Source organism: Zea mays, chromosome 4, assembly GCF_902167145.1.
Source record: "Zea mays cultivar B73 chromosome 4, Zm-B73-REFERENCE-NAM-5.0, whole genome shotgun sequence".
NCBI classification, from domain to species: Eukaryota; Viridiplantae; Streptophyta; class Magnoliopsida; order Poales; family Poaceae; genus Zea; species Zea mays.
Genome location: NC_050099.1, coordinates 188,766,618 through 188,838,174, shown reverse-complemented (window position 1 = coordinate 188,838,174; position 71,557 = coordinate 188,766,618). Strand labels below are relative to the sequence as shown.

At 47.9% G+C, this 71,557-nt stretch overlaps 1 protein-coding gene and 1 non-coding gene across 2 annotated transcripts; one reads left to right on the top strand and one right to left on the bottom strand.

The window, feature by feature from the left end:
• The first annotated feature begins 32,794 nt into the window (after positions 1-32,794).
• Positions 32,795-39,153, top strand: LOC100279472 (uncharacterized). The gene is made up of 7 exons (NM_001317821.1): positions 32,795-32,884; positions 32,966-33,354; positions 34,307-34,524; positions 35,509-36,303; positions 36,653-37,521; positions 37,769-38,201; positions 38,332-39,153. Exons 2-7 carry the CDS (start codon positions 33,096-33,098, stop codon positions 38,926-38,928), a joined length of 3,171 nt encoding a protein of 1,056 aa, NP_001304750.1. The 5' UTR covers positions 32,795-32,884; positions 32,966-33,095; the 3' UTR covers positions 38,929-39,153.
• A 570-nt stretch (positions 39,154-39,723) lies between these two features.
• On the bottom strand, positions 39,724-39,795 carry TRNAP-CGG (transfer RNA proline (anticodon CGG)). The gene has a single exon. It is a non-coding gene; the product is annotated as a tRNA-Pro (tRNA).
• Positions 39,796-71,557: the final 31,762 nt, after the last annotated feature.

Here is a 71,557-nt window from a genome sequence, read left to right as displayed (position 1 = left end):
ATCGCGCGGCCGACCGTTGGCCCGGCCGACCGTTGGCTCACCGGACAGTCCGGTGCACACCGGACAGTCCGGTGAATTATAGTCGTACGTCGCCGGTGAATTCCCGAGAGCGGCCACTTCGCTCGAACCAGCCTGGTGCACCGGACACTGTCCGGTGCACCACCGGACAGTCCGGTGCTCCCAGACTCAGCAGAGTCTTGGCTGCTCGAGCCAAGACATTTATAATTGGATTTTTCCTGTTTCCAGCACTTAGACACAATACATTAGTCTCTAAAACAATGTACTAAGTCTGAGAAACATACCTTTATCCTTGATTTGTACTTTGTCCACCTTTTTACACTAAGGCACTTGTGTTGGTCACTAAATCACCAAAATACTTAGAAAAGGCCCAAGGGCACATTTCCCTTTCAATAGAGAACGATCCGGTCGAAGAGCTCGAGGAACTAGCAGGAGAAGCCCCTGAGCAGCAGTAGGTTGGTGGAGGCAAGTGTCCCTTGACCTATCTCTGTCCTATTCATTCTTGAATTCACCTCTCGCATTACACATTTATACTTAAGGATTGACTAGCTTTTGTTATCCATTACCTTGCTTACCTATTTGGGTTGGATTATTATTGTTTAGCTTTATGCTATTGCTCAACTATAATCAATGAACATGATGAGATTATCTGTGATACGCTGTTTCCCCCCCCCCCCCCCCTTCTTATTACGATGTTCTACTTGTGGCCTTTAAGGGGGCTTGAGCGGTTTCTCGAGTGCCTCTCCGTAAGGACCTGTTCTTTGGATGACCGCCCGGGAAAACAGTGCAACCATGAGGGTGGAATGGAGTGCCCTTAGCTGAATAATTAGAGGATCCGGGGTGTAGTTCGCTTAGCCGTCATGCCGTCAATGGGGCTCGGTGTATGCGGCTCGCTCTGCCAAGCTTGGGTTCGCCCCCTTGGGGAGGAGTGCGGTGCATTTAGGAAACCTAACGGGTGGCTACAGCCCCGGGGAATCTTTGTAAAGGCTACGTAGTGATGCCCTGCTGGACCACCTAGGCAGTGGTCAATGGGGAGTAGCTCTCTCCGGGCAGAAAGGGAATAACGACTTGTGGGTAAAGTGCACAACCTCTGCAGAGTGTTTGAAAAACTGATATATCAGCCGTGCTCGCGGTTATGAGCGGCCAAGGGAGCTCCAGTGATTAGTGGTACTTGATCAGAGGTGTTCGGATTGCAGGTAGCAATGAGACTGATGGTTCTTGGTTTTGACTCTGGTAATGGTAAGTGGTACTCTCTCCGTTTGGAAAGGAGTACGTTTGGGGTTAATAACGTGGGTTAACTCTAAAACTTGGCTTTCTCTACTAGTAATAATAATCTGACCAACTAAAAGCAACTGCTTGACTTACCCCCACATAAAGCTAGTCCACTACAGCCAAACAGGACACTTGCTGAGTATGTTGATGTGTACTCACCCTTGCTCTACACACCAAACCCCCCATCCCCAGGTTGTCAGCATTGCAACCCCTGCTCAGGAGAAGATGAAGCTGTGGAAGGAGACCACCAGGAGTTCCAAGATTATGATGAGTTCTAGGTGTGGGTTAGCGGCAACCCCCAGTCGGCTGCCTGTGAAGGCCGTGTTTATCTACGTTTCATTTTCGCACTTTGATTATTGTAAAGACTATGTGGATGTCTCAGACATATGATGTAATCGACTATTATTCCTCTTTTTAATACTATCCGAGCACTGTGTGATGATATCCATGTTATGTAACTGCTATGTACGTGATTGCTGATCCTGGCACGTACATGGTTCGCATTCGGTTTGCCTTCTAAAACCGGGTGTGACACTATCACTTCCTCGGGAGACATTAGTTTATATCTTGGATCACCACGAATTAATTGAACTTGAGTGGGGTTAAGAAAAACGAGTGATCTAAGAATAACCTTGACCATTTCATGGGCATCCCACATTGTGCTCCCGAGGTTGCGCACTTGGTTCACCAAGGTCTTGAGCTGGTTGTACATTGCGTGTGGCTCCTCCCCTTGATGAAGCATGAAGCGACCGAGCTCCCCCTCGATCGTTTCTCTTTTGGTGATCTTGGTCACCTCGTCTCCTTCGTGCGCGGTCTTTAGCACGTCCCAAATCTCTTTGGCACTCTTCAACCCTTGCACCTTATTATACTCCTCTCGACTTAGAGAGGCGAGGAGTATAGTAGTGGCTTGGGAGTTGAAGTGCCGGATTTGGGCTACCTCGTCCGAGTCATAGCCTTCATCCCCCACGGATGGTTCCTGCACACCAAACTCAACAATGTCCCAAATACTAGCGTGGAGTGAGGTTAGATGGTGTCTCATTTTATCACTCCACATACAATAATCTTCACCGTCAAAAACCGGTGGTTTGCCTAGTGGGATGGAAAGTAAAGGAGTGTGTTTGGAAATGCGAGGATAGCGTATAACACCCTGAATTTGGGGTATAAAATTTCTTTGCTCATATTCACAAATTCAGGTGTTACTCCTCTCATCTCATCTCCCCCAATCTCTTTTTTCTCTTTTCTATAGAAGAAGAGTGGTTATTTTATTTGTAAATGCAATTATAATCTAGTAGGTTAAACCCTAAGGGAACAATGGTTGTTGCATCAGGTTATAAAGCATTTGTTTTTTTTTGTTTGATGAATGGTTTGCTTGATCTTTCATCTAATCATTTATTTGCACATAAAGTCAAACTGAAATAAATAGAAAAGAGAAAGAAAAGGAAAAATAGAATTCAGCCCACCTCTCCTCCCTGGCCCATCTCGGCTGGCCCAGCCGCCCCCCTCCCCCCTCTCATTCCCCCCCCCCAACTCGGCCCACCGCGCCAGCCTTCCCCCCTCTCGTGGGCCCGCGCGAGCGCAGCCCAACTTCCCCGCCGCGGCCTGCTCCGCCAGCACGCGCCCGCGGCCCAGCGCGTTTGCCACAGCCCATCCCCGCGCCAGCGCTCCCCCGCGCGACTGCGCGCGTCGCGGCCCAGTGCGCGCTCGCCAGCGCGCGCGAGCTAGCCCAGCGCCGCCAGCCCAGCTGACGCGCCCAGCGCGCTCGCGTGGGCAGTTCCGCGCCGCCCCCTGCTCTGCCGGGTCCACGCGTCAGGAGCCGGTGCGCACTGTACGTCTTCCCGAACCGTCTGCGTGATATTCCAGTACAACAACCGCCCACGACGCCCCAAAATCAGCCGAGAACCTGCGCACCTTGCCCAGTTCCTCGCTTCGATTTCGCCGTTTCGTCGAACCGCCCCCAGAGCAGCGCCTCGCCCGTAGCGCCGCCGTCGTCGCCGTGCGCGCTCGCCGGACTCGCTGCGCAGCGCCTCGCTGGGTCTCGCCACCTCGCCGTCATCGAAGCCACGTCCCGCCGGAGCGCCGTCGCTCGTCCGCCGAGGTGAGCTCGCCTCCTTCCTCTCTCCCCCACTGTTCTCCTCTCGATGTGCTGCTCGCTCGCCATGGCCAGAGCTCGGCTGAGCCGGCCCGGCCGCCCCCGTTCCTCTCCGTCCCGTCGTTCCGTCAGTCGAGCACCCCTGGCCAGCCATCGTTTCGCCGGTCAGCCCCTGCGCAACGCTCGACCCGCGCGTTCAGCAGCCCCGCGCGCTCTCGTCCGGCGAGCAGAGGCCGCCGTCGCCTAGCGTCGACGTAGCAGCAGCGTCCCCTCGCCGGCGAGCCTCGCCCCTGCGCGCCGTGGCCAAGTCGCTGCGCGCTCAGCACGCCCAGCCCGTCCCCATACCTCCGGTCGCCGGTGCGCTGCGAGCACGGCCGAACCCAGCCCAAACCAGCGAGTCGCGTGCCCAATCGATCGTGGTCGCCGTGGCTAGCTATGGTGACCGAACCGCCGAGCCCGACCCCGCCGATGTCCCTGTAGCCCGCCTCGTCCGTTCGTCCACCATCGCCGTGCCTCGGACTCACCAACAGCCGTGTCGCGCACGTTAAATCGCGCGCGCGCAGCGCCTCGCAGTGCTCTCGCAGCCGTCATCGCGCAACTAGTGCGCGCGCTCGCGTTTGCTTGCGCGCAGTGCGTCGACGGGACCTCGTCTACCCCTAGACGACCCCCGTCTACCTCTCGTCTACCCCCCCCCCCTGTCTACCCCTCGTCTAACCCCCGTGTGCGTTCGTGTCGTTCGCCATCGCCCACGCGTCGCGCAATAAATTGTCGCGTGCTGTTCGCGCGCGTTGCGCGTGCTGTTCGCACGTTAATAATTCATATTCGCTTAGTATAAACGTGATATCCCTCGACCGTAGCGTCAGTCGTCTCAGTTCCGTTCTCGCGTAGTCGTAGATGCGAATTATATGTCGCGTGCATATTCATTTGATCTATATTGTTGTATGGTGTACTGTTTTCTACCATTTCAAGAATGTTGGATGTATGTTTGCACTATGTTTGCACTCGCGTAGATATCGGGCCATTCGTGGAGTCTGAGAGAATTGCAGGAGAAGACCCTGAGCAGCAGCAGCTTGGTGAAGGCAAGTGTCCTCAGTCCCATTATGTCCCATTTACTTTATAATACACTGTCCCGCATACTATGAACAACCTAAGGATTTACTAGCTTTCTATTTATCTTATCCTTGTTTACCTTTCGGATTACTATGGTTAACTACATGCTAGCGCTTTACTCTAATCAACGAACATGATGAGAATTACTTGATGATACGATGCTTTTATTTTGGATACGATGGTGATATACTTGTGGCATTTTAGGGGACTTGGGCCGTTTCCCGAGCACCTCTCCGTAAGGACCTGTTCGTTGAGAGACCACCCGGGATAACAGTGCAACCATGAGGGTGAAATGGGATGCCCTTAGCTAATTAATTAGAGGAACTAGAGGTGTAGTTGCTTCGCCGTCGTGCCGTCAATGGGGTCCACACACAGTGCTTGCTCTGCCAAGGCTGAGTGTCGAGGTTCTTTCGTTTTGCTTTTGTTAGTCACCCTCCTGCGGGGAGAGGTACTGTGTTTATCAAACTGGAGAAACCTAACGGGCGGCTATGACCTCTAGGGAATCTTTGTAAAAGCTACGTAGTGATACCCTGCCGGACCACCTAGGTAGTGGTCAATGGGGATTAGCTCTCCCCGGGTAGAAAGGGAATCATGACTCGTGGGTAAAGTGTGCGACCTCTGCAGAGGGTAGTGAAACTGATATATCAGCCGTGCTCACGGTTAGGAGCAGCCTTGGGATCCTCTTTGATTAGAGATACTCCGGATACACCTCAGATGATGACTCTAATGATGATGGTTAATGTTGGTGACTTTAATTATGTATTCTAGTATTTCCTCTCCGGGGAGATACTTTTTGGGATTATAACTTGGGCTTGGTGATAAAATCTGGCTTCTACTAACAATAAATACTTGACCAACTAAAAGCAACTGCTTGAGCCTAACCCCACATAAAAGCTAGTCCACTTCAGCCAAACGGGGCATTTGCTGAGTACGTTGATGTGTACTCATCCTTGCTTTACCACAAAACACCAGGTTGTCCACATTGTAACCACTGCTCAGGAGAAGACGAAGCTGTGGAAGGAGACTTCCAGGAGTTCCAAGACTACGACGAGTTCTAGGTGTGGGATGGCGGCAACCCCCAGTCAGCTGCCTGTGAAGGCCTTATCTTTACTGTGTTTCGCTTAGCACTTTGATTTATCAGTTAAGTTGATGACTATGTGGATGTCTCTGACTCTGTGATGTAATAAGTTAATACTTTTTATGTTATTATTCGAGCACTGTGCGATGATGTTCATTTATGTAATCGCTGTGTACGTGAGTTCTGATCCTGGCACGTACATAGTTCGCATTCGGTTTGCCTTCTGAAACCGGGTGTGACATAGCGTAAGGGGATCTTACTAAACTTCTTGCGCTCATGGCGCTTAGAAGTGACGGAAGGCGTGTCGGAGCCGGAGGTGGAGGGCGACGAAGAATCGGTCTCGTAGTAGACCACTTTCTCCATTTTCTTCTTCTTGTCGCCACTCCGGTGCGACTTGACGTGGGGAGGTGACTCCTCCCTCTTCTTGTTGCCGGACTCCCCCGATGGAGCCTTCCCGTGGCTTGTGGCGGGCTTATCGCCGGTCACCATCTCCTTCTTGGCGTGAGTTCCCGACATCACTTCGAGCGGTTAGGCTCTTAATGAAGTACCGAGCTCTGATACCAATTGAAAGTCGCCTAGAGGGAGGGTGAATAGGCAAATCTGAAATTTATAAAGTTTAAGCACAACTACAAGTCGGGGTTAGCGTTAGAAATATAATCGAGTCCGAAAGAGAGGGAAAACAAATCAACAAAGAAATAAAGCGGATGACACGGTGATTTGTTTTACCGAGGTTCAATTCTTGCAAACCTACTCCCCGTTGAGGTGGTCACAAAGACCGGGTCTCTTTCAACCCTTTCCCTCTCTCAAACGGTCACTTAGACCGAGTGAGCTTCCTTCCTTGATTTCTCGGGTCACTTAGACCCCGCAAGGACCACCACACAATTGGTGTCTCTTGCTTTGCTTACAAGGCTTTGAGAGTAAGAATGAGAGAAAGAAGAAAGGCCAACCAAGCAACAAGAACAACAAAAGAACACAAGTCGATCTTCTCACAAGTCCTAAAAACTAGAGTTGAATTGTGGACTTTGATTCGGGCTTTGATTTGTATCTTGGAGTGTTGTGTATTGCTCTTGTATTGAATGAGGAGTGGTGGTTGGGGGTATTTATAGCACCAACCAACAAAATGGCCGTTGGGGAAGGCTGGTGTCGTATGGCGCACCGGACAGTCCAGTGCGCCACCGGACACTGTCTCGTGCGCCAGCCACGTCACCCAACCGTTAGGGTTCGACCGTTGGAGCTTCTAACATGTGGGCCACCAGACAGTCCGGTGGTGCACCGGACAGGTCTTGTTCACTATCTGGTGCGCCATCTGTGCCTGCTCTGACTTCTGCACGTGCAGTCCGCGCACTATAGCTCACTGTTCACCTTTTGCAGACGACCGTTGGCGCTGTTTAGCCGTTACTCCGCTGGCGCACCGAACAGTCCGGCGCTACACCGGACAGTTCGGTGAATTATAGCGGAGTGGCTCCCAGAATTCCCAAAGCTAGCAAGTTTGAGATGATCCACCCTGGTGCACCGGACACTGTCCGGTGGTGCACCGGACACTGTCCGGCGGCACACCGGACAGTCCGGTGCGCCAGACCAGGGCAGCCTTCGGTTGTCTTTTGCTCTTTTTATTTGAACCCTTTCTTGGACTTTTTATTGGTTTGTGTTGAACCTTTGGCACCTGTAGAACTTATAATCTAGAGCAAACTAGTTAGTCCAATTATTTGTGTTGGGCAATTCAACCACCAAAATCATTTAGGAAAAGGTGTAAGCCTATTTCCCTTTCACATGTGTTGCATTGCTTTTTGATGTGTTGGCATAAATCACCAAAAAGGGGGAGATTGAAAGGGAAATGTGCCCTTGGGCCATTTATATTATATTTTGGTGATTAAGTGACCAACACATAGTGAGTGAGTTAATATGTGCCAAATGAAGAGAGAGGTGCAAATCATGTAACAAGGTGCGTTTCTAGACTTAGTACATTGTTTTGAGTACTAATATATGTTGTCTAAGTGCTAGAAATAGAGAAAAGAGAAGGAGAAAAGGACTTGGCTCTGAGCAGCCAATACTCAGCTCAGTCTGGCACACTGGACTGTCCGGTGGTGCACCGGACAGTGTCCGGTGCGCCAGGCTGGCTTCCGGCAAACTGGCCACTCTCGGGAATGTTTGGCGGCGTACGACTATAATTCATCGGACTGTCCGGTGGTGCACCGGACTGTCTGGTGAGCCAACGGCCGCCAGCGCAACGGTCGGCCGCGCAATCCGCGGGCGACGAGTGGCCCGCGCCAACGGTCGGCAGGGGGCACCGGACTGTCCGGTGTGCACCGGACTGTCCGGTGTGCGGCGCTGCAACGGTCATCTGCGCCAGATTAGGAAGGAGATCCATACCGGACATGCTACAGTGACTGTCCGGTGGTGCACCGGACTGTCCGGTGCACCGCCCGATAGAAGGAAACTTTGGCCTTCCTTGTTGGCCTCCAACGGCTCCTAGCTGCCTTGGGGCTATAAAAGGGACCCCTAGGCGCATGGAGGAGTCACCCAAGCACACTCTAAGCATTCCAAGACTTCTAGTCCTCACTTTCACGCAATCGTTCATCGTTCTTGAGATTGGAGCACTTTTCGAGTTGTAAACTTCCCACGTGTGTTTTGTGTGCTCATCTTCTCACTTGTGTGCGTGTTTGTGGTATGGATTTAATTCTAGTGTGTGTTGGTCTTCCCAACCTTACTTCGTGCTTTCATTGTGATCTTTGTTGAAAGGGCGAGAGACTCCAACTTGTGGAGATTCCTCGCAAACGGGAAAAAGAGATAAGCAAAGAAAAGTCGTGGTATTCAAGTTGATCATTGGATCACTTGAAAGGGGTAGAGTGCAACCCTCGTCCATTGGGACACCACAATGTGGAAGTAGGCAAGTGTTACTTGGCCGAACCACGGGATAAAATCGCGTGTCTCTTGTGTTGATCTATTTGTGATTGTCTTGGCCACAAGAACTCGCTTCGCAACTACTTAGTCACACTAACATTTGTATAACCAAGATTTGTGGCTATTAGTTGTTGAATTTTACAGGATCACCTATTCACCCCCCCTCTAGGTGCTCTCACCATGAAATGGTCAAGGTTATTCTTAGATCACTCCTTTTTCTTAACCCTACACAAGTTCAATTAATTCGTGGTGATCCTAGATATAAACTAATGTCTCCCGAGGAAGTGATAGGAAAGTTTGTGAGCTTTGAGTTAATGATCAAAGATCCAAACAAATTATCGAGCGAGGCGCCACCTCCACACCCAAGGTGCAACCCATCGCCTTCAAAGCGACGGAGGAGAAGAATGAAGAGTCTACATCGAGTAGGCTTCCCATCGATGCCTCCAAGCTCGATAATGAAGAGATGGCGCTAATCATAAAAAGCTTTCGCCAAATCCTCAAGCAAAGGAGGGGGAAGGACTACAAGCCCCGCTCCAAGAAGGTTTGCTACAAGAGTGGTAAGCCCGGTCACTTTATAGCAAAATGTCCTATTTCTAGTGATAGGGGCAACGACAAAAAGGGAAGAAGGAAGGAGAAGAAGTATTACAAGAAGAAGGGCGGCGATGCCCACGTTTGTCGGGAGTGGGACTCCGATGAGAGCTCCACCGACTCCTCCTCCGACGAGGACACTGCAAACATCACCGTCAACAAGGGTCTCCTCTTCCCCAACGTCGACCACAAATGCCTCATGGCAAAGGACGACAAAAAGAAGGTTTATGCATCCGGGGGCTCAAGTTGGATAATTGATAGCGTGTGCACAAACCACATAACTGGGGAGAAAAGGATGTTCTCCTCCTATGAGAAAAACCATGATCCCCAAAGAGCTATCACATTCGGGGATGGAAATCAAGGTTTGGTCAAAGGACTTGGTAAAATTGCTATATCACCTGACCATTCCATTTCCAATGTTTTTCTTGTAGATTCTTTAGATTACAACTTGCTTTCAGTTTCTCAATTATGCAAAATGGGCTACAATTGTCTTTTTACAGATATAGGTGTTACTGTCTTTAGAAGAAGTGATGATTCAGTAGCATTTAAGGGAGTGTTAGAGGGTCAGCTATACTTAGTTGATTTTAATAGAGCTGAACTCGACACTTGCTTAATTGCTAAGACTAACATGGGTTGGCTCTGGCATCACCGACTAGCCCACGTTGGGATGAAGAATCTTCATAAGCTTCTAAAGGGAGAGCACATTTTGGGACTAACAAATGTTCATTTTGAGAAAGACAGTATTTGTAGCGCATGTCAAGCAGGGAAACAAGTTGGTGGTCATCATCCACACAAGAACATCATGACGACCGACAGGCCGCTTGAGCTACTCCACATGGACCTATTCGGCCCGATCACTTACATAAGCATCGATGGGAGTAAGTATTGTCTAGTTATTGTGGATGATTATTCTCGCTTCACTTGGGTGTTCTTTTTGCAGGATAAATCTCAAACCCAAGAGACCTTAAAGGGATTCTTAAGACGGGCTCAAAATGAGTTCGGCTTAAGGATCAAAAAGATCAGAAGCGACAACGGGACAGAGTTCAAGAACTCACAAATAGAAGGCTTCCTTGAGGATGAGGGCATCAAGCATGAGTTCTCTTCTCCCTACACACCACAACAAAATAGTGGCCAAGGGGTATTCATAAGTCGAAGGTTTTGATTTCGGTGAAACCTATGCACCCGTAGCTAGGCTTGAGTCAATTCGTATATTACTTGCCTATGCTACTTACCATGGCTTTAAGCTCTATCAAATGGACGTGAAAGGTGCCTTCCTCACTAGACCAATCAAGGAGGAGGTCTATGTTGAACAACCTCCCGGCTTTGAAGATAGTGAGTACCCTAACCATGTGTATAAACTCTCTAAGGCGCTTTATGGGCTCAAGCAAGCCCCAAGAGCATGGTATGAATGCCTAAGAGATATTCTTATCCCTAATGGCTTCAAAGTCGGAAAAGCCAATCCTACTCTCTTTACTAAAACTATTGCAAATGATTTTTTGTATGCCAAACTTATGTTGATGATATCATATTTGGATCTTCTAACAAATCTACTTGTGAAGAGTTTAGTAGGATAATGGTTCAAAAATTCGAGATGTCTATGATGGGGGAGTTGAAGTATTTCTTAGGATTTCAAGTCAAGCAACTCCAAGAAGGCACCTTCATCAGCCAAACGAACTACATTCAAGACATACTCACCAAGTTTGGGATGAAGGATGCCAAGCCCATCAAGACACCCATGGGAACCAATGGGCATCTCGACCTCGATACGGGAGGTAAATCCGTAGATCAAAAGGTATACCGGTCGATGATAGGATCTTTACTCTATTTATGTGCATCTTGACCGGATATTATGCTTTCTGTATGCATGTGTGCAAGATTCCAAGCCGATCCTAAGGAAGTTCACCTTAGGGCCGTGAAACGAATCTTGAGATATTTAGTTCATACACCTAAGTTTGGTCTTTGGTACCCCAAGGGATCCACTTTTGATTTAATAGGATATTCAGATGCTGATTGGGTAGGGTGTAAGATTGATAGGAAGAGCACATCAGGGACTTGTCAGTTCTTGGGAAGATCTCTGGTGTCTTGGGCTTCAAAGAAACAAAATTTTGTAGCTTTTTTCACCGTCGAAGCCGAGTACATTGCCGCAGGCCATTGTTGCGCGCAATTGCTTTGGATGAGGCAAACCCTTAGGGACTATGGTTACAAATTAACCAAAGTTCCTCTCCTATGTGATAATGAGAGTGCAATCCGCATGGCGGATAATCCCGTTGAGCACAGCCGCACTAAGCACATAGCCATTCGGTATCACTTTTTGAGGGATCACCAACAAAGCGGGGATATCGAGATTGCTTATGTTAGCACCAAAGAACAATTAGCCGATATCTTTACCAAGCCATTAGATGAGAAAACCTTTACCAAACTTAGGCATGAGCTAAACATTCTTGATTCTAGGAATTTTGATTGATATTTTGCTCACATAGTGTTGGGGACTTGTTCTCAAATACTATGAATTAAGAACAAGGCAACACAAAATGTTAAAGGTTAAAGCCTTCGTCCTTCGAAACATTATTTCCCTTGGGATATAATGATCCTCAGACGAAGGTCATGAAGGTCATACCTTCATGATGGCAGTGAATGTTAAAATAGAAGAAGAAACATATGACATGAAAAATAACACAGATAATTATATCATATTATTCATTCTTCATTATGTAATCATGGAGATATAAGGATAGAATTGAATTACAAAAAAGTACCTTCGGCTTGATAGAAGGCAAAAGAGTACAAGTGTGACGCACGAGCGAATACCAGTCAGCGTGAATAGTACGGATGTACTGTTCATCTATTTATAGGCACAGGACGCAGCCTGTGAGAAATTACAATCATGCCCTTTACATTTATTATTGACTTATAGATAAATCTATGAGGACTAAATAACCCTTTCCCCTTTAAGTCGGTTCCCTTTTCTGCGATTGAGCCGAAGCTTCCTTGAGCGTGGCTTCGGAGCAGCGGCAACCTTCGTCATGACCATGCTCCTCCCGTCATGTATGCTTTTACTCTGAGTCCGAAGGTACCTGTCCATAAACCATACTTGGAAGACGTTGTTAAATTACGTTTTTTAGGACCTTCGGAGGACGAAGGCCCCCAACAGTAGCCCCTCGCAGTATTAATTTGTTTAGGATAACGAATTCAGACTGCAACATGGACGAAGGCCTTAAGCCGAAGGTCCGAAAAAACACCTTCCCTTTGCTAGAATAGCAACAGTCAATGACAGACGGGACCCTCCAATTTGGAGCGCGTTGATCGTATAAATAAAAACTCACCTTGACCACATTTGGTACGCTACTTGTGCTAGTTGCTTTGTTTGCTCAATTTTTTAGTTCTTGCTCACCAATGCTTGCTTAGTTTCTCAGACTTTCTAAGCTTCGGTTTTAAGGACACGTTTTCGTTATTTCCGAAGAAAAGATGTCTCAAGACAAGAAAGTTGTTGCTGAGATGAAGCTCACTGAAGAGGAGAAGCTCTTTGAGCAGAAGAAGGCTGCTAATCCTTATATAGCTGGGTTTATCGAGTCAATGGCGAAGACAAATACAGAGAGGATTACCAAGGAAATCCTGGAAGGCCTGTCTGAAGACACTAGTGACAGTGATAGTTATGATGCAGAGAGTGGAGGCGAAGACTCCGAGGATCAACCCTGGAGACCGAGTCATGCGATTTTCGAAAAATCAACCATCAAGCAAAGTCACCTTGAAAATATGAGGGGAAGATACTTTCGGGACATGTCTATTGTGAGGGCTGCGAAGACAACAACGTTCCTGCGCTTGAGGAGAACGAAGTTGTGATTTTCCGAAGTTTCTTTAAAGCTGGGCTTCGGTTCCCTCTGAGCAGGTTTGTGGTCGAAGTGTTAAAAATTTATCAGATATTCCTCCATCAAATTACCCCCGAAGCTATATTAAGGATGGGGATCTTTGTCTAGATAGTAAGGAGTCAGGGGCTAGAACCGAGTGCAAAGTGCTTCTGCAGCATGCACGAACTCATGTATGAGACGAAGGCCACGGTGAAGGAACAGTATCACATCAACTTCGGTTGTTACGTGTTCATTGCCCGTCCCAATGCAAGTTACCCAGTGCCAACATTTCGGAAGAGGTGGCCAGGGAATTGGATGGAAGAATGGTTTTATGTGAAGAACGACTTAGTGGCGAGGGAGGATGTTAAGGAGGTTATTATGCACCCCATTTGGTCCCGCTTCGGTCTTCGAAGGCCGAAGGTTGAAATCGATGAAGTCGCCGAAGCATGCCAGAAGGCCTTTGGCACTGTATGCTTCTTCATTGGTACAAGAGACTTGATTCAAGAACATATAGCATTCAGAGTATGGCCGCTTTTAGAGAGCTGGGAAATGCCAAAGGAGACTGTCACCAAGTCTGGCGAAGGTGAGCTGGTTCGACTGAAATATACCTTCAAATACGGAGACAAATTTGATGAACCGAATGATGACTGGCTGAAATGTATTGAAGCTACAAGTGATGAACTGCTTGGACCGTATTCCAAAGCGGAAGATAATGCCTTATCCACATCCTTCGGGAGCCGAGGAAAAAAGAGATTGAATAGAGTTTTTGATGCTATTGGTTTTGTTTACCCTGACTACAGCTACCCGCTGTAGGGACAGGGGAAGAAGGGAAAAGCTACTGCTTCGGTCACTCCAGATGAGCCTGCACCGAAGAGTAAAAAAATGAAAGTTCTTACTCACTAGCCACGTTATATTGAGCCGGCTGTGGTGCCTGAGTTTGGCGGGGAGACTTCTTCAACTGCTGAACCAAAGGAGTCCATTCCTCCTACGCAGAAGGCTAAAGAACCGGCTATCATGCCGAAGGCGCCCTCAGCCGAGCAAGCTGAGGCAAAGACTGGTAAAGATAAGACCGAAGAGCCAAAAATTGAAGGAACAAAAATGTTAGAAATTTTAAGCCCTTTGGCGGAAGTAACAATGCCGAAGATACAAAAAGGTCTTGCGGCAACTCCCAAAAGAAGAAGGATGGCAAATGTACTAGATGTGCTAGAATCAGTAAAGGCTTCAAGCTCTACTCCTTCAGGAAAAATTGTCGAGGCTTCGAAAATGCAAATCGAAGCTGAAACAAAACCGGCCAAAGTCGAAGCTGCAGTGAGCTAGGCTAGTGTTGAAGCTGGGCCTTCAGAGCCTGCTAATAAACAACCCTCGGAAATTGAAGAGAAGGCAGCAGAGGAAGAGGCTATAGAACAAACTTTGTCTGAGAAAGCTACCGCTCCTGCTCCCGAAGCTTTAAAAGAAAGCATTGAGTATATCATCTGTCATGCTTCGGGAAAAAGACTCTCTAAAGAAGAAGAACGAGAAGCTCAACATTATGCCCAGAAGCTGAAATATCCGAAGGGGGCATTAGTGTTCAACGGCAGTGGAGAAGAAGATTTTTTGTACTGTCTCCCAGATAGCAAAGAGATATATGTTTGCCGGGAGATGGGTAGAAGCTTCGGATTCCCAACATTAGAAGATGGGCTTTCAGTACTGTCGAAGGATGAATTGGCCGACAGTTTGGCATATAATAGTATAAAGGTGTGAAAATCAATTTTTGTATTTAAAAACGAATTTTTTCATTTGTTTATACTTAATACTATGCTTCTCTTGCAGGGCTTGATTCTTAGCAATGCCCTCAGGGCATAGAAAAATGTCGAAGATGAAGGGTGCACAATGGCTCAGATCAACCTTCGCTCAGAGGTGAATGAATTGAGGAACGAAGGCCTTGAAAAGGATAAAATATTAATTTCATTGGTAAACAAGATAAAAGAAGACAAAGCTAGTTCCAAAGTTCAAGCTGAGGCTCAAAAGAATGGAATTGAAGACCTTCGGAAACAATTAGCTAAGGCCAAATTAAGATGCTGAAAGGGAATTAGGCTTACACCTAGTTCCTAAATAATTTTGGTGGTTGAATTGTCCAACACAAATATTGGACTGACTAGTTTGCTCTAGTGTATAAGTTATACAGGTGCAAAAGGTTCACATCTAGCCAATAAAAAGATCAAGTGTTGGATTCAATAAAGGAGCAAAGGGGCAACCGAGGGCACCCCTGGTCTGGCGCACCGGACTGTCCGGTGTGCCACCGGACAGTGCACAGTACCTGTCCGGTGCACCAGGGGACTCAGACTCAAACTCTTCGCCCTCGGGAATTCTTAGAAGCCGGCGCGCTATAATTCACCGGACTGTCCGGTGTGCACCGGACATGTCCGGTGCTCCAAGGAAGCTCGGCCTCCTGAACTCGCCAGCCTCGGGTTCGCGCGGCAGCCGCTCCGCTATAATTTACCGGACTGTCCGGTGTGCACCGGACTGTCCGGTGTGCCAGCGGAGCAACGGCTCCCTGCGGCGCCAACGGCTCCCTGCGGTGCATTAAATGCGCGCGCAGCGCGCGCAGAAGTCAGAATCGCCCATGCCGGTGCACCGGACATCAAACAGTACATGTCCGGTGTGCACCGGACACCCAGGCGGGCCCACAAGTCAGAAGCTCCAACGGCTAGAATCCAACGGCAGTGATGACGTGGCAGGGGCACCGGACTGTCCGGTGCGCCATCGAGCGGACGCCTCCAGCCAACGGTCACTTTTGGTGGTTGGGGCTATAAATACCCCAACCACCCCACATTCATTGCCATCCAAGTTTTCCACTTCTCAACTACTACAAGAGCTCTAGGCATTCAATTCTAGACACATTCAAAGAGATCAAATCCTCTCCAATTCCACACAAAACCCTAGTGACTAGAGAGAGTGATTTGCCGTGTTCATTTGAGCTCTTGCGCTTGGATTGCTTCTTTTCTTTCTCACTTGTTCTTGAGATCACAACTCCATTGTAATCAAGGCAAGAGGCACCAATTGTGTGGTGGCCCTTGCGGGGAAGTTTTGTTCCCGGCTTTGATTAGAGAAGAGAAGCTCACTCGGTCCGTGGGACCGTTTGAGAGAGGGAAGGGTTGAAAGAGACCCGGCCTTTGTGGCCTCCTCAACGGGGAGTAGGTTTGCAAGAACCGAACCTCGGTAAAACAAATCTCCGTGTCTCACTTGCTTATTCGCTTGGGATTTGTTTTGCGCCCTCTCTCGCGGACTCGTTTATATTTCTAACGCTAACCCGGCTTGTAGTTGTGTTTATATTTGTAAATTTCAGTTTCGCCCTATTCACCCCCCCTCTAGGCGACTATCAATTGGTATCGGAGCCCGGTGCTTCATTAGAGCCTAACCGCTCGAAGTGATGTCGGGAGATCACGCCAAGAAGGAGATGGAGACCGGCGAAAAGCCCACTACAAGCTACGGGAGCACTTCATCGGAAGAGTCCCGCACCAAAAGGAGGGAGAAGAAGAAGAGCTCCTCCAACAAAGGGAAGGAGAAGAAATCTTCTTCTCACCACAAAGAGAAGAAGGAAAAATCTTCTTCCCACAAGCCGCATCGGAAAGGCGACAAGCACAAGAGGATGAGGAAGGTGGTCTACTACGAGACCGACACTTCATCAACATCGACCTCCGACTCCGATGCGCTCTCCGTCACTTCTAAGCGCCAAGGGCACAAGAAGTATAGTAAGATTCCCCTACGCTACCCTCGCATTCCTAAACATACACCTTTACTTTCCGTCCCATTAGGCAAACCACCAACTTTTAATGGTGAAGATTATGCTATGTGGAGTAATTTGATGCGATTTCATCTAACCTCTCTCCACAAAAGAATATGGGATGTTGTTGAGTATGGTGTACAGGTACCATCAATAGGGGATGAGGACTATGACACGGACGAAGTGGCCCAAATCGAACACTTCAACTCCCAAGCCGCAACCATCCTCCTTGCCTCCCTAAGCAAGGAGGAATACAACAAAGTACAAGGATTGAAGAACGCCAAGGAGATTTGGGACCTACTCAAGACGGCGCACGAGGGTGATGAACTCACCAAGATCACCAAGCGGGAAACGATCGAGGGGGAGCTCGGTCGCTTCCGCCTTCGCCAAGGGGAGGAGCCACAAGACATGTACAACCGGCTCAAGACCTTGGTGAACCAAGTACGCAACCTCGGGAGCACAAAATGGGATGACCACGAAGTGGTTAAGGTTATTCTAAGAGCTCTTATTTTCCTTAACCCCACTCAAGTACAATTAATTCGTGGGAATCCTAGATATCCACTAATGACCCCCGAGGAAGTTATCGGGAATTTTGTGAGTTTTGAATGCATGATTAAGGGCTCCAAGAAGATCAACGAGCTTGACGAGCCTTCCACCTCCGAGGCGCAACCGGTGGCCTTCAAGGCAACGGAGGAGAAGAAGGAGGAGTCTACACCAAGTAGACAACCAATTGACGCCTCCAAGCTCGACAACGAGGAGATGGCCCTAATCATCAAAAGCTTTCGGCAAATTCTCAAGCAACGGAAGGGGAAGGACTACAAACCCCGTTCCAAGAAGGTTTGCTACAAGTGTGGTAAGCCCGATCACTTTATTGCAAAATGTCCTATGTCTAGTGACAGTGACAGGGGCGACGACAAGAAGGGAAGAAGAAAGGAGAAGAAGAAGTATTACAAGAAGAAGGGCGGCGATGCCCATGTCTGTCGGGAGTGGGACTCCGACGAAAGCTCAAGCGACTCCTCCGACGACGAGGACGCCGCCAACATCGCCGTCACCAAAGGCCTTCTCTTCCCCAACGTCGGCCACAAGTGTCTCATGGCCAAGGACGGCAAAAAGAAGGTAAAATCAAGGTCCTCCACTAAATATGAAACATCTAGTGATGAGGATGATGATAAAAATGAGGAGGATAACTTGCGCATTCTTTTTGCTAACCTTAACATGGAACAAAAGGAAAAATTAAATGAACTAATTAGTGCCATCCATGAAAAGGATGATCTCTTGGACTCCCAAGAGGACTTCCTAATCAAGGAGAATAAGAAACATGTTAAGGTTAAAAATGCTTATGCTCTAGAAGTAGAAAAATGTAACAAATTATCTAGTGAGCTAAGCATGTGCCATGACACTATTGCCAACCTTAGAAATGAAAATGCTAAATTAATTGCTAAGGTAGATTCTCATGTTTGCATTGATCCTAGAAATGATAATGTTGATTTGCTTGCTAGGATTGATGAGTTAAATGTTTCCATTGCTAGCCTTAGAAATGAGAATGAGAAACTAATTGCTAAGGCTAAGGATTTTGATGTTTGCAATGCTACTATTTCCGACCTTAGAACTAAAAATGATATGTTGCATGCTAAGGTTGTTGAACTAAAATCTTGCAAACCCTCTACATCTAATGTTGAGCATATTTCCATTTGTACTAGATGTAGAGATATTAATGTTGATGCTATCCATGATCACCTAGCCTTAATTAAAAAACAAAATGATCACATAGCTCAACTAAATGCTAAGATTAGAGAGCATGACTTAGAAAATGAAAAATTTAAATTGGCTAGAAGCATGCTCTATAATGGGAGACGCCCTGGCATCAAGGATGGCATTGGCTTCCAAAGGGGAGACAATGTCAAACTTAATGCCCCTCCAAAGAACTTATCTAACTTTGTTAAGGGCAAGGCTCCCATGCCTCAGGATAACGAGGGTTACATATTGTACCCTGCCGGCTATCCTGAGAGCAAAATTAGAAAGATTCATTCTAGGAAGTCTCACTCTGGCCCTAATCATGCTTATATGTATAAGGGTGAGACATCTAGCTCTAGGCAACCAACCCATGCTAAGTTGCCTAAGAAGAAAATTCCTAATGCATCAAATGAACATAGCATTTCATTTAAAACTTTTGATGCATCTTATGTGCTTACTAGCAAATCCGGCAAGATAGTTGCCAAATTTGTTGGGGGCAAACACAAGGGCTCCAAGACTTGTGTTTGGGTACCCAAAGTTCTTGTTTCTAATGCCAAAGGACCCAAAACCGTTTGGGTACCTAAAGTCAAGAACTAAATTTGTTTTGTAGGTTTATGCATCCGGGGGCTCAAGTTGGATACTCGACAGCGGGTGCACAAACCACATGACCGGGGAGAAAAGGATGTTCTCCTCATATGAGAAAAACAAAGATCCCCAACGAGCTATCACATTCGGGGATGGAAATCAAGGGTTGGTCAAAGGTTTGGGTAAAATTGCTATTTCACCTGACCATTCCATTTCCAATGTTTTTCTTGTTGATTCATTAGATTACAACTTGCTTTCTGTTTCCCAATTATGTCAAATGGGCTACAACTGTCTTTTTACTGATATAGGTGTCACTATCTTTAGAAGAAGTAATGATTCAATAGCATTTAAGGGAGTGTTGGAGGGTCAGCTATACCTGGTAGATTTTGATAGAGCTGAACTCGACACTTGCTTAATTGCTAAGACTAACATGGGTTGGCTCTGGCACCGCCGACTAGCCCATGTTGGGATGAAGAATCTTCACAAGCTTCTAAAGGGAGAGCACATTTTAGGATTAACAAATGTTCATTTTGAGAAAGACAGGATTTGCAGCGCATGCCAGGCGGGGAAGCAAGTTGGAGTCCATCATCCACACAAGAACATCATGACGACCGACAGGCCGCTTGAGCTACTCCACATGGATCTATTCGGCCCGATTGCTTACATAAGCATCGGCGGAAGTAAGTATTGTCTTGTAATAGTGGATGATTATTCTCGCTTCACTTGGGTATTCTTTTTGCAGGAAAAATCTCAAACCCAAGAGACCTTAAAGGGATTCTTGAGACGGGCTCAAAATGAGTTCGGCTTGAGGATCAAGAAAATTAGAAGCGACAACGGGACGGAGTTCAAGAACTCTCAAATTGAAGGCTTCCTTGAGGAGGAGGGCATCAAGCATGAGTTCTCCTCTCCCTACACGCCCCAACAAAATGGTGTAGTGGAGAGGAAGAATCGAACTCTATTGGACATGGCAAGAACCATGCTTGATGAGTACAAGACACCGGACCGGTTTTGGGCCGAAGCGGTCAACACCGCCTGCTACGCCATCAACCGGTTATATCTTCACCGAATCCTCAAGAAGACATCATATGAACTCCTAACCGGTAAAAAGCCCAACATTTCATATTTTAGAGTTTTTGGTAGCAAATGCTTCATTCTTATTAAAAGAGGTAGAAAATCTAAATTTGCTCCTAAAACTGTAGAAGGCTTTTTACTTGGTTATGACTCAAACACAAGGGCATATAGGGTCTTTAACAAGTCCACTGGACTAGTTGAAGTCTCATGTGACGTTGTGTTTGATGAAACTAACGGCTCTCAAGTAGAGCAAGTTGATCTTGATGAAGTAGGTGAAGAACAGGCTCCATGCATAGCGCTTAGGAACATGTCCATTGGGGATGTGTGTCCTAGGGAATCCGAAGAGCCTCCAAATGCACAAGATCAACCATCCTCCTCCACGCAAGCATCTCCACCAACTCAAAATGAGGATGAGGCTCAAGTTGATGAAGGGCAAAATCAAGAAGATGAGCCACCTCAAGATGACGGCAATGATCAAGGGGGAGATGCAAATGATCAAGAAAAGGAGGATGAGGAAGAACCAAGACCGCCACACCCAAGAGTCCACCAAGCAATCCAACGAGATCACCCCGTCGACACCATCCTCGGCGACATTCATAAGGGGGTAACTACTCGATCTCGGGTTGCACATTTTTGTGAACATTACTCGTTTGTTTCCTCTATTGAGCCACACAGGGTAGAGGAAGCTCTCCAAGATTCGGATTGGGTGGTGGCGATGCAAGAGGAGCTCAACAATTTCACGAGGAACGAGGTATGGCATTTAGTTCCACGTCCTAACCAAAATGTTGTAGGAACCAAATGGGTCTTCCGCAACAAGCAAGATGAGCATGGTGTGGTGACAAGGAACAAAGCTCGACTCGTGGCCAAAGGGTATTCACAAGTCGAAGGTTTGGATTTTGGTGAAACCTATGCACCCGTAGCTAGGCTTGAGTCAATTCGCATATTATTAGCCTATGCTACTTACCATGGCTTCAAGCTTTATCAAATGGACGTGAAGAGTGCCTTCCTCAATGGACCAATCAAGGAAGAGGTCTATGTTGAGCAACCTCCCGGCTTTGAAGACAGTGAGTATCCTAATCATGTCTATAGGCTCTCTAAGGCGCTTTATGGGCTCAAGCAAGCCCCAAGAGCATGGTATGAATGCCTTAGAGATTTCCTTATTGCAAATGGCTTCAAAGTCGGCAAGGCCGATCCTACACTCTTTACTAAAACTCTTGAAAATGACTTGTTTGTATGCCAAATTTATGTTGATGATATTATATTTGGGTCTACTAACGAGTCTACATGTGAAGAGTTTAGTAGGATCATGACACAGAAATTTGAGATGTCGATGATGGGGGAGTTGAAGTATTTTCTAGGATTCCAAGTCAAGCAACTCCAAGAGGGCACCTTCATTAGCCAAACGAAGTACACTCAAGACATTCTTGCTAAGTTTGGGATGAAGGATGCCAAACCCATCAAGACACCCATGGGAACTAATGGGCATCTCGACCTCGACACGGGAGGTAAGTCCGTGGATCAAAAGGTATACCGGTCGATGATTGGTTCATTGCTTTATTTATGTGCATCTCGACCGGACATTATGCTTTCCGTTTGCATGTGTGCAAGATTCCAATCCGACCCTAAGGAATCACACCTTACGGCCGTAAAACGAATCTTGAGATATTTGGCTTACACCCCTAAGTTTGGGCTTTGGTACCCTCGGGGATCCACATTTGATTTACTTGGTTATTCGGATGCCGATTGGGCGGGGTGCAAAATCAATAGGAAGAGCACATCGGGGACTTGCCAGTTCTTGGGAAGATCCTTGGTGTCTTGGGCTTCAAAGAAGCAAAATTCGGTCGCTCTTTCCACCGCCGAAGCCGAGTACATTGCCGCAGGACATTGTTGCGCGCAATTGCTTTGGATGAGGCAAACCCTGCGGGACTACGGTTACAAATTAACCAAAGTCCCTTTGCTGTGTGATAATGAGAGTGCAATTAAGATGGCCGACAATCCCGTCGAGCATAGCCGCACTAAGCACATAGCCATTCGGTATCATTTTCTTAGGGATCACCAACAAAAGGGGGATATCGAGATTTCTTACATTAATACCAAAGATCAATTAGCCGATATCTTTACCAAGCCACTTGATGAACAATCTTTTACCAGACTTAGGCATGAGCTCAATATTCTTGATTCTAGAAATTTCTTTTGCTAAGCTTGCACACATAGCTCTTTTGAATACCTTTGATCATATCTCTTTTATATGCTATGACTAATGTGTTTTCAAGTTTATTTCAAACCAAGTCATAGGTATATTGAAAGGGAATTGGAGTCTTCGGCGAAGACAAAGGCTTCCACTCCGTAACTCATGCTTCGCCAACACTCTGAGCAACTCTCTCTTCTTTGGGGAAGAAATGAGCATCAAAGAAAAGAACTTCATCCCTGGGGAAGAGAGTAAAAGCTTAAAAGCTTCGCTTTTTGGTATAATCTTAACTCATTTATTTTATGACCAAAGGGGAAGATAGCACTTAGAGGGCTCTAATGATTCCGTTTTTGGCGATTCATGCCAAAAAGGGGGAGAAATGAGCCCAAAGCAAAAGGACCGCACCACCACCACCAAATTCAAAAACTTAGTGCTTTCCAAAAGTCTTTATCATTTGGTATCCTATTGTGTTCAAAAGGGGGAGAAAGTAGTATTTCAAAAATGGTATATCAAAACCCTCTTGAACACTAAGAGGTGGATCTCTTTTAGGGGGAGTTTTGTTTAGTCAAAGGAAAAGCATTTAAAATAGGGGGAGACAATTTCAAATCTTGAAAATGCTTTGCAAACTCTTGTTCATGTACCTTTGACTATTTGCAAAAGATCTTTGAAATGGATTTACAAAAAGAATTTGCAAAAACAAAACATGTGGTGCAAACGTGGTCCAAAATGTTACATAAGAAAGAAACATTCCTTGCATATCTTGTAAGTAGTTATATTGGCTCAATTCCAAGTAACCTTTGCACTTACATCATGTAAACTAGTTCAATTATGCACTTCTATATTTGCTTTGGTTTGTGTTGGCATCAATCACCAAAAAGGGGGAGATTGAAAGGGAATTAGGCTTACACCTAGTTCCTAAATAATTTTGGTGGTTGAATTGTCCAACACAAATATTGGACTGACTAGTTTGCTCTAGTGTATAAGTTATACAGGTGCAAAAGGTTCACATCTAGCCAATAAAAAGATCAAGTGTTGGATTCAATAAAGGAGCAAAGGGGCAACCGAGGGCACCCCTGGTCTGGCGCACCGGACTGTCCGGTGTGCCACCGGACAGTGCACAGTACCTGTCCGGTGCACCAGGGGACTCAGACTCAAACTCTTCGCCCTCGGGAATTCTTGGAAGCCGGCGCGCTATAATTCACCGGACTGTCCGGTGTGCACCGGACATGTCCGGTGCTCCAAGGAAGCTCGGCCTCCTGAACTCGCCAGCCTCGGGTTCGCGCGGCAGCCGCTCCGCTATAATTTACCGGACTGTCCGGTGTGCACCGGACTGTCCGGTGTGCCAGCGGAGCAACGGCTCCCTGCGGCGCCAACGGCTCCCTGCGGTGCATTAAATGCGCGCGCAGCGCGCGCAGAAGTCAGAATCGCCCATGCCGGTGCACCGGACATCAAACAGTACATGTCCGGTGTGCACCGGACACCCAGGCGGGCCCACAAGTCAGAAGCTCCAACGGCTAGAATCCAACGGCAGTGATGACGTGGCAGGGGCACCGGACTGTCCGGTGTGCACCGGACTGTCCGGTGCGCCATCGAGCGGACGCCTCCAGCCAACGGTCACTTTTGGTGGTTGGGGCTATAAATACCCCAACCACCCCACATTCATTGCCATCCAAGTTTTCCACTTCTCAACTACTACAAGAGCTCTAGGCATTCAATTCTAGACACATTCAAAGAGATCAAATCCTCTCCAATTCCACACAAAACCCTAGTGACTAGAGAGAGTGATTTGCCGTGTTCATTTGAGCTCTTGCGCTTGGATTGCTTCTTTTCTTTCTCACTTGTTCTTGAGATCACAACTCCATTGTAATCAAGGCAAGAGGCACCAATTGTGTGGTGGCCCTTGCGGGGAAGTTTTGTTCCCGGCTTTGATTAGAGAAGAGAAGCTCACTCGGTCCGTGGGACCGTTTGAGAGAGGGAAGGGTTGAAAGAGACCCGGCCTTTGTGGCCTCCTCAACGGGGAGTAGGTTTGCAAGAACCGAACCTCGGTAAAACAAATCTCCGTGTCTCACTTGCTTATTCGCTTGGGATTTGTTTTGCGCCCTCTCTCGCGGACTCGTTTATATTTCTAACGCTAACCCGGCTTGTAGTTGTGTTTATATTTGTAAATTTCAGTTTCGCCCTATTCACCCCCCCTCTAGGCGACTATCAGATGCGCTGTTGCCGAAGCTGACCGAGATGCCATTGAGTATTGGAAAAATTATTTTGAAAAAAACAGTTGTAGAGCTTCGCGCATCAAAAGAAAGATGTTTTGAAAAATCTGTGGAATGTGTAAAAAAGATAAAGACTAGCTTCGCCAATGTGGGCGCCTACTCAAACGAAGACAACTTCATACGGGGCAACCCTGAGGGCGTAATCGAGTGGATCAACGGTGAAGCCGAAGCTTTTGAAGAGATTTTGAGTGACCGCGGGGACGTCTGTGCATTCTCTAGTGCGAGGGGGGTTGCAGCCATTTTGGAGAAGGCAGGTTGTGAACATGTTAAAACCTTGGCCCAGGCCGAAGCTGCCTTCTCTGTCGATGATACGAAGGACCCCTCGGCCGAAGCAAGTTCAATAGGGGGAAAAATTTTCACTGATATCTGGGAAAATGGCAGTCGAGGGATGGCTCATGAAATAATGAAGAAGAGCGAAAAAGATATTCATGACGCTCGAGAAGCAACGAAAGCAGCTGAGAAAGCTACGGAACTCGAAAGACGGATAGGTATTACTTAATGGCTTTTAACTTTGTTGTTTATTTTTGTGACTTCGAACTAATTGATGTATTCTACCGCAGCTGAACTATCTCCTCCCCTAGAGCCATTCGACCCACTGGCCGACCTAGAGACAAAGAAAGCAATAGAAATTATTAATATGGCCGAAGCTATTGTCGACGAAGTTATTACCAAGCTACTTAACGAAGTTGCAGAAAAAGTTTTGAAGGAAGAATAGCAATTTTTGTAAAAAACATTTCTGTAATATTTGGTGAACTAAGTCTGTAATGTTTGATGTTTATATTTTTCAATGTAATATGTAAATCGTTTGTAATTCAATTCTTTGCGATGCATGAAACTTTATGTACATACCGTTTTTGAGCCTTCGGCGAAAAAACACCTTCCCTTCTTTTCATGCTTCGTAAAGAAGAGTTTTTATGCCTCGTAAGAATCATCCGCACTTCATAAAATCATCAATGTTTCGTAAACAATAGATCCCTCTTTCCACATCAGAACTTATGAAGCTGTAATTCTCAGCTTACTTTGTGCCTTGGTATCTTTTCATTTTTTGTAAAGCATTCTCCAAAGATCGGCTTCGTTTCCAATTGATATTGATGTGATATGATGTATGATGTGATGCTATGCGATATGATGCGATGATATGATGCAAAGAATGATGCTAATGCCGAAGACACATACCCACGCTGAAACACAATCTCTGCGTCCTCTTAGGAACCATCAAAATCTCTTTGCCGTTTATTTTTTGGCTTCACCGCTTATTTTTTGGTGTAAGTTCTGCATCCCCTTAGGAACGTCTTTTGAACTTCTTCGCCTTCTATTTCGGTGGTATTCACGTTGATTTTTCGCGCTTCGCCTTATATTTTGGCGTTATTTGGCTCTGCATTCCCTTTGGAACGACTTTTGAGTAGAAAACTTACACTGCGCTCCCTTGGGAATGACTTTCTGTAGCTTCGGCAAACTTACGCTGTGCTCGTTAGGAACGACTTTGTAGCTTCGGTAAAACTTGCAATGCAATTTTTAGCTCTGCATTCCCTTAGGAACGACTTTTGAGCTTCGGCAGTTTTTGATCTTCGTAAATTTGTGGGAAAGATATATTTCACTATTACAAGAACGAAGCTATTACAAGAAATTAAAAATGACAATACTAGATTTACATTGATTGTTCCTTATTGAAAAGAAAATGACAATGAATGTAAAAATGCTTCAGAGGTAGGATATCTCTCAATAGATGTGTTTTGATTCTGGCACAGTACTGTTGACTGTGCGAGCTTCAGATTCCTCCCTAAGATCTCGCTGCTGATGAGTCTGATGGCTCCCTTCTGGCTACTGACCTCGTGAATAGGCAGGTTGTAGTGGCGGCAGAGGTGGAAGCTATGGCCAAGAAGCCTGTGGCTGACTAGCCGAAGCAACAGAAGCTGCAGGATGATTACCCACATATTCTGGTATGTAGGGTGAGTGACACGAAGCAGTGTGTAGAACCTGCTTCGGTTGACTTTGTCGGGCTTCGGCTTCTGCGATCTCCTTCTGCTTTTGGATGATGATTTGGCACATTCTTGTAGTATGGCCCTTGTCTTCACCACAAAATAGACAGTAAACCTTCCTGGGTTGGTCCCCATATCTTCCTCCGAAGCCCCTGGCGCCTCTGCCTCTTGGAGCTGGCGTCCGAAAAGAGCTTTGTTGCTGCCTCGAAGAATGTGAAGAATACTGCAGCCTCTGCAGCTGACTTCCTCTGTCATCATTCTGAGTGGAGTTGTGAATTGACCTGACATGCCTCGGGTGGATTCTTCCTCCGGAGCCCCTGGTCAACTCAGAGAACTTGTAAGCTTCCTCCCTTCTTTGGCGGAAGTCATTGTCAGCCCTGATGTACTCATCCATCTTTTGAAGTAACTTCTCCAAAGTCTGCGGAGGCTTTCTGGCGAAATACTGGGCAGTAGGTCCTGGACGAAGCCCCTTGATCATGGCCTCAATGACAATTTCATTGGGCACTGTAGGCGCCTGTGCTCTGAGACGCAAGAATCTTCGGACGTATGCTTGAAGATACTTCTCATGGTCTTGCGTGCATTGAAACAGAGCCTGAGTTGTGATCGGCTTCGTCTGAAAGCCTTGAAAGCTTGTCAGTAGCATATCCTTGAGCTTCTGCCACGAAGTAATAGTCCCTGGCCGAAGAGAAGAATACCATGTTTGGGCCACATTCCGAACTGCCATGACGAAAGATTTGGCCATGACAACTGCATTGCCTCCATATGAAGATATGGTTGCTTCATAACACATCAAAAACTGCTTCGGATCCGAATGCCCATCATACATAGGGAGCTGAGGTGGCTTGTATGATGGAGGTCATGGGATAGCCTGTAGTTCTGCTGCCAAGGGAGAAGCATCATCAAAGGTAAAGGTATCATGATTAAAATCATCATACCATCCATCCTTATTGAATAGGCCTTCTTGAAGAAGCTCCCTGTGTTGAGGCCTTCGATCTTGTTCGTCTTGAGCAAGATGACGTACTTCTTCAGTGGCTTCGTCGATCTGCCTTTGAAGATCAGCCAGTCGGGCCATCTTCTCCTTCTTCCTTTGTACTTGCTGATGGATTATCTCCATGTTTCGGATTTCTTGGTCCAACTCATCCTCCTGGAGTGTTGGACTAGTAGCCTTCCTCTTCTGGCTTCGGGCCTCTCTGAGAGAAAGGATCTCCTGATTTGGGTCCAGTGGCTGTAGTGCGACAGCCCCTGGCGCTGAAACTTTCTTCGGCGGCATGACGAAGGTTCGTGCTTGCCGAAGGTGGTCAAAAAAGGGTTCACCGGAGGTGGGCGCCAATGTTGGGGACTTATTCTCAAATACTATGAATTAAGAACAAGGCAACACAAAATGTTAAAGGTTAAAGCCTTCATCCTTCGAAGCATTATTTCCCTTGGGATATAATGATCCTCAGACGAAGGTCATGAAGGTCATACCTTCATGATGGCAGTGAATGTTAAAATAGAAGAAGAAACATATGACATGAAAAATAACACAGATAATTATATCATATTATTCATTCTTCATTATGTAATCATGGAGATATAAGGACAAAATTGAATTACAAAAAGTACCTTCGGCTTGATAGAAGGCAAAAGAGTACAAGTGTGACGCACGAGCGAATACCAGTCAGCGTGAACAGTACGGGGGTACTGTTCATCTATTTATAGGCACAGGACGCAGCCTGTGAGAAATTACAATCATGCCCTTTACATTTATTATTGACTTATAGATAAATCTATGAGGACTAAAGAACCCTTTCCCCTTTAAGTCGGTTCCCTTTTCTACGATTGAGCTGAAGCTTCCTTGAGCGTGGCTTCGGAGCAGCGACAACCTTCGTCATGACCATGCTCCTCCCGTCGTGTATGCTTTTACTCTGAGTCCGAAGGTACCTGTCCATAAACCATACTTGGAAGACGTTGTTAAATTACGTTTTTGAGGACCTTCGGAGGACGAAGGCCCCCAACACATAGCTCATTTATATACCTTTGATCATATCTCTTTCATGTGCTATGACTCATGAGTTTTCAAGTATATTTCATGACAAGTCATAGATTGAAAGGGAAATAGAGTCTTCAGCGAAGACAAGGCTTCCACTCCACTCCATCATGTTATTTACACTTCGCCGTCACTCCGCATCGCTCTCCACTTTGGTATAATCCTTCACTCATATATTATTTGCCAAAGGGGGAGATAGTTTGAAAAAGGGCTCATATTTCACTCACAAGTATCCATTTTGGCGATTCATGCCAAAGGGGGAGAAAGTATTAGCCCAAAGCAAAAGGGCCGCACCACCACCAATTTCAAAAATGTAGTCTTTCATTTGTATTAAAGAAGTTTTTCAATTGGTATCTTATTTTTGATATAATTTCAAATTGGTATGACCTCTTTCAAAATTAATATCTAAAACCGTCTTGAACACTAAGAGTAGAATTTTATTGAGGGGGAGTTTTGTTTAGTCAAAGGAAAAGCATTTGAAATAGGGGGAGAAAACTTCAAATCTTGAAAATGCTTCTCAAAATCTTATTCATATACCTTTGACTATTTGTAAAATGTTTTTGAAAAGAATTTCACAAAGAATTTGCAAAAACAAAACTAGTGGTGCAAGCGTGGTCCAAAATGTTAAAATGAAGAAAACATCCATGCACATCTTATGAAAATATAAATTGGTTTAATTCCAAGTAACCTTTGCACTTACCTTATGCAAACTAGTTCAAGTCTGCATTTATATATTTGCTTTGGTTTGTGTTGGCATCAATCACCAAAAAGGGTGAGATTGAAAGGGAAATATGGTCACACCTTTTCCTAAATGATTTTGGTGGTTGAATTGCCCAACACAAATAATTGGACTAACTAGTTTGCTCTAGATTATAAGTTCTACAGGTGCCAAAGATTCACAACAAACTAATACAAAGATAAAAGAAAGGGTTTAAATTAAAGGAGCAAAGAAAACCAAAGGCAACCCTGGTCTGGCGCACCGGACTGTCTGGTGCACCAGAGTGAATCAACTCCAACTGCTCAGCTTCAGGTTTCTGGAATTGCCACTCCGCTATAATTCACTGGACTGTCCGGTATAGCACCGGACTGTCTGGTGTGCCAAGCGGAGCAACGGCTACTGCGCCAACGGTCGAGTTCAACGGTCGGCTGACAACGCTACAGTGCGGACTGCGCGCAGAGAAGTCAGAGCAGGCGCCAGAAGGCGCACCAGACAGTGAACAATGTCTGTTCGGTGCACCATCGGACTGTCCGGTGGCCCCACATGTCAGAGCTCCAACGGTCGAACCCTAACGGTTGGGCGACATGGCTGGCGCACCGAACTGTCCGGTGCGCCCTTCGACAGCAGCCTTCCCCAACGACCACTTTGGTGGTTGGGGCTATAAATACCCCCCAACCACCACACTTCAAGGCATCTAAGTTTTCAGCCATTACATTCAATACAAGAGCTAGTGCATTCAATACAAGACACAGTTAGAGTGAATCAAAATCTCTCCAAGTCCCAATTCCACTCAAAGCAATAGTGACTAGAAGAGAGAGTTTTGCCGTGTTCTTTTGAGCTCTTGCGCTTGGATCGCTTTTCTTCTTCCCTATTTCTTGTTCCCAAGACACTTGTAATCAAAGCAAGAGACACCGATTGTGTGGTGGTCCTTGTGGGGACTAAGTGCCCCCAATTGATTGAGAAGAGAAGCTCACTCGGTCTAAGTGACCGTTTGAGAGAGGGAAAAGGTTGAAAGAGACCCGGTCTTTGTGACCACCTCAACAGGAAGTAGGTTTGCAAGAACCGAACCTTGGTAAAACAAATCATCGTGTCACTCTCGCTATTTGCTTGTGATTTGTTTTTCGCCCTCTCTTTCGGACTCGACTTTATTTCTAACGCTAACTCCGGCTTGTAGTTGTGCTTAAACTTTATAAAATTCAGATTTGCCTATTCACCCCCCTCTAGGCGACTTTCAAAAGGCTTGTTAGGATGGGGAGATAGAGGTCAAGTTTCTTATGTTTCGGTCCATAATGGAACTAAATCTGAAATCTGTGGAGCAAACCACTCAATCCAGATCTCTATTTAATCAAACATTTTTTCATGATGTAGTTCCACATGTGAAATAACCACATGGATAACAACATAAATCTCTTTAGTGGGAAATAAGTTTATGTAATACATTTATGCACCCAGATATCAAGAAAAAAATATTGTGATACCATGTGCTATGATGGGAGGCTCCACAGTTCATCCCCCGTTCATAAAATGAGATGTTCCGATATCACTTCAACTTGAAACTTCTAATCTTGAATTTTTTATAGCCAGTGTTGCTGCTTTCTTAATTGCCTTCCTTTTCGATTGTAGGCTCTCAATAACTGGGGTCTTGGGCTACAGATACCTCTCATCAATTGTATTTTCTTAGCCATTTTTTCTGAAGTTTGGTTAATTATTTGCTTGAGTTCCACCTAACTATGCTAGCTGTTCATTGAGTATGAATTTGCAATACAGGAGGTGAGTGCAATTGATCCTGCCCGTGACAAACCGACCATCATAAAACCAGTTATCAGTAAGGTAGATACACTATCTCATTGTGCCTAGGAATTATTTTTATGGTGTTACTTAGTAACAATTATTCTCTTTGATGAACCACTGACACTCACTTCTATTGTAGTTTCGTGCTACAATTCAACTGCAATTTGATTTCCATCGGGCAATATACAACCTCATAACTGTCTTGGTGTGCCTCATAACTCACCTGTCGAATGATACATACATTTATTAGATTAGACTAAAATAATTACTTTGTTTTAGTATACTATGTATAAACTTCTAATAGAATTTATGCCTTCCACAGTTTCAGTTCAATGACAATGAAACTCATATTTTCTTTTACAATGATTCAGAACGGTAGATCTGGGAAGCCAGATGTCTCCCTAAATGAGCTTTACAATCAATCTGCTATGTATGTTACAGATGCTCATGCCCTGAAGCCAAATTACTCGGAATCTATATATATGCATATGTTACTTTCTCTACAATATGCCTGGGAGCTTCCTCTCTCTTTTTCCTACGAACTTCCTTGGCTAACAGTGTGATCTTTTGTCAAATGCAGGTCTATTTTAGCGCTTTGCGATTAGTCCGCTCTATGGTATAATCCATTTTTTTCTATTTCTAATGAATTGTGTTAGTTTTTCTCTCTTTGCTATTAGTATTGGCTGACAGTGTCATTTTTCTGTTTCTAATTAACCGTGTATTTATAATAATATTGCATATTTATACCGTCAGTATAGTATTAGTGTTACGATAATATTTTGTCACACGAATTTTGCATAACATAACGATGTTTGTTGTTTCGTATTTATGTTTTATATCAATTCTTAACTTCTGTGGCAACGCACGAGCACATACCTAGTTTATGTATATTTGTGTATCTTGTATTTTACAATATCATACATATACAACACACAGAAATGGTAGTAAAAATTTAAATTTTTACGCGACCAAACAATCTTTTCAGCCAAAACACACCAAATTCGATCAAAAGCACTAAAATCCGTCCGAAAACACAATTTGTCATTTTTATGTTTTTTTTTTCAATTTTGAATATCGAATAGAATTTTCAAAATTTACAAAAAAACAATCCTCATAGGGTCTGATAACAAAAAACACTAAAATTCAACGAATTTTGTTTGAAATTTCGAACCCTAGATTGGTCACTGTCCGCGGCTAGGATGGCGTCAACTAGATTCTCCTTTTGGCACCTGCAAATAAAATAGTACTATGTGCTATTACTTGTTACTATCTCCGTTATCGAATATTTATTGCCCTCTAGTTAATTTTTAACTGAACCGTGACAAAAAAAAACGAAGAGTGTTTAAGACAACAACACAATATCTAAAATATAGCTTTGATTAATATTTTTAATTAAAATACATAGAAAGTATTAACACATTTATATTTTATAAAAGTATTTTTAAAATAAATTGGTGCATATAAATATTAGGTTTTAAAACTTAATAATAAAACAGTTATTTATAGTTAAAATTTTATAAATCTAACTTAAATTGTGTCTAAAACAATAATAAATAATAGGACATCCGAGAGTGCAAGTTTACAAACACTGTCAATGAGTCCATAGCTCACCTGCCAACTGAACGAGAAGCTTCTCTGCCTGCTGGGCCGCCATGTCCAGCGATCCGCCCCAATAGAACATGTGCACCGAGGAACCTACCCGACACACGCCATCTTTTACGGTTTAGCCCTCCGTCTCTTTGCACACACACTCTCGCATTCCTCCCGTCGTCCTCGAAACCCTAGGCCAGACCACAGCTGAAGCCGAGCGGAGTTCTGCTCGCCGCCCATCGAATCCAGCTTCTCCAAGTCCAAGGTGTGTTCTCATCCCCCGGATCCGCCTGACGCCACATCTCCTTCGCGCCCTCCCCGCCTCACCGTGGCCCGATCCGCGCAGGCACCGCCGCGACCCCCATCGTCCGCACGACCTGGATCTGACGCGCCTCCCCCTGCCGCCGCCGCCCTCCGCCTCGTACCTTCTCGCGGCGACCGCCGTGCTCGGACTCCTCGGCGGCCTTCTACTCTACATGCTTCCCCGGAAGCGGGGGGTCGACGCCGGCGAGGTCCAGGACTTGCACAACAAGGCCCCCCGCACCGCCGCCACCGTCCCAGTCCAGGACAAGGACAAGCACCAGGAGGAGGTTGCGGAAATGGCCGGCAGGGCGCCCGAGATCGATGAGGACCTCCACAGCCGCCAGCTCGCCGTCTACGGGCGCGAGACTATGAAGCGCCTTTTCGGCTCTAACGTCCTCGTCTCTGGACTCCAGGGACTAGGCGCTGAGATCGGTATGTCTCTGCTCGTCATAAACTTGGAGCTTATGTATGTACAGTAATAAAATTGTGAGATAAAGGCCAACCGTTTTAACTTACTTGTCCGCTTGTAATTCCTTGGCTGATCTGGTCTCGCAAAATCTAACTATTGTTGTGTTACCACTTCCTCATGTGCCACCAGCTGCCGTGCTGTAGGATCTCGATATGTAGTTACTGTCTCAACTAGTCAATTCTCGTCACACCCCTTCTAAGCTCATTATCACCACATAAGACATACTTCTCATCGAATTGTTTCCATGATTACATAAACACTTCAATAATATTTGAAGTTGTACAACAGAAAGCTTATCTTAAACTCTTTCTACAACCAGTCTTATTGATGCATTAAATACTCAAAACACCAAGTTGTACCAGTGCTTTTTGTGATTGCACATGAATACCTGATCTGAGACCAGCTGCAATTTTTATTCTTGTGAACTGAATCTGTCTCAACGCAGCGTTGCCCCCCTAAGTATAACTTTCAGAATGTTAGTATGTACACACCTTATGATGTTAAAGCTTTCTTCACTGCACGTGCACATTAACCTCACCCTGTTTTGATTCTCAGAATCTCAGTACCAATTGCTATTCTGAAGCGGCATCAGGTTGCTGGTCAGTTAGATCTCCTGGCTCACTTGGCCAAAGGATTGAACATGTTTTATCGACAACGATAGCTGGCTTTGTTGCTTTCTAAAATTAGAGTTATGATGTGCACGCTTTTAGTCACCGGCACAACATGTGAGCTTCAGATCTAAAAGCAAAACATGTTTGCCCTAGTGTAGTGTGTTAATTCTTTTTATTGTATCGATGTTTAGCATTCAGTGTATCATGTTTAGCTTTTAAATTTTAAATTGCTTATGAGGATGCATATTATATCTTTTGTTCTGCTTTTCTACATGATTTGCTTATGACCATTTAATTTCTTCAGCAAAAAACCTTGTCCTCGCGGGTGTCAAGTCTGTAACCTTGCATGATGATGGCAAAGTCGAGCTATGGGACTTGTCAAGCAATTTCTTCCTCTCAGAGAAGGATATTGGGCAAAACCGTGCTCAAGCTTGTGTTCCAAAGCTACAGGAGCTTAACAATGCTGTCATCATCTCTACCATAACTGGTGATTTAACCAAGGAGCAGCTTTCTAACTTTCAGGTACATGAGCATGGAATGATCTGTAGTTTGCTTAAGTGTTTGTATTGTATAAAAAATGTTTAGACTAATAGACTCTAAATTGACCAGCAATCATGTAAAATCTATCAGTTCAGTGACAAAAAAGTCATGCAAATTCCTATTAACAATATATCGAAAGAGAACTCTACATTTTTAGAACATTGTGCCATGTGAAACATGTCTTATAAAAATGGGCATATGGAGTATTCCAAAGGTTTTATTAATAAGTCAGCTGTATAGTAAAATATCTAAGTAAAAAGACGCCAAATGGTTTATCTTCATCTGTTGACACATCATCACGTTAATGCATTTTTTCTTGCATATATTCTTCCATGCAAGCATTGTGCGTAGAGGGTTTTATCTATTTTTTCTAGGTTTAATGAAGTTTCAATGCCATGCTCCTGTTTCAAATGGTGGCAACTATTTTGCACAATGCATGTATGGTATGTTTGAAGGACAGGCCTGGTGCAGTGGTGAGATCTCACAGAGTCACCAGGCCACAGGTTTGAAGCAGGCCCCCTTTGGGGAGGGGAAGACTTGCCTCAGTTTATCTCTTCTTAGACCCCACTCATATGGGAGCCTCCGGCATGGGATCTGCCCCTTTTTACATGTATGCTATGTTTGGGTGAGCTCCAGTGGCTGGGGGTGTCTCTAGCTCCATATTTTCATGGAGCTTGAGCTGGGAGATAGATTGGGGGTAGTGAGTCACCTGCTTCCTAATTCAGGTTAGCTAATGTTAAATGCTTAAACTACTTTATTTTAGCTTGCACACTCCATAACCTGAGAATTCTGGAGCTGGCGCTCTCTCAGGTAGGGCTTCACTTGAAAATATTTTTCTTGTTAATGGGGATTAGTTGATTCAATGTACTGATCCTTTTTGGAATATTTTAATATGTGTTTCTTGATTAGATTAAAGATTTGGTTGCCGCGTATTCTCGAACTGATAATTTCCTGGTCAACTAACAGGCTGTGGTCTTCACTGATATCAGCATAGAAAAAGCAGTTGAGTTTGATGATTACTGTCATAGCCACCAGCCACCAATTGCTTTCATTAAGTCAGAAGTTTGTGGCCTTTTTGGCAGTGTTTTCTGTGATTTTGGTCCTGCGTTTACTGTTTTGGATGTTGATGGTGAGGAACCACATACAGGAATTGTGGCATCAATCAGCAATGACAATCCAGCACTTATTTCTTGTGTGGATGATGAGCGTCTGGAGTTCCAGGATGGTGATCTAGTTGTTTTCTCTGAAGTGCATGGAATGACCGAACTTAATGATGGAAAACCAAGAAAGATTAAGAATGCAAGACCTTATTCTTTTACTCTAGAAGAAGACACCACCTCATATGGCACTTATATTAGAGGTGGTATTGTCACTCAGGTGAAGCCACCGAAGGTTCTTAAATTCAAAACCTTGAAGGAGGCAATCAAGGAGCCAGGAGAATTTCTCATGAGTGATTTCTCCAAGTTCGACCGCCCACCTCTTTTGCATTTGGCCTTCCAAGCTTTGGACAAGTTTAGGACTGAATTGACACGATTCCCTATTGCTGGGTCAGCTGATGATGCACAGAAGCTGATAGATCTTGCTATTGGTATTAATGAAACTCTGGGTGAGAGTAAGCTTGAAGAAATTGACAAGAAGCTCTTGCAGCATTTCGCAAGTGGTTCCAGGGCTGTTTTGAATCCTATGTCTGCAATGTTTGGTGGTATTGTAGGTCAGGAGGTTGTTAAAGCATGCTCAGGGAAATTCCATCCACTTTACCAGGTAGGACTGCTGCTTCTTTCTATAATTATGTATAATACGATTTTCTATATTCCCTTGCTAAAATTGATAGATGTTTTAGACAAGATCCGATCAAACTTCTGAACTTTGACAGTCTATTAACTTATAAAATATATATAGTTTGGAAACATAAAAGATCATTTATGTAGATTTTCCTTGAAAAGAATTTCCATAATATCCTAATGCCATTGGAATATATCCTAATAGAAAATTGTAGCCAAATTTGCACTTTGGGGGTTGTTATCAGTTAAAAATTGTTTGAGATTATTTGACTGGAGAGTATATGTTTGCAGAAAGTTCATATTATTAATGTGTTGACTTGATTTTACAGTTCTTCTACTTCGATTCTGTGGAATCTCTGCCAGTTGAACCGTTGGAGCCTAGTGATCTGAAGCCAGAGAACAGTAGATATGATGCACAAATTAGTGTCTTTGGGGCTCAGCTTCAAAAGAAACTGGAGCAGTCAAAAATCTTCATGGTTGGTTCTGGGGCTCTTGGATGTGAATTCTTGAAGAACCTTGCGTTAATGGGTATTTCTTGCAGTCAAAACGGGAAGCTGACTGTGACAGATGATGATGTTATAGAGAAAAGCAATCTCAGTCGCCAGTTTCTCTTCCGTGACTGGAACATTGGACAGCCCAAGTCCACAGTTGCTGCAACTGCTGCTATGACAATTAATCCCGAGCTTCATGTGGAGGCCCTTCAGAACAGAGCAAGCCCTGATACTGAAAATGTGTTTAATGATGCCTTTTGGGAGAGCTTAGATGCTGTTGTTAATGCATTGGACAATGTCACGGCAAGGATGTACATTGACTCCAGATGTGTATATTTCCAGAAGCCACTTCTTGAATCAGGTACTCTGGGTGCCAAGTGCAACACACAGATGGTCATTCCTCACCTAACAGAGAACTATGGGGCATCCAGAGATCCACCAGAAAAGCAGGCACCTATGTGCACTGTACATTCGTTTCCTCACAACATTGATCACTGCCTGACATGGGCTAGATCTGAGTTTGAAGGTCTACTTGAGAAGACTCCCACTGAAGTAAACGCTTTCCTGTCGAACCCTGGTGGATATGCAACGGCAGCAAGAACTGCTGGTGATGCACAGGCTAGGGACCAACTTGAGCGAGTTATTGAATGCCTTGAGACAGACAAGTGTGAGACATTCCAAGATTGCATTACCTGGGCCCGGCTGAAGTAAGTTGTGCATCCCTTCTCTACCCCTTGCACCCTTGTTTCTTAATTTGCATAGTTTGTAGGTGCATGCACCAGCTTTACATTTATTTCATTTTACTCGTGTTGACTAGTATAAGTCTAATGGTTCTCTACCCCTTGCACCCTTGTTGCTTAATTTGCATAGTTTGTAGTTTATTTCATTGCACTCGTGTTAACTAGTATAAGTCTAATGATTCTTACTCTGTTTTTTGTTGATGGTTTATATTAGGTTTGAGGATTATTTCTCCAACCGTGTAAAGCAGCTGACATTCACTTTTCCTGAAGATGCAATGACTAGCTCTGGTGCTCCTTTCTGGTCCGCTCCTAAGCGGTTCCCGCGACCTCTGGAGTTCTCATCTTCTGACTCAAGTCATCTTAGCTTCTTGTTGGCTGCTTCTATATTAAGGGCAGAAACATTTGGAATACCCATACCTGATTGGGCGAAAAACCCAAAGAAACTAGCTGAAGCTGTGGACAAGGTCATTGTTCCGGATTTCCATCCAAAGCAGGGTGTTAAGATAGAGATAGATGAGAAGGCTACTAGCCTATCCTCTGCATCTGTTGATGATGCTGCTGTCATTGAAGAGCTTATTGCAAAGCTGGAAGCAATTTCTAAAACATTGCCACCAGGATTCCATATGAACCCTATACAGTTTGAGAAGGTCAGTTGGTCCAGTTAATCAATTTTAGAAGTTCTTGTACACGCATGAACAGTAGCTTCTGTTAGATGCCTGATTTCTTTTAGCTGTTTCTTGGTCGGTATTCAATGCTGAGTTATTTTATTATGCGCAGGATGATGATACCAATTTCCACATGGACTTGATCGCTGGCTTTGCCAACATGCGGGCTAGGAATTACAGCATTCCTGAAGTTGACAAATTGAAGGCAAAGTTCATAGCTGGAAGAATCATCCCAGCCATCGCCACCTCAACTGCAATGGCCACCGGCCTTGTCTGCCTGGAGCTTTACAAAGTCCTTGCTGGTGGGCACAAGGTTGAAGACTACCGGAACACATTTGCGAACCTGGCGATCCCCCTCTTCTCCATGGCGGAGCCTGTGCCACCCAAGACCATCAAGCACCAAGACATGTCCTGGACCGTGTGGGACCGCTGGACGGTAACTGGCAACATGACGCTGAGGGAGCTCCTGGAGTGGCTGAAGGAGAAGGGCTTGAATGCGTACAGCATATCATGCGGGACCTCGATGCTGTACAACTCCATGTTCCCGAGACACAAGGAGCGGCTGGACAAGAAGGTGGTTGATGTGGCCAGGGAGGTGGCCAAGTTGGAGGTGCCTTCCTACCGCCGCCATCTGGACGTTGTTGTGGCCTGTGAGGACGACGACGACAATGACGTCGACATCCCGCTCGTGTCAATTTACTTCCGGTAAAGAGGGACACACTGCCCGTTTATATACATGAATCTTGTGCGATGTTTGTCAGAAGGATCGTGTCTATAAGTTGCGCATGCAACCTCCAGGACTAGGCTTTGCTTAAACGCATGCTGATGGATTTCCCGAGCTGGGTAGAGCTGGCTGGGAATCGTCGCTGAGATTTGGGTTCACCGTTATGGAATTCTTGGAATGACAGTTACTGCAAGGCACTGTTGCTGCCAAGTGTTGTTGTCTTTGTACTTGGGATCTTCGATGCGTGCATGTGCCGGTGTTATGCTTGCGATTTTTTCAGTGATGTACATGTGCCGTGCTCTCTTTAGATTTCGGTAACTACAGAAATGTTAGAGGGGTTGGGTTGCACTTGCACGAGGGTGCTCGTGCATCGATCTTTATGTGTGGACGGCAATGGATATGATGGTGAGTGATGACTACGGGTTGGGTGGTCGTACTGGCTGCCTGTAGCTGTAGCACGTTTGGGTTGTCTGCCGTGGACAAGCACAAGCTGAGCTGTCGTTCGATGCACATGCGATTGTTTCTAAACTACTACCAAAAACTTTGATATGTAATGGGTGCAACAGTGTTTGGCCAGATAAAGCCATGACTACTACATAGGAGGACCTGAAGCCTGAAGGTGAACATTAAAATAAAATGTCAGGAACACAAAAAAAATTGGTAAAAAATAAAAAAGCCATGTCTACTAACTACATAGGAGGACCTGAAGCATGAAGGTAAACATTAAAATAAAATGTTAGGAACAAAAACAAAAAAATGGTAAAAAGTAAAATATCACCAGGGGTGTTGCGAGAATCGAACTCGCGACCTCTCGCACCCGAAGCGAGAATCATGCCACTAGACCAAACACCCAAGTCTGGTTTGTTTGGATCCGTACCATGCTAAATGATAAATGACCCGAATCATGTAACTTTCACGCCACTGCTGCTAGTCTAAACACCTGTTTAAAACATCTAAACATTGCGCACGTAGTTGGCTATTCAATCCGTTTAAACATGTACCAGTCCATTAGCTACGAGTGTGGTGCCAGCTGCAGTTCTTGGATCCTCCACTGCTCCGTCACCTCCGTGCGGTTCCCTCTTTGAGCATCTGCACAGTGAGTGCCGAGGGAGTCTAGTTTTCGACTGAGGAACAGTAAAAATAAATGTAGAAACATGATTCGTGTAAATAGTAAAACTTCTACAAGAGCACATGAATTATAAGAGATATAGACATAAAGGAAAGGAAATTTTCCAAGAGATCGGACTCAAATCTCACTACAATGGTGTCGGCGTTTCGACCCCGGGGGTCCCTGGACCGACGAGTAAATTGTCGCCGCGTGTCCGAGCCCAGATGGGTCGGCACGAGACGGAGCACGAAGGGGGGAAGAAGACAGGCAAAAGGGGAAACCCGCGGCCTTCGTGTTGTCCTGCGCCCAGGTCGGGTGCACTTGCAGTAGGGGTTACAAGCGTCCGCGTGGGAGAGAGCGAGAGACTTACACGTCGGCCCGTTCTCCCGCGCGGCCAACCTTCTCGTACGAGAGCCCTGGACCTTCCTTTTATAGGCGTAAGGAGAGGGTCCAGGTGTACAATGGGGGTGTAGCAGTGTGCTAATGTGTCTAGCAGAGAGGAGCTAGAGCCCTAAGTATACACCGTCGTGGCAGTCGGAGAGGTTTTGGCACCCTGTTCATGTGATGTCGTGGCCGTCGGAGGAACGCTGGAGCCTTGCGGAAGGACAGCTGTCGGGGCTGTCGAGTCCTTGCTGACGTCTCCTTGCTTCCGTAAGGGGCTGAGAGCCGCCGTCGTCATGGAGCACGCGGGGCGCCATCATTACTTGTTTACCGGGACGAGCCAGATGGGACGCCGGTCTTGTTCCCCATAGCCTGAGCTAGCTAGGGGTAGGGTAATGATGGACCCCCTGTGACGTGGTCGGTCCGAGCCCTAGGTCGGACGAGGCGGAGGCTCCTCCAAGGTCGAGGTTGAGTCCGAGCCCTGGGATCGGGCGAGGCGGAGTTCGTCGTCTTCCGGAGCCGAGGCTGAGTCCGAGCCCTGGGGTCGGGCGAGGCGGAGTTCGTCGTTTTCCGGAGCCGAGGCTGAGTCCGAGCCCTAGGGTCGGGCGAAGCGGAGTCCGTCGTCTTCCAGAGCCGAGGCTGAGTCCGAGCCCTGGGGTCGGGCGAAGCGGAGTCCGTCGTCCAGCGTTGAGGTTGAGCCCGAGCCCTGGGGTCGGGCGGGGCGGAGCTTCCTATGGCGCCCGAGGCTGGACTTAGCTACTGTCAGCCTCACTCTGTTGAGTGGCGCAGCAGTCGGAGCGACGCAGGCGGCGCTGTTTTCTTGTCAGGTCGGTCAGTGGAGCGGCGAAGTGACTGTGGTCACTTTGGCTCTGTCGACTGAAGAGCGCGCGTTAGGATAAGGTGTCAGGCGATCCTTGCATTAAATGCTCCTGCGATACGGTCGGTTGGCGTGGCAATTTGGCCAAGGTTGCTTCTCTGCGAAGACTGGGCCTCGGGCGAGCCGAAGGCGTGTCCGTTGCTTGAGGGGGCCCTCGGGCGAGACGTGAATCCTTCGGGGTCGGCTACCTTTGCTCGAGGCTGGGCTCGGACGAGGCGAGATCGTGTCCCTTGAGCGGACTGAGCCTTGACCTTAATCGCGCCCATCAGACCTTTGCAGCTTTGTGCTGATGGGGGTTACCAGCTGAGATTAGGAGTCTTGGGGGTACCCCTAATTATGGTCCCCGACAGTAGCCCCCGAGCCTCGAAGGGAGTGTTGATACTCGCTTGGAGACTTTTGTCGCACTTTTTTGCAAGGGGACCGGCCTTTTTCGGTTGCGTTTCGTTCCGGTGGGTGCGCGCGAGCGCACCCGCCGGGTGTAGCCCCCGAGGCCTCGGAGGAGTGGTTTGACTCCTTCGAGGTCTTAGCGCGTTTCGTGATGCTTCGGCCGGTCTGGTTGTTCCCTCATGCGAACTGGCCGTAGCCCGGGTGCATAGTCGAGTCCCAAGTTCTCGGGCTGGTATGTTGACGCTGTCAACGGTTTGGCCGGAGCCGGGTTTGCGAGAGCAGCCCCCGAGCCTCCGCACAGAGCGAGAGGACGGTCAAGGACAGACTCGGCTTTTTTCATACGCCCCTGCGTCGCCTTTCCGCAAGGAGGAGGGGGGAAAGCGCCATGTTGCCCTCGGAGGGCGCCGAACATGGTGTCTCCAGTGAGTTGCTAATGGGTAATCCGAGTGGACGCCCGTGCCCCATTCGTTAGGGGTCAGCTAGTGGCCCAGAGGCGCGCTCCAAAAGTACCTACGGGTGATTCGCCGGACCCGGTCCCCTTTTGACGGGGTCTGAGGGCTCGATGCCTCCCTCTGGTGGGATTCCGTTACAAAATCGTTCCCGTCGGTCTCGGAAATGTCCTAGGGTACCTCGAGATCGTAGCCCGAGCCTTGGTTATGTATCGAACGTACCCAGGGTCATCCCTCGCTCTGCGTGCTCTGAGGCGGCTGTCAGAACCCTTCGGGGGCCAGCCTACGAACCCCTGATCAGTAGTGGGCGCGGAGCCCGAGTGGCCTGAGGCGGCCGTTGAACCCTTCCGAGGGGCCAGCCTTCGAACCTCTGACCAGTAGTGGGCACGGAGCCCGAGTGCTCTGAGGCGGCTGTTGAACCCTTCCGAGGGGCCAGCCTTTGAACCTCTGATCAGTAGGGGGGCTCGGGGCCCGCTTCCTTCGCGGAGAAGGATCCCTTTCGGAGTATCCCCTTTCCCGGTCCCTGTGGCAAGAGAGAGAAAGAGGAAGTGGAAAAGGATACGAAATCGAATGACGTGGCGCACCTTTTTTGACGCGGTCATTATGGCGGAGGTGAAGCGTCGCCTGCTTCGCCTGCCAAAGGTGCCGCCTGTCGTGCCGCATAGTTAATGTGACGGGACGAGTGGTTCGCGGGGCAGCCGTTGTGCGTGCGCGAGCCGTTCGAGGAACGGAACACGGACGCGTCGTCTTCACGCCGTGGGAGAGGGTTCTCTCGTTGTCCCAAGAGGGGGCGTGAGCTGGCTGACGACGTGACTGCTGCTTCCGCCCGCCTGCCACCGCCATTACTGCTGGCCCATTTCTGGCCGTATCGACCGTCGCGCCTTCTCCTGCGGCTGACCGACCCTTGACCGATGTGCTCGGTTGGCAATGTCGGGTCATGCGCAGGGTCCCCTCGAGTCGCGGCACCGGTTCCGCAGTCGAGGAGGCGCGGTACTGGCGCGTGTGGCGGTGCAGTTTCTCGCACGTAGTAACCGGCGCGCCGGTTACATGACGAGTGGGCCTGGGCCTCCATGCTGGACGCGTCGAAGTCGAAAGGGTGTGCCCCCTTGGTGCGGTTGCATGCCGCCTGCATGGCGGTCTGCCCTTTCACCCGCTGGTCCAGGCGATAGTGGAGGAATGCTTGTAACCGCTGGGCAGTTGCGCGCACCGCGCGCGGCGGTTTTGGCTCCTTCTGTCCTGGGCCAGCTTGCATGACGCGTGGGACCTAGCCCCCGTGTCGTAGGGGGAGGACCTTGGAGCGTGTTGGAGAAGACTCGGTCCGCGACGGCTGAGGACGCAAGTGGGGAGAGTCGCCTTTAAAAGGAGGGTGACCCCATTGGATGGCAACCATGTCTTCGCACTCCCTCCATGCATCGCGTCCTTCCACCTTCCGAGCCCCCGGATGGGGAGCACTCGCGTCGTTTTCGTCTTGCTCTCGTTGGAGGAACGCAACTTCGCAGAAGTTGGTACCTTTCAGCCATCGTTCGGCTTCAAGGATTTTCATTAGGCAGCCCGGCTGCATCCCCTCGCCGGTGGTCACCCTCGCCGGTGACCACCAGTTTGATGGTGGGGAGAAGCAAGTCGGGCTGCGACCTCAGTCCCGCCCTCAGCTTCAAGGATCTTCATCATCCTGGCTGGGGCGGAGGCCGGGCTGAGCCGGAGCTCTACCTCCCGCGCGGGTTCGTGGGTCACCTTCTCCCTTAGCATTCAAGGGAGAGGGCGCTCACCAGCCTAGCGGGAGGGTCGGACTTCGACAATGCGGGGCTGGCCGGCGGCGAGCGTCGTCAGCTTCAGCGCGTTGGGCTCGCTGGCTCAGCTGGCTCTGGCTCGGCTCCCGGTGCCCCCTCCTAACGCGAGAGCGGTCGTCGCGCTGCGCGCACCGGGGGACCGCCCAAGACGTCGTGCGCTGCTAGGGCGGCGTTCGTGTTCTTGGGCTATCCTGCCTTTGCCCCGGTACGGCGCCTCTACGCGCAGGTCGGTGCTCGCCCGCCCAGGAGGATCCGAGTGGGGATCTGCCGGTGGGCAGATGGCTTCCGTCGTCGGCGCTGAGGTGGTGGCGGCTGAAGAAGTCTTCGTCGCCGACGGGATCACCGCCACCATCCGTGCTCCGGGCCTCCGGCTCTTTGGCTTTGATAGCTTGTCCTCGGCCCTCGAGTGGGGACATGGGCGAGGGCCTCGTTGCAGCAACGTCCGCCCTGAGGCCATTGCTGCCGCTGTTTGGCCACCTGGAGCGGAGGTCGTTGTCGCTGCTGCCGGAGCAGGCGTCGGCGAGCCACTAGGGGTTTTGTCGTCCCGCGGGCCCTCCAATGTGGGGGGTTGTTCGTACCTGCGGGAGTGGAACCGAAGTTCCGTGTTGGGGGCCTTCGGCTTACGAAGGTCCTCAAAAACAGGATTTAACAGTATTTCTGGAGTATAATGTGTGAACAGGCATCTTCGGACTCAAGTCGGAATCACAGCGGATCAGAATAATACGAAGGTTGATACAGCGCCGAAGGTGTAAGCAGGAAAGCTTCGGCATGGTGGCAAAAAAATGAAACCGACTTAAAGATGAAAAGGCTATTCAGACCTCGATAGATTACTATAGAATTATTATCAAATGTAAAGGGCATAAATGTAATCTTGTATAGGCTGTGTGCTGTGCCTATAAATAGGTGAGCAGTACCCCTGTACTATTCACGCTGATTAGGCATTCGCTTTCGCGTCACGCTTGTACTTTCATCTCCTTCAAGTTGAAGGTACATTTGTAATCCAACGTTATTTCTGTTTATACATGATAATAATATATAATTGTCTATGTTGTCCTTTATATTCCTTACGATTCAACCTTCGTTATTGTATGATGTATTTATGAAGGTACGCCCTTCATAACCTTCGTCCGAAAACCATTATATCCTGAGGGAAATAATGCTTCGAAGGACGAAGGATTAACATTTTCTATGTTGCCTTGTTCTTAACTCATAGCATTTGAGAGCAAGTCACCAACATTGGCGCCCACCTCCGGTGAACTCATTTCCACTCTTTGAGTTTTTTTGAACACCTTCGGCGATCATAAACCTTCGCTATGGCGCCGAAGAAAGCTTCAGCGACTGGGACTGCAGCTCTGCAACCGCTGGACCACAATCAGGAGACAGTCTCCCTTCGGGAAGCACGAAGCCAGAAAAGGAAGGCTGTCAGCCCGACACCACCCGAGGACGAGATAGATCAAGAAATCAGAGACATGGAGATGCTTCATCAACAGGTGCAGAGGAAGAAAGAAAAGATGGCCAGGCTAGCTGAACTGCAAAGGCAGATAGACAAAGCCTCTGAAGAAGTTCGTCATCTTGCTCAGAATGAGTAGCACCGAAGGCCTCAGCACCAAGACCTTCATCAGGAGGGTTTCCTCAACGAAGATGACTGGTATGATAATTTCCATCATGGGAATTTTGTTTTCGATGATGCTTCTCCTCTGTCCGCTGAGTTGCAGGCTACACCTTGGCCTCCGTCCTACAAGCCGCCTCAGCTTCCCATATTCGATGGCCACTCAGACCCGAAGCAGTTTTTGATGAGCTACGAAGCAACAATATCTTCGTATGGTGGCAATGCTGCAGTCATGGCCAAATCTTTTGTTATGGCTGTCAGGAGTGTTGCTCAAACCTGGTATTCCTCCCTTCGACCAGGAATGATTACTTCATGGCAGAAGCTGAAGGACTTGTTGTTAACTAGCTTTCAAGGGTTTCAGACGAAGCCGGTCACTGCTCAAGCTCTATTCCAGTGCACCCAGGATCACGAAGAATACCTTCAGGCGTACGTCCGGAGGTTCTTGCATTTGAGGGCACAGGCACCAACGGTGCCCAATGAAATTGTCATTGAGGCCATGATCAAGGGGCTTCGGCCAGGACCGTTAGCTCAGTACTTCGCTAGGAAGCCTCCTCAAACTTTGGAGAAGCTGCTCCAGAAGATGGACGAGTACATTCAGGCCGATAATGATTTTCGCCAAAGAAGAGAGGAGGCTTTCAGGTTTTCTGAAATGACCAGGGGCTTCGGAGGATGGTTCTATCCGAGGCACGTTAGATCAATTCATAACTCTACCCAAAATGATGATCGAGGGAGCCAACAGCAAAGGCCACAGTGTTCCTCATAAGCTTCGGGGCAACAGCAAGGCTCCTTCCGACCACCAGCCCCAAGAGGCAGAGGCGCCAGGGGTTTCGGCGGAAGATTCGGAGATCAACCAAGAAGAATCTTTTGCTTGTTTTGCGGTGAGAACAAAGGCCATACCACCAGGATGTGCCATGTTACCATCCAAAAGCAAAAGGAAATAGCCGAAGCCGCAACACAACAAGCTCAGCCGAAGCAGGTTATGCATACTGCTTCGTATCATTCGCCTTACATCCCAGAATATGTGGGCAACCACCCTGCAGTTTCTGTTGCTTCGGCGAGTCAACCCCAAGCTTCCTGGCAACAGCCTCCGCCTCCACCTCCGCTGCAACAAGGCCAGCAGCCAGAAGGGAGCCAGTATGCTCCACACCAAAGGGACTTCAGAGAGCAGTCCGAAGCTCGTACAGTCAACATCACTGTGCCAGAGTCAAAGCACATCTATTGACAAATATCCTACCTTAATAGCAGTCTTTCTTATTCAGTCTTATTTTTTGTGTAATAAAGAACATTGTTTAGATTTCATGTAAATAGTTTCCTTGTTTGCCACAAGGAAAATATATTTTCTTCACAGGCCTAAGTTGTTGAAGTTTAAAGATTTGTGATAATAAAGAGAACCTTCAAATCATCGAAAATTCTTCGAAGCAACAAAAAGTCGTTCTAAGGAGCGCAGAGTAAGTTTGCCAAAGTCACAAAAAGCCGCTCCAGAAGGAGTGCAGAGTAAGTTTTCTGCTCCAAAGTCGTTCCAAAGGGAATGCAGAGCATACAGCGAAAAGTCAACGCTGATACCGCCTAAGTAAAAGGCGAAGCGCGAAAAGTCAACGCGAATACCGCTGAAAGTAAAAGGCGAAGAAGCTCCTAAGGGAGGCTTACAGCGAAAAATAAACGCTGATTCCGCTGAAGTAAAAGGCGAAGAAGCTCCTAAGGGAGGCTTATAACAGATTGTGTTTTATTGCAGGGATGCGTATGTATCTTCGGAATAAACATCATCTCACATAACATAACATCATCGCATCATTTTGCATAGCATAAGCATCATACATCATGTTGCATATGGCACAAGAGGTGGATACAATATCGATCTACAGAGGAACGTTTTGAAAAAAGGGAAGAATCATGATGTCACAAGGAGACACATTATTAATCTTCGGAAGTGTAGCTTCGGAAAATATCTTCACGAAGCTTGGATATTATTCATCAGAACACTGGATATTGTTGTGACAAAGAAAAGTTCTTCTTCACGAAGCATGAAAAGAAGGAAAGATGTTTTTTCGTCAAAGACTCAAAAACGGTACGTGTAAAATTTCATGCATCGTAAAGAATTGAACAGCAAAAACAGGTATATTACATTCAGGGTTACAAAATGTTACAATATTTTACATTTCAGAAGTTTTTACAATAATACTTAATCTTCTCTCAAAACGACTTCTGCAGCCTCGTTTAGGAGCCGATTAACAACTTCATCCATGATAGCTTCAGCCATCTCTTTAATTTCGTCGTCTCCTTTCGGGGGAGGCCCCGAAGACGCTTTGGTAGGATCTGAAGGAGGACAGGATACGACTACATTGCTATTACAAATTGCGAATGAAGTTTAAAATCGAAAATTACAACGCAATAAAACCATCAGTTGATACCTATTTGCCCTTCGGGCTCTGCGCTTTTTTCAGCAGCCTCAGCCACTTCTCTAGCATCATGAATGCCCTTTTCACTTTTTCGAATAATTTCTCCGGCCATTTCTCGGCCACCATTATCCCAGATATCAGTGAAAAATTTTCCACCAACCATGCTAGCTTCCGCCGAAGGATCTCTTGCATCTTCAAAGGACAAAGCAGCTTCGGATTGTGCTAAAATTTTTACATGTTCACAGCCCTCTTTCTCTAAAATGGTGGCAACCCCTCTGGCACCCGAGAAAGCACATATATCTCCACGGCTATTTAAAATTTCTTCGAAGGCCTCAGCTTCGTGGTCGATCCATTCGATGGGACCTTCGGGATTGCCTATTGTGAAGTTTTCTTTGCTTGAGAATGCGCCGACTCTGGCGAAGCTAGCTTTTAACTTCTTAACACACTCTATAGATTTGTTATAGCATCTCTTCTTGGACGAACGAAGCTCTTCAACAGTTCCTTCTAAGTGATCTGCCCATTGGTCGCTGAGTTCTCGCTTCGTTTCTTCAAGAATGCGTTCTTCCTTGGCTCTGGCCAGTTGTTTCCGAAGATCTTCAATCTCACGCTTCTGAGCCTCAGCTTGACCTTTAAAAACAGCTTCGTCTTCCTTTATTTTATTTATCAATGAATGTAATATTTTATCTTTTTCAAGACCTTCGTTCCTCAGTTCAATTACTTCGGAACGAAGGTTGCTCAGGGCTATAGCGCACCCTTCGTCTTCAGCATCTTTCTGTGCCCTGAGGGCATTGCTAAGTATCAGGCCCTGCAAAAGAGAAATATGTGTGCGTCAATAGATTTAAGTAAATGAAAAATTTTGGTCACAACAAAAAATACAAAGATCCCATCTGTTGCACCTTTAAGCTATTATATGCCAGGCTGTCGGCCAGATCGTTCTTCGACAGCATCGAGAGCCCGTCTTCTAGTGTTGGGAATCCGAAGCTTTTGCTCATCTCCCGACAGACAGAAATCTCCTTGCTGTCAGGGAGACAATACAAAAAGTCTTCTTCTCCACTGCCATTGAATATTAACGCCCCCTTTGGATACTTCAGTTTTTGGGCGTAGCGCTGGGCCTCTTGCTCTTCTTTTTCTGATAATTTTTTCCCCGAAGCATGACGAACAATATAATCACGGACTTTGGAGGATGCTTCGGGGGCAATGACACCGATTTCTTCAACAAAAGTTGGCTCTGTTGTTTTTTCTTCCTCAGTTTCCAAGGATTTTATCTTCGCGGGCTCTGAGGACCCAGCTTCGGCTTCAGTTTCTTGCTCTGGAGCTTTAGTATCAGAAATTTCAATTTTCGCTTCGGGAATGGCAGTAGTCTTCTTCGGAGGTGTGCTTGAAGATTTAATTGTTTCCAGTACATCTAGCACATTTGCCATTCTCTTTCTTTTCGGAGTCACTGCTGGCACTTTTTGATTTTTTACTGTCTCAATATTTGCTGCAGGACTCAAAACTTCTGATATTTTTTCTGCATTTGGTTTTTTCACTTCTTCCATTTTTTCTGTGGATGGCGCTTCGGCCATCTCTTTGGTTTCTGGTAGCAAAATCTTCGGTTCTTTCAATTCTATCCTTGTTGGCGCTTCGGCCATTTCTGCAACTTCTGGCAGCAAGGTTGATTTGATTGACTTTTCAGCCTCGGTGGCCGAAGAAATTTCTCCGGTGAACTCGGGCACCGAAGCTGGTTCAATATAGCGCGGCCGATGTGTGAGGACCTTTATCCTTTTTCTTTTCGGTTCTGGCTCGCTAGGAGCAGTTGCAGCTTCTTCTTTTGCAGAGGTTGTGTTTTTTCTCTTCTGCCCTCGAATGGGGTAACGATAGTCAGGGTAGACAAACCCGATTGCATCAAATACCCGATTCAGCCTCTTCTTTTTTCGTCCTCCGAAGGCTGCTGACAGTGCAGTATCTTCGGCCTTTGAGTAAGCCCCAAGCAGTTCATCACTTAAATTTTCAATGCTTTTTTAACCAGTCGTCATCTGGTTCAACGAATTTATCTCCGAACTTAAAAGTGTACTTCAGCCTGATAAGTCCACCTTCGTCGGTCTCTTTTATGGTTTCTTGCGGCATTTCCCATTTCTCCGCGAGCGGCCATACCCTGAAGGCAATATGCTCTTGTACTAAATCTCTAGTTCCAATAAAAGAACAGATAACGCCGAAGGCTCTCTGGCATTCTTTGGCAGCTTCATTCATTTCAACCTTCGGCCTCCGAAGGCCGAAGCTTTGCCAAATAGGGCGCATAATTATACCTTTGATATCTTCTCGTACTGTCAGGTCATTCTTCACATAAAACCATTCTGTCATCCAATCGCCGGGCCACCTCTTCCGAAAGATTGGCACGGGGCAGCTCGACCCGGATCGAGAAACGAAACTGTAGCAGCCAAAATTATTATGGTACTGTTATTTACCCCAAGGTTTTGTTTCGTATGATAATTCGTGTATATTGCAGAAACTTTTTGCATCAGGCTTCAGACCTTGGCTTCTCACGGCCCACACGAAGATATTCAGCCTTATGATTGCCTCAGGGGTAAGTTGGTGAAGATAGACTTCGAATATTTTTAGCACCTCTACAACAAACTCGCTCAGGGGAAATCGTAGTCCAGCTTTCAAAAAGCTTCGGTACACTACGACTTCATTCTCTTCAGGGTGTGGACAAGTTTTTTCCCCTTCGTCGGCCCTCACAATGGACAAATCCCGGAAATACCTTCCTCTCATGTTAACAAGATGATTTTCTTTGATAATTGATTTGCCGAAAACCGCATGGCTTGGTCGCCAAGGGCGATCTTCGGAATCTTCACCACCACTGTCCACATCATAACTGTCGCTGTCACCAGTATCTTCAGACAAACCTTCCAGAATCTCATTGGTGATTTTTTCTGTATTCGTCTTCGACATCGCTATAAGAAACCCCAAGTTCTTCTCTTCGTCGAGACTCAGCTTCATCTCAGCAGCAACTTTCTTCTCTTCAGACATCTTCGGAAACGCTAAAAAACTGTTTTCAAAGCCGAAGCTTTAAAACTAACCGCTCAGCAAATTTTAGTGCGCAAGAGCTAAAAATTGAGTGAGCGGGAGCAGATGGCAAGAGAGCGTGCCAAATGAGTTTGCGGCATGACTGTATTTATACGCCCAATGCGTTGAAAATTGAAAGGCCCACTTGTCAGAGAATGTTGCTATTCTAGCAAAGGGAAGGTGTTTTTTCGGACCTTCGGCGTAAAGCCTTCGTCCATGTCGCAATCTAAATTTATTATTTTAAACAAATTAATATTGCGAGGGGCTACTGTTGGGGGCCTTCGGCTTACGAAGGTCCTCAAAAACAGGATTTAACAGTATTTCTGGAGTATAATGTGTGAACAGGCATCTTCGGACTCAAGTCGGAATCGCAGCGGATCAGAATAATACGAAGGTTGATACAGCGCCGAAGGTGTAAGCAGGAAAGCTTCGGCATGGTGGCAAAAAAATGAAACCGACTTAAAGATGAAAAGGCTATTCAGACCTTGATAGATTACTATAGAATTATTATCAAATGTAGGGCATAAATGTAATCTTGTATAGGCTGTGTGCTGTGCCTATAAATAGGTGAGCAGTACCCCTGTACTGTTCACGCTGATTAGGCATTCGCTTTCGCGTCACGCTTGTACTTTCATCTCCTTCAAGTTGAAGGTACATTTGTAATCCAACGTTATTTCTGTTTATACATGATAATAATATATAATTGTTTATGTTGTCCTTTATATTCCTTACGATTCAACCTTCGTTATTGTATGATGTATTTATGAAGGTACGCCCTTCATAACCTTCGTCCGAAAACCATTATATCCTGAGGGAAATAATGCTTCGAAGGACGAAGGATTAACATTTTCTATGTTGCCTTGTTCTTAACTCATAGCATTTGAGAGCAAGTCACCAACATTCTGCTTGTAATGGCACCTTGAATGCTGGTGTCTGTTCATTATGGCTGTCGGGGCCTGAACATGTACGTATTTTGGCACGAAGTCGTGTTTTTTCCTCATTTCGAGCACTAGGACTCGCCTGTCGGCTAACTGAACCGCTTAACCAAGTGTGAGTTGTCTCGTGCGAAGGTGACGAGTGAGGTATCCGTATCCCGGAGGCGTAGGAGTCCCTCGGCTCGGTCGGCCTTGCCGCCCGAGGCTTCTCTTGCTTAGTTAAAGGAACCCTCGGCCGCTCTGCGGTGAGCCGGAGCCGGAGGCAGCGGTGTCAGCATGGACAGAGGCAGAGTTGGCTCGAAAAGAAGACTTCGTCGGCCGGAGCCTGGCCGGGCTGTCCACTGGCGGGACCAGCGCCGGAGTCGGGTTGCCGAGGCCATGAGCCGGGCTGGTGTCCTCGGGGGATAGCTGGCCGAGGCTTCGGGGCGGCCGACCGAGCCGTCTGCTCGGGCTGGGTCCCTGGAGGAGACCCTGGCGGTGATGGCCCGGCGTGGTGCTGACGTCGTCCTTCGGAGCGGAGATCCTTCGCCCGTGTTACCGTCTGAGGCTCGGTCAGACTTCGCCGAAGGTGGAGTTGACGCCGAGGGTGCTGCTGCTCCCCCTCCATCGACGTCTGAGCCTGCAGGATCGGTTCGCCTGTAGTATGCATATGTTTTTTTGCGGCCGCCGAGGCCCAACCCAAACATACTGTCGTCGCGTTGTAAAGCTGCGTTTCTTTTCCTCTTGTTTCGAGTATCTGGACTTATTTGTCGGTAACAGAATTGTTTGTCCGAGCGAGAGTTACTTTTCACGGAAGGTGATGAGTGAGGTATCCGTATCCCGGAGGCGTAGGAGTCCCTCGGCTCGGTCGGCCTTGCCGCTTACGTGTACTCTTACTCGTCCGTAGGATTCTGCTATCGATATAGTCGAGAAGGCATGAAAAATCGTTTCGGTAGAAAGGTTTCCGAGCATTAAGACTTGTTCGGTCAGCGGAATCGCTTATCCGAGCGTGAGTTACTTATCGCAGAAGGTGATGAGTGAGGTATCCGTATCCCGGAGGCGTAGGAGTCCCTCGGCTCGGTCGGCCTTGGCTGCTTACGTGTACTCCATCGTTTTCAGGATCCCACTTTCGAAGTAGTCGAAAAGCACGAAAGACGTTCTGGCAGAAAGATATTTTCCGAGGAAGATTTTGACGCAGAGGGGGTTCCCCCCTTCTAGCCCCCGAGGGAGGGTCGGGCTTTGCCGAGGCAAGGCTGACCCTTCCTTGATGCTTAGACTTCATTTGTGTATGTAAACGAGGTATATGAAGACTTGAAAACATCTTAAGGGTAGAAGCGACGTAGCTGTCGGATGTTCCAAGCGTTGCTGTAGACCTCGCCTTGACTGTTGGCCAGCTTGTACGTTCCGGGCTTCAAAATCTTGGCGATGATGAATGGCCCTTCCCAGGGAGGCGTGAGCTTGTGCCGCCCTCGGGCGTCTTGTCGTAGTCGAAGCACCAAGTCGCCCACCTGGAGGTCTCGGGACCGAACCCCTCGGGCGTGGTAGCGTCGCAGGGACTGCTGATACCGCGCCGAGTGTAGTAAGGCCATGTCCCGAGCCTCCTCCAGCTGGTCCAGTGAGTCTTCTTGGTTTGTTCGATTGCTTTGGTCGTCGTATGCCCTCGTCCTCGGGGAACCGTATTCTAAGTCTGTGGGCAAGATGGCCTCGGCCCCATAGACTAGAAAGAACGGTGTGAAGCCCGTGGCTCGGCTCGGCGTTGTCCTCAGACTCCAGACCACCGAGGGGAGTTCCTTCATCCATCGCCTGCCGAACTTTTGAGGTCGTTGTAGATCCTCGGCTTGAGTCCTTGCAGAATCATGTCGTTGGCACGCTCTACTTGCCCATTCGTCATGGGGTGAGCCACGGCGGCCCAGTCCACCCGGATGTGGTGATCCTCGCAGAAGTCCAGGAACTTTCTGCCAGTGAACTGGTGTAGCATCCCAGAAATCCTAATCTAGGTTTGAAACCCTAATCCACCTTTTACCCCTCCCTCCATCCTCTAATTCTAAAGTCCTCCACTAAATTTTCCTTCATCATATGCATACATTTTGTTTGATCACAAAGCACCTCACTTAGATTCTATTTTCTAAACACTTAGAGTATCTACAAAATACTTTGTTCAAAAGAAAAAGATGCAAAATGGGAAATAGGAATTAGAAAGTAAAAAGAAAAAGGGAAAAGCCTCCTCCTCCCCCTGCTGGGCCGACTCCCGGCCCAAACCCGCGACTCCCCCCCCCTCTCGCGCCCGTGCTCCTCCTCTCTCGGCCCACTCCCGGCCTGCCTCCGCGCGCGCGCCGGCCCGCTCCGCACTCCCTCTCTCTCTCGCTGACAAGCCGACCCCACCTGCCAGTCGCTCTCTCTCGCGCGCTCACTCCCGCTGGCAGACCGGCCCCACCGGTCAGCCGCTTCGTCGTCCGTCCGCCGTCCCCTCGCCGGGGTCACCTCCGGCCGTCGCCTCCGTCCTCCCCCCTGCCATCCTGCCACACAGGAAAGTTTGGCACCGCTCCGTCCTCCTCCCCTTGACCAAGCATCCTCGCCGGTACAGCCCCGCCGTAGCGTCCCCTCGGCGGCGCTGTGCGCCATTTATGGCGGCACCGGGAAGCTCGGCGGAGTCAGGGAGCTCCACCGCTCCCCTTGCCCCCGCGCGCCTATAAAAAGCTCGCCCCGAGCTCCTTCTTCCTCGCACCAGCCTCGACCACTACCCTCCTCCCCTCGCCCGAGCCCAATTCGCGAAGCGCCGCCGTCTTCCCCCTCTCCGGTGAGTTCCTCCCCCTCTTCTCTCTCCCTCTCTGTTGGCCCAGCGAGCGATTAAGTTAGCCTAGCAGCTTCCTCACTTTGCCGCAAACTCAAAACACCACTTCCCCGCCCCAATCCCTCGCCCAAAGACCACCGGCGGCGATCCCCGCCGCGGAGCTCCGCCACCTCCCCGCAGACAGCCCCCTCCTGTCCCCCTCTAGCCAAATTGAGCCCACCTCCAGGCTCGCCAGCCCCTCCCCGTGCTAAGACACCTACACATTGACCTAGAACCGGGCCACCGGCGGCGAACCGCCGCCAAGCCCACCGGCGGCCGAGTTCTCCCCGCGGACGGCCGGTTCATCCCCCCCGTCAACCGTAACGCCGTCCCTTTCCCCCTCTCTCGCTGGCAAGTGGGCCCCCTGCGACGCCGTCACCCTCGCGGCCGCACCGTTTCCCCCCCCTCGCTCGTGGGCCGCCGCTGGGTCGAAAGCGCCTCAGCGCGCGCTCACGCCCGGGGTGGGCCAAAAATCATGCCCCCGGCCCAGATTGGAGGAATTCCCTTCTCTTTTTCTTTTCCACCCCTTTTTCCCATTTAAATAGTTTTCTCAATATTTTATGCACAAAATATTATCAAAAAGGATTTCCAAGGACACATAAAATAATGTTGTTAGGAAATGGCACACTATGATTGTTAAACTACTGTTGATGTATTGTTTTACTGTATGTTTCCTAGAAGAAGAGGGAACCGCAAATCCGGAACCCGTAGCCCCGGAAGAGGGACCAGAGCCCGAACTTCCGGAAGTAGGTCTTCTGTGCCAGGAAAGCTTCGACGAAGGCAAGTCCATCCTTCCCTTGATGCATAAATTACCTATTCTCTCTACCACTGCCTAGGCCGGGAATCACGGGGGAATATTGCATTGGGAGTGAGAGATGGCCCGCATTAACATATACTTTCTGGATACGTAATGTGGTTTGGAAAGAAGGGCAATGTGTTTCCCCTAATAAAGTCTCTTCTTCAAAAGTTTTGCGATGAAGGGTACTCACCCTCATCACCCTGGGAGTGGGATGATCAGGGACTCCCTGGTTTAGGGGAGGGCCTAAGGTGTTGGCTCAGCTGGTTTAGGCGTGAGCAGAAGGATTGTCCCCTCATATAAGGACCGGTTTGTCATTTTCACTACCTGTACTCCTTTGACGTACAACCACTCGAGACTGTGTGGGCAGTCACTCAATCCGAACTCGTGCGGTCCAACCCCAGGGTTAAGAAGGCTGGGGAGCACCGGGAGGATAAGGAGGGGGAAAGTTTTGTCCGGTTTGGGCATGGTGGTGGCCTGACTCCTTCCGGATAACCGTTAAGGTTAGGATGCACGAGTAAGGAAAGAGATTCGGCATTCGGGTCTCGCGACGGTGAGATCGCAGAAACCGGGCTAGTGGGTAAAGTGTACCCCTCTGCGCAGAGTTGAAACCTATTCGAATAGTCCGTGTCCACTGGTATGGATGAGTCTGGTATGGTATGGCAATTAGAGCTTTTTCTCTAAGTTTCTTAACAAGGAAAAAGGTGTGTTTAAATGGGTTTTGAAAAAGAAAATAAAGCCACGGGAGCGGGAAGCTCAGTGGTGGTTGAGTTTTTGGTTACTTGTAATACCATGGGAAAACCTTCAAGCAACTGCCTCTCTCTAAGAAAATGATGAGTGACTACAACTCCACCAAATTGAGCATGTACATCATAGGTCTCTTTCTCTCTACGGGAGCGGGGTGGGCTTGCGGAATACCTAGTGTATTCACCCAGATTTATTTATGTTTTTCAGCAGCCGAGGACTTCTTTTCTGCTATGCTTGATTAAGAGGGCTGTGTCTGCACCCAGTTCTGCCTGTGGCTTGGGCTAGTGTATTTTCCTACTGCGCTTCTCTATTTGGCTCTCTCGAGCTTGTACCCCGGTATTGTAATAAATTTATCTAAACTCTGTACTATTTGAAGTAAGGAATGTGTTTACTAGCCTCCTAGGACTAGTAATTGTTTCACATTTGAGTCCCAAAGGATCGGGACGCTTCAGGTGGTATCAAAGCCCATAGGACTGGCCGTAGGTCGCAGCCCTGACCCTAAAACTTACCTTAGAAAGAAAATACCCCTTACCTCAAGAAAAGTTTTCTCTTCCCTTCCCCGGTTTTAACAAGACCCTTCTTTTCCTATTCCAGATGGAAGACTCTCTGGCCATTAAGTCATCCTACTGCTCAGAAGTGGAAGGGTTCCCACGCCTCTTGCGAAGCTGTGCGCTCCGCATGGGAATCCGCAAGAAGCCGGAATACGTCTGGACGGAACATTTCGAGGGCGGAATAATAAGATGCTCTATGGCAGTCTACCTGGGGGAAAGCCAAAGCTATCCCAACCAACGTTCCTTCCAAGTCACTTTTACCGGAGTCCATTTCCTAGATGCTTGCCAAAATGTCGCCCGAAAAGCCCTCTGACAGCTATGTCAGAACTACAACAAAGTAATCATTGAAACCCCCCTTCGCTACTTTCCACCCAGCAACAAAAATACCCCCACCTGGAGGAAAAGACTTCAGGCCCTATCAGGAGGAGATCCTATTGAGAATGACCCCACCATTGTCTACATGGCTGGATACCTTCATACCCTTGATAACCAATATGATGACCTCGCCCTCCACTGCACCTCCCTAACCTCCCGGGTGGAAAGCCTGGAGCAGAAAGTCAGGGAACTTTCAGAAGAAAAAGCGTCCCTCCAAGAGAGCCTCTCGTTAGCTGAAGGCGAAGAGACCAACACCCGTGAAGCTTACCGCACCCTCAAAATGGACTACGACAAGGTACTGAAGAAGCTCGCCCCCGCAAGGAAAATCCGCAAGAAGACCAAAAGCCAAGGATGTCAGACTGAGCAGCAGGAAGAAAACCCTCCCAGGAACCAGTCCGACACCGAGGACATGTCCCTGGCCAGCCTTGATGACCTTCTCAAGGAATTTGGGGACACTTTAGAGAAAGAGTTCGGGGGTACCTTAGGAAGCACTCGTGTGTGATAAACTTATGGTAGTGGTATGCTATGTAATGTAATGGCTTGATGTAATGAATAAAATAACTAGTTAAAAAAAATGGCATGTGCATAATAGTGACTCTCTTCCCATGGCAGATGGCTTCGGATAGAACCACGCCTACCGCCTCCGGGATTGGAGCAAGACTTCCTCTAGGAGCTGAGGGAGAGGCTGGCGGAGAAGGGGGTGAGACCCACCTCCCCGCACCTCCAGAACTACCACTAGACCTAGCCCAAATTCTGGCCAATCAAACCAGACTCATTGAAGTCCTCACTCGAAGTCTGGAGAACCAGCGCCCGGGCGGTGGAAGGCCCCAGGACAGGATGGGAGAATTCCTAAGACTGAAGCCGCCCACGTTCGCGGGGTCCAGCAATCCCCTCGATGCAGATGACTGGCTTCGCACAATCAAGAGGAAGTTGGAAGCCATCGCTTGTCCTGAGAATCAGCGTATTCAGCTGGCAGCTCATCAGCTTTCAGGAATGGCTTTAGCATGGTGGGACACTTTCAGTGAAGCCATCAGAGACGCCACATGGGCAGAATTTGAAGCAGCCTTCCGTGAGCACCACGTACCCCAGGGGATAGTTCAACTCAAGGAGGATGAGTTCCGGGAGCTAACCCAAGGCGGAAGAACAGTCAGTGAATATGTGCACAAGTTCACAGAGTTGGCCCGCTACGCGCCCGAGGATGTCAGCACTGAGGCCAGAAAGATGGCTCGTTTTCTGAGAGGGTTAAGACCCGAGCTTAAGACCATCCTCGCCAGCCAGGACTTCCACAGCTTCTCTCACCTTTCCAACAAAGCTATTCAAGTGGAAAGAGAAAAAGAGGAAGAAAAAGGGCACATCAAGAGAAAGTTCCAGGTCCTCCGAGCACAACAGCAAGAACGTCACCGGAGAGCTCGACCCTTTGGGCTCCCCCCAGAGGTCCAAGCTTCCATAAACAATCTGGACCCTCTCCATCGCGCTACAGTCAGCAGAGTCAGAGCTCCCATCAGGCACCCTCCGTTGCAAGCAACCAGCCGCCAGCAAACGCCTGTTGACACTGCGGGGACCCCAGTCCCTTCAAGAACAACTGCCCCCAGTTGAAGGCACCAGGACCAACCTACTCCAACTCGGTGAATGGCCCCAAGATTCCATCAGCACCTACCCCCAAGGCGTTTCCTTCCAGCAGCCAGCAGAGCAGGGCTCAGTACCAGGGCAGGGCCCGGGTCAACCACGTCGACGCTCAGGAAGCCCAGCAAGCCCCGGGAGTAGTGCTCGGTGAGTTCCTAGTTGAATTTACTCCCGCTTCTGTGCTTTTTGATTCAGGAGCATCCCATTCATTTATAGCTGCTAAGTTTGTGGAAAAGCATGGCATACCCTCTACACCTCTAGCTATCCCCTTGGTCACCCGAACCCCGGGATCAGACCTCCTGTGCAAACTCAGGTGTTCCCAGGTCAGAATTCTTTTAAGTGGGGTAGTGTTCCTGGCAGACTTAACCATCTTGCCATCCCAAGGAATTGATGTAATCCTAGGAATGGATTGGCTAGCTAAGCACAAGGGTGTTATCAGCTGCGCAAGCAAGACTGTTCTTCTCATAGATCACCAAGGAAAGGCAGTTTCCTGTCAAGCCCAACCGCCCGCAAATGACCCAATGATATTTAATCTGGCAGTAGAAAGCATGTCTGTAATCAAGGAATTTGAAGATGTATTTCCAGAAGAGTTGCCCGGGATGCCACCAGAAAGAGAAGTAGAGTTCTATATAGATCTCATTCCCGGCACCGCACCCATCGCAAAGAGACCATACCGCATGGCCCCCACTGAGTTGGCAGAATTGAAACTTCAGATTTCGGAACTACAACAAAAAGGGTACATCTGTCTCAGTTCGTCTCCCTGGGGAGCACCCGTTCTTTTCGTTACCAAAAAGGATGGGAGCATGAGGATGTGTATTGATTATCGATCCTTGAACGAAGTTACAATCAAGAATAAGTACCCTCTTCCCCGGATCGATGACCTCTTCGACCAACTGCAAGGAGCCAAGTACTTCTCCAAGATAGATCTCAGGTCAGGGTATCACCAACTCAGGATTAAGGAAGCAGACATTCAGAAAACTGCATTCGTCACCAGATACGGGCAATATGAATTCACAGTGATGCCATTTGGACTAACCAACGCACCCGCCTTTTTCATGAACCTCATGAATAAGGTATTTATGGAAGAATTGGATAAGTTTGTCGTGGTTTTTATCGACGACATCCTCATCTGTTCCAAGAGTCGCAAGGACCATGAGCAGCACCTTCGAACCGTCCTCAGAAGACTCAGAGCACATCAACTTTATGCTAAGCTCAGCAAGTGTGAGTTCTGGTTAGAGAAGATAGCCTTCCTAGGGCATATCTTGACTGCTGAAGGGATAGAAGTGGACCCATCTAAGGTAGAAGCTGTTTCAAATTGGAAGCAACCATCCAACGTCAGTGAAGTCCGAAGCTTTCTGGGAATGGCAAGGTATTATCGCCGCTTTATCAAGGGATTCTCCAGCATAGCAAAGCCCATGACGGAACTTCTCAAAAAGGACAATAAGTTTGTATGGACTCCCAAATGTGAAGGAAGTTTCCAAATCATCAAGGAGAAACTTACAACTGCACCAGTCCTGACCCTACCAGACATACACCAGGATTTCGTCATCTTTTGTGATGCTTCCAAGCAAGGCTTAGGGTGTGTCTTAATGCAAAATGAGAAAGTCATTGCTTATGCATCCCGATTGCTCAAGCCGCACGAGCAGAACTATCCTACCCATGATCTGGAATTGGCAGCCATAGTGCACGCCCTAAAAATTTGGAGGCATTATCTGATTGGAAACAAATGCCACATCTTCACTGATCACCAGAGTCTAAAGTACATCTTCACGCAACCGGACCTCAACCTCCGTCAAAGAAGGTGGCTCGAATTGATCAAAGATTATGACCTCGAAATCCACTACCACCCCGGAAAGGCCAACGTGGTAGCAGACGCCCTCAGCAGAAAACCCTTCAGGGTTAAAGGAGCAAACTTTTTGGAAGATTGGAAGAAAGAATCAGCTCAGCTAAATGCATGTCTGGGAGACAACGGTGGCCTGGAAGTCAAGCCAAATCTAGAAGATCTCATACGCAAGGCCCAACGCCTGGACGTAGAAACAACCAAGCTTATGGAAAGAGCACGAAAGGAGCAACTTCCGGACCTCAGGACAGATAATCAAGGAGCCCTCTGGTTCAAGGATCGCCTGTGCGTGCCAGTGGGAGAAACACGAGAAACCCTGCTCGATGAAGCCCACAACTCAGCTTACTCTATCCACCCAGGGACCACCAAGATGTACTTAGACCTTAAGACCAGATATTGGTGGAAAGGGATGAAAAGGGAAATAGCACAGTATGTGGCCCAATGTGACACCTGCCAGCGAACAAAGGCCGAACATCAGAAGCCTGCAGGCCTGCTTCAACCCCTCCCAATACCCGAATGGAAGTGGGAAGAAATAGGCATGGATTTCATCACCGGACTGCCCAGATCATAAAGAGGAAATGACTCCATATGGGTAATAATCGATCGTCTCACCAAGGTGGCCCATTTCATTCCAGTAAAGACCACTTTTGGAGGGGCAGCCCTCGCCCGATTATACCTTAAAGAGATAGTCAGGCTACATGGCATTCCACGGAAGATAGTATCAGATAGAGGAACACAGTTCACTTCAAAATTTTGGAAGGGCCTTCAGCAAGCAATGGGCACCAAACAAGATTTCAGCACTGCTTATCACCCCCAGTCAGATGGTCAAACAGAGAGAGTCAACAAGGTCCTTGAAGATTTACTCAGAGCCTGCGTATTAGCCTTCGACAGAGATTGGGAGTCTAGTTTGTCGTACGCCGAATTATCATACAACAACAGCCATCAGGCCAACATCAAAATGTCACCATTCGAAGCACTGTATGGAAGAAAATGCCAGACTCCCCTAATGTGGTCCAATGTAGGGGAAAGGACACTGGAAGGACCCGACTTTGTTAAAGAAGCCGAAGAAAAAGTTGCTTTGATCCGCAGAAGGTTACGTGAAGCTCAGAGTCGACAGAAGAGTTACGCAGACAATAGGCGAAGGGAACTCAGATTTGAGGAAGGAGATTTTGTTTATCTCAAGGTTTCCCCAATGCGTGGTGTCAAAAGGTTCCAGATGAAAGGAAAGCTAGCACCCCGTTTCGTCGGTCCTTACCCTGTCATTTCCCGAATAGGACCCGTGGCATACCGTCTTGAGCTACCAGAATCCATGTCAGATATTCACAATGTGTTCCATGTGTCTCAACTCCGCAAATGCCTAAAAGTACCAGAAACCCGTATCGAGGCAGAAGCAATTCAGATTCGAAAAGATCTCCAGTACCGGGAAAAGCCAGTGAAGATTCTCGACTCAGCAGTCAGAAGGACCCGCAATTCAGAAGTGAAGCTCTGTAAGGTTCAGTGGAGCAGAGATGGAGAAGAGGAAGCCACCTGGGAAAGTGAGGACTCTCTGAGGAAGGAATACCCTTACCTTTTCTCGAGCCCCGTCTGAATCTCGAGGGCGAGATTCCTTTAAGTGGGGTAGGTTTGTAGCATCCCAGAAATCCTAATCTAGGTTTGAAACCCTAATCCACCTTTTACCCCTCCCTCCATCCTCTAATTCTAAAGTCCTCCACTAAATTTTCCTTCATCATATGCATACATTTTGTTTGATCACAAAGCACCTCACTTAGATTCTATTTTCTAAACACTTAGAGTATCTACAAAATACTTTGTTCAAAAGAAAAAGATGCAAAATGGGAAATAGGAATTAGAAAGTAAAAAGAAAAAGGGAAAAGCCTCCTCCTCCCCCTGCTGGGCCGACTCCCGGCCCAAACCCGCGACTCCCCCCCCTCTCGCGCCCGCGCTCCTCCTCTCTCGGCCCACTCCCGGCCTGCCTCCGCGCGCGCGCCGGCCCGCTCCGCACTCCCTCTCTCTCTCGCTGACAAGCCGACCCCACCTGCCAGTCGCTCTCTCTCGCGCGCTCACTCCCGCTGGCAGACCGGCCCCACCGGTCAGCCGCTTCGTCGTCCGTCCGCCGTCCCCTCGCCGGGGTCACCTCCGGCCGTCGCCTCCGTCCTCCCCCCTGCCATCCTGCCACACAGGAAAGTTTGGCACCACTCCGTCCTCCTCCCCTTGACCAAGCATCCTCGCCGGTACAGCCTCGCCGTAGCGTCCCCTCGGCGGCGCTGTGCGCCATTTATGGCGGCACCAGGAAGCTCGCCGGAGTCAGGGAGCTCCACCGCTCCCCTTGCCCCCGCGCGCCTATAAAAAGCTCGCCCCGAGCTCCTTCTTCCTCGCACCAGCCTCGACCACTACCCTCCTCCCCTCGCCCGAGCCCAATTCGCGAAGCGCCACCGTCTTCCCCCTCTCCGGTGAGTTCCTCCCCCTCTTCTCTCTCCCTCTCTGTTGGCCCAGCGAGCGATTAAGTTAGCCTAGCAGCTTCCTCACTTTGCCGCAAACTCAAAACACCACTTCCCCGCCCCAATCCCTCGCCCAAAGACCACCGGCGGCGATCCCCGCCGCGGAGCTCCGCCACCTCCCCGCAGACAGCCCCCTCCTGTCCCCCTCTAGCCAAATTGAGCCCACCTCCAGGCTCGCCAGCCCCTCCCCGTGCTAAGACACCTACACATTGACCTAGAACCGGGCCACCGGCGGCGAACCGCCGCCAAGCCCACCGGCGGTCGAGTTCTCCCCGCGGACGGCCGGTTCATCCCCCCCGTCAACCGTAACGCCGTCCCTTTCCCCCTCTCTCGCTGGCAAGTGGGCCCCCTGCGACGCCGTCACCCTCGCGGCCGCACCGTTTCCCCCCCCCCCCTCGCTCGTGGGCCGCCGCTGGGCCGAAAGCGCCTCAGCGCGCGCTCACGCCCGGGGTGGGCCAAAAATCATGCCCCCGGCCCAGATTGGAGGAATTCCCTTCTCTTTTTCTTTTCCACCCCCTTTTCCCATTTAAATAGTTTTCTCAATATTTTATGCACAAAATATTATCAAAAAGGATTTCCAAGGACACATAAAATAATGTTGTTAGGAAATGGCACACTATGATTGTTAAACTACTGTTGATGTATTGTTTTACTGTATGTTTCCTAGAAGAAGAGGGAACCGCAAATCCGGAACCCGTAGCCCCGGAAGAGGGACCAGAGCCCGAACTTCCGGAAGTAGATCTTCTGTGTCAGGAAAGCTTCGACGAAGGCAAGTCCATCCTTCCCTTGATGCATAAATTACCTATTCTCTCTACCACTGCCTAGGCCGGGAATCACGGGGGAATATTGCATTGGGAGTGAGAGATGGCCCGCATTAACATATACTTTCTGGATACGTAATGTGGTTTGGAAAGAAGGGCAATGTGTTTCCCCTAATAAAGTCTCTTCTTGAAAAGTTTTGCGATGAAGGGTACTCACCCTCATCACCCTGGGAGTGGGATGATCAGGGACTCCCTGGTTTAGGGGAGGGCCTAAGGTGTTGGCTCAGCTGGTTTAGGCGTGAGCAGAAGAATTGTCCCCTCATATAAGGACCGGTTTGTCATTTTCACTACATGTACTCCTTTGACGTACAACCACTCGAGACTGTGTGGGCAGTCACTCAATCCGAACTCGTGCGGTCCAACCCCAGGGTTAAGAAGGCTGGGGAGCACCGGGAGGATAAGGAGGGGGAAAGTTTTGTCCGGTTTGGGCATGGTGGTGGCCTGACTCCTTCCGGATAACCGTTAAGGTTAGGATGCACGAGTAAGGAAAGAGATCCGGCATTCGGGTCTCGCGACGGTGAGATCGCAGAAACCGGGCTAGTGGGTAAAGTGTACCCCTCTGCGCAGAGTTGAAACCTATTCGAATAGTCCGTGTCCACTGGTATGGATGAGTCTGGTATGGTATGGCAATTAGAGCTTTTTCTCTAAGTTTCTTAACAAGGAAAAAGGTGTGTTTAAATGGGTTTTGAAAAAGAAAATAAAGCCACGGGAGCGGGAAGCTCAGTGGTGGTTGAGTTTTTGGTTACTTGTAATACCATGGGAAAACCTTCAAGCAACTGCCTCTCTCTAAGAAAATGATGAGTGACTACAACTCCACCAAATTGAGCATGTACATCATAGGTCTCTTTCTCTCTACGGGAGCGGGGTGGGCTTGCGGAATACCTAGTGTATTCACCCAGATTTATTTATGTTTTTCAGCAGCCGAGGACTTCTTTTCTGCTATGCTTGATTAAGAGGGCTGTGTCTGCACCCAGTTCTGCCTGTGGCTTGGGCTAGTGTATTTTCCTACTGCGCTTCTCTATTTGGCTCTCTCGAGCTTGTACCCCGGTATTGTAATAAATTTATCTAAACTCTGTACTATTTGAAGTAAGGAATGTGTTTACTAGCCTCCTGGGACTAGTAATTGTTTCACATTTGAGTCCCAAAGGATTGGGACGCTTCAACTGGGTGCCGTTGTCGGTGATGATGGAGTTCGGGACCCCGAAGCGATGGATGATGTTGGTGAAGAATGCCACTGCCTGTTCGGACCTAATGTTGTTTAGGGGTTGGACCTTGATCCACTTGGAGAATTTGTCGATGGCGACCAGCAGGTGCGTGTAGCCCCCGGGTGCCTTCTGCAAGGGACCGACGAGGTCCAGACCCCACCATAGCAAACGACCAGGTGATGGGTATTGTTTGCAGAGCCTGAGCAGGCAGGTGGGTCTGTCTTGCGTAGAATTGACACCCTTGGCAGGTGCAAACAATTCTAGTGGCGTCAGCCACCGCGGTCGGCCAGTAGAAATCTTGTCGGAAAGCGTTTCCAACAAGGGCTCGAGGCGCTGCGTGATGACCGCAAGCCCCCGAGTGTATTTCTTGTAATAACTCCTGACCCTCGGGGATGGATATGCATCGCTGGAGGATGCCTGAGGGGCTGCGGTGGTAGAGCTCCTTCCCGTCCCCCAACAGGACGAACGACTTGGCGCGCCGCGCCAGTCGCCGAGCTTCAGCTCGGTCGGGGGGCAGCTCTCCTCGGTGGAGATATTGCAGGTACGGGGTCTGCCAGTCTCGATTAGGCGGGACCCCATTCCGCTCTTCCTCGACGCGCAGTGCCTCACCCTCAGGACCGAGGGTGCCTCGGGCTGAGCCGAGGGCGCCTCGGGCTGAGCCGAGGGTGCCTCGGGCTGGGCCGAGACCTTCTCGGGCTCGGGCGTGTCGTCGGTCTTGACTGAGGGTTGATGTAGGTCTCGGGAGAAGACGTCTGAGGGAACCGTTGTTCGCCCCGAGGCTATCTTAGCCAGCTCATCCACAGTCTCGTTGTATCGTCGGGCGACGTGGTTGACCTCGAGCCCGTAGAACTTGTCTTCGAGGCGCTGAACCTCGTCGCAGTAGGCTTCCATCTTCGGGTCGCGACAGTGGGAGTTCTTCATGACTTGGTCGATGACAAGCTGCGAGTCACCGCGAGCGTCGAGGCGTCGGACCCCTAGCTCGATGGCGATGCGCAACCCGTTGACCAGAGCCTCATACTCAGCCACATTGTTAGACGCCGAGAAATGGAGGCACAGCACGTAGCGGAGGTGCTTCCCGAGGGGCGAGATGAAGAGCAGGCCCGTGCCTGCCCCTGTTTTCATCAGCGACCCGTCGAAAAACATGGTCCAGAGTTCCGGTTGGATCGGAGCTGTCGGGAGCTGGGTGTCGACCCATTCAGCCACAAAGTCCGCCAAGACTTGGGACTTGATGGCCTTCTGAGGGGCGAACGAGATTGTCTCGCCCATGATTTCCACCGCCCACTTTGCAATCCTACCCGAGGCCTCTCGGCACTGGATGATCTCCCCCAGGGGGAAGGATGACACCACAGTCACCGGATGAGACTCGAAGTAGTGTCGCAACTTCCGCCGCGTCAGAATCACCGCGTACAACAGCTTCTGAACTTGTGGGTAGCGGATCTTGGTCTCGGACAGTACCTCGCTGATGAAGTAGACCGGCCTCTGGACGGGCAATGCATGCCCTTCTTCTCGTCTCTCAACCACGATCGCGGCGCTGACCACCTGAGTGGTAGCGGCGACGTAGATCAAGAGGGCTTCTCCGGCAGCGGGGGGCACCAAAATGGGCGCGCTGGTGAGGAGCGCTTTTAGGTTCCCGATGGCTTCCTCGGCCTCGGGGGTCCAAGTTGTAACACCCCTGGTGTTACTATAACTAAAACTTGAGCATGGCATGATGAGCATTAGCATTGCATATGTTTGACACATCTAGAGTGCATTCACTAGGCAAAAATTTCAAACAAGTTGTATTGTTTTAATATTTTTGCAAATGAAACCCTGGTTAATAGACTTAACCCTAAATAGTGGTTAAAGGGGTAAAACTTAACCCAAGTTAAGAAAACCTAAATACTTTAGGGTAAAAGTCATAAAATGACCCTAAGAATAAACTTGAATCACTTTTGTACCCCTGGGATACCAGAAACCCTAATTAGAACCCTGGCAAACCCTGAAACCAAACCCTAGGGGCTTATGTGCAAAATTGGTCCACTTTTGGACTAAAGTGCAAAAACCAAGCCAAATAAGTATCTTAAGTCCTTTGGATTAGAAGTATGTGGACTTGAAAGCCAAACCCTAAGTTTTGGACTTAAATGCAAAATGGACCTCAATTGAGTTCTATACCAAGTCTGAAATTCAGTTTTATTAATTCAACTTTGGAGCCCTGTATCTTTTAAAATATAGGGAATTTGCCCAAAGTGACCACAACAAGTTTGAAGACCAATCATAGGGGAACAACTTTGTTTAAGGATTCAAGCCATGGTCTTATGTGAAATTTGGAGAAAAACCCCAATCAAAGATGGGCTGTCAGACTGCTTGAAGTTGAATTTCAGAGTTACAGTGCTATGGAGTGAACTTTGAGCTCGATTTTGATTTGGATCCAGTGCTCAAATGAGTTCAATCCCTATAGTCGAATTGTAGCTGGTTTGTAGCTTTAAAACTTTGCTACAGAGAGTGGAGTGAGTTACTAGAGAAACTTTAGAGAGATTTGGTCCTAAACTGTGACTGTCAGGTGCACTGATGAACATATCCCATGGTACAGTGCTCTAACCGGATCAGATCGACCGCCGTGGAAAAATCTCACCGCCGGCGACCGCTTTGCCGGGATTGGTGCCGCGGCCGTGTGGATGTTGCTCACCTTGAAAAGATCTCACCGTGGATAAACTTGGAGCACTGTGGCCACTCGGTCACTTCTCCCCTTACCGGCGACGTGGCCGCACAACCATCACCGCCGTCGGCCATCTTACCACATCGCATTCGATTACTATACGCCATCCTTCTTTTACTTAAGGCCTTGCCACGCCATAGGACACGTACTCCGCGCGCCAAGCTTCTTCCCTGCCTCCGGCCGCCAGCTCGTCGCGGTCAAATTGAGAGCCACCGCTCTCGGAGTCTATAAATTGAGCCCCCCTCGGCTCCGCCATGTACTCTACTAGCTATCGCACCCGCTTGCATCCCAAACCTCCCACTAGAGAGCTTGAATTTGGAATTCCCCCCAAATCCGATCCCCGCCACCGTGAAACCAAGTCCACCGTGGCCAGCCGATTCTGGTAACGCTTTGTCCGATTCAAACCTTGTTTAAGTCTTCTCATAGTTCAGTGATGCTCGCCAAGCCATCAATTTGAATGTAGATACCTCCAATCATCGGGAACACGCTCATCCGTCCGCAATGATCTCGGTCACCGTGGCCAGAGCTCTGTAGTCGGTCGTTCGTGCAATTAGGTTAGGGGAAATACTCCTTAGGGGTTTAATCCTGTGTATGTCGCTCGGGAGCGCCGGTCACTGCCCCAATCGGCCGGTCTGCTAGCTCACCGGAGCGCGGCGGTGCGCGAGCGCCGTCGGGGACTTGAAACACAGAATAGATAGAAACCAGAGGGTCTTTTTGTGAAGTGTCAGTGACTTAGAAAAACAGTAACCGAACCTATCTCCAGTTAGCCAAAACGCCGAGGGCCTCTGCGCAAACTCGCCTCGCGGGCGCGGGCGCGCGCGCGATTTCGCGCGGATCTGGGCTGAATCCGGCCCAGTTCTATTTAATTCTTTTCTATTTTCTTTTTCAGGAAAACTTTAGAAATGTGTAGAAAAATGTAGAAAAATGCTAAAATTGTGAAACTAATTTCCCTAGGTTTGTTATTTTCCATAGTATTTAATAAAAATAATTTTGTGATTTTTAGTGGAAGTAAGAAATTTTAGGGTATTTAAAGTAGTTAAAAGTCTTGGTTATAGATTTTTAGAAAATAATTGATAAGTCCTAAAATGCCCAAAATTTTTATATGAGTGTTATATAATGTTTAGAAGCCTTGGGTAGAGTTTGAATTGATTTTGATCTTGTTTGATCACCAAACCCCAAAACACCCCCCTGCCCTATGAACTCCTTTACCGACTCCGGAAACTCTAAGTTCCCGGAACTCCGTGAAGGAAAGTTGTATTCAAGACATAAATAATAAGTTTATGTTATCTTTGCATCCTCATGAGCATCCCATAGCATCCATTCTTATACTTATGTATGGTTATGATTAGAACGTGAAGAAGAGATAGAAGTCACCGAAGACAGGACACCACCACCTTCGGAATCCCAGGCTGGGAATAGTTTCTACTTCAATATCTGTGGATCCGAACCCGAATCACCTGTAAACGAAGGCAAGCCCCGGTGCATTTGCCACCTTCCTTGCTATTTTAAAATCTTTCTCACTTGATTGCTGCATTAGGTGATAGGAGTTGCTTGATAAAACCATTCCTGCATTACCTTCCTTGAATTGGATTACCTTCCTTAATCACCTGTTTTACAAAAGCTTTTTGATGCTTAGCTTTGCTTTAGAAAAACAAAAGGTTTTGTTTTTACAAAAGATGTTGTGGCAAAAGTGGGTGGGATGTTTTCAAAAATAAAACTTGATGGTGGATCCATCACGGCCGTGATGGATTCAACATCGGAAAAGATGTACTTCTGCCAGGTACCAAGTTTTTGGGTTAAAAAGATTAAGCTGAGACCGGGCGGGTGACTTGCACGAGAAGAGAGTCTCGGTGTAGTGTCTCCGTCTGAGTCGATTAAGGACCTTGTCGATGTAGGCCTGCTGACCGAGGACCCTTTAACTGGTCACATGCCTCGTCATGGGTAAGCCTTGCCTCGGGTAGACTAAGGCCGGAATAAGATAACACGAAATGGGCGTGGAGCGGTGGCGAGAGTAGCGTGTACCCTCCGTGGCAAGAGGCTGGACGGTGGTGTAGCTGTGCTCTCGGTTTGCGTGAACCTGATCCGGTCTTAAGAACCCCGGTGGCGGGTTGACATATGCAAGGGTTAAGTGCTACATATGTCGTGTGATTGGAGATCCTCAGCTGAGTATAATCGATTCGGATCGCCGTACCTCCGCGGTTATGGAGACTTGGCCACTGACTTACACGTAGCATTCCACTAAAAGATAAAGGGTTTTTGTTGAGAAATTGGTTAGTATAGGACTAGTGATTGAACTAGGGTAGAAAGAACTCTAGTGCAGGTAATTTTACTTAACTTGACAAATTAAAACTGGATTTTTAAGGATCCACTTTAGTAAGCATTTCTGCAAAACAGAGTCTTTGAATATTGAAAAGTCTTACCTTGACTCCCTTAACCAGCATACCCTTGAGAGTCTTTTCTTTAGTCGGGTAAGACTTGCTGAGTATTCCATACTCAGGGTTTATCCCTTCGTTGTTTTTAGGTGAGGAAGTAGCAGACTTTTGCTGCTTCTGTGCCAAGGTGGTTCCAAAAGAAGAACAACATGACTGAAGTGCGGGAGGACTCGGTCCTCCACTTAGGATCTTTTTCTTATGACTTCTCGGGAGGAGTTTGTGCCTCCCTGGTTTGTATAATATTACTTCTATGCACTCACATTTAGTCTGGTCTGTAATAACATAACTCAAGCTTGCTTTTGAAATAAATGTAAGATTATGTAATTCGCTTCCGCATTTCTTTATCTCCGATGTTCTGTAATGTCTGCAAGACGGGTGAGACGTTCCTGGTAAGGTAAGGAAAGATACCGAACTTGTTGAGTAGTCAGGGGCACCTACAGGGTTGTCTAAAGTCCGTTGGACAAGGACAACTGTAGGTGGGCCTAATTACTTGGGAGGTTCCGTCACAGCTGGTATCGGAGCGTAGCCCTTCTTGGCAGATATTATGAGGCATCTTCAAAAGGATTTTCAAAAGTCGTATCTAAAACCTCTTTTCTCTTCTTACCTAAGTATTCTGAAGAGTCTATCTTAAAGACCAGATAGGAAGAGTGCAACGTATAGAAGGTTGAATCGACTAAGGTTGATTCTGTAATTATACATGCATCATGCTAAGCACTATACTAATAATATTTTCCCCCTTAGAAAAGATGCCGCCACGCACCAGGCTAACGGCACGCAAGTCTACGGGACCAATTGGGGTGCCTCGGCATCAATTGGCTCCCCGACATGAAAGCAGCAGCAGTGGAAGTAACGACCCCATTGGAGATCTTGAAGCTCGTGTGAGCCGACTTCAAGCAGCGCTGCAACATAGGACTGATGCATGGGTCACCGACGGAGATAGAATCAATGAACTGAGAAGGGACATCCGACACTTGCAGGATCAACTCGCTGATCGAGACTTAGCACTTGACTGGGCCGTAGAGTCTCGTTTGCTAATGTGTGCTAAGGAAGCAAGGGCTCAGGCCCGAATTAAAGAACTTAGCTCGACTGTCGATGACCTGCAGGTTTACTGCAATACGTTGCATGAGGAAGTCCATATACTTTACTCACAATTACACCCAAGTGAGCCTGCACAACCTGCTGAGGCGGAAGCTAGACCATCTCACGTTGCGGGACGTGCGCTGGGTGGGGAGTTAGACCTTTTTGAGC

Excerpts from the sequence above, each read along its gene's own strand:
- LOC100279472 (NM_001317821.1), top strand. The coding sequence starts at position 33,096 with ATGCTTCCCCGGAAGCGGGGGGTCGACGCCGGCGAGGTCCAGGACTTG. Across the intron at positions 33,355-34,306 it reads GGGACTAGGCGCTGAGATCG|CAAAAAACCTTGTCCTCGCG; the intron begins GTATGTCTCTGC and ends TAATTTCTTCAG. Across the intron at positions 38,202-38,331 it reads ACCCTATACAGTTTGAGAAG|GATGATGATACCAATTTCCA; the intron begins GTCAGTTGGTCC and ends TATTATGCGCAG.